This window comes from Homo sapiens, chromosome X (assembly GCF_000001405.40).
Source record: "Homo sapiens chromosome X, GRCh38.p14 Primary Assembly".
NCBI classification, from domain to species: Eukaryota; Metazoa; Chordata; class Mammalia; order Primates; family Hominidae; genus Homo; species Homo sapiens.
In genome coordinates this window covers 101737834-101801648 of record NC_000023.11, presented here as the reverse complement: position 1 = coordinate 101801648, position 63815 = coordinate 101737834, and the positions used below count along the sequence as shown (strand labels likewise).

At 37.2% G+C, this 63815-nt stretch overlaps 1 pseudogene, besides 2 other annotated features; it reads left to right on the top strand.

Annotated features, from left to right (window-relative positions):
- GK4P (glycerol kinase 4 pseudogene) lies at positions 20996–23183 on the top strand (annotated as a pseudogene).
- Positions 42329–42498: a silencer, noted in NCBI's record as "silent region_20917". NCBI's record gives its function as "represses an Ori minimal core promoter by ATAC-STARR-seq in GM12878 lymphoblastoid cells {active_cell/tissue: GM12878}" and the evidence as "EXISTENCE:reporter gene assay evidence [ECO:0000049][PMID:35858748]".
- Positions 43065–43630: an enhancer, noted in NCBI's record as "OCT4-NANOG hESC enhancer chrX:101012992-101013557 (GRCh37/hg19 assembly coordinates)". NCBI's record gives its function as "activates a minimal SCP1, AML or CMV promoter by ChIP-STARR-seq in primed H9 embryonic stem cells {active_cell/tissue: H9 hESC(primed)}" and the evidence as "EXISTENCE:reporter gene assay evidence [ECO:0000049][PMID:30033119]".

The following is a 63815-nucleotide window of genomic DNA, read 5'->3' as shown; positions in this document are numbered from 1 at the left end:
GGCTAAGTAAGTTACCCTTAGTGCCAAGTCTGTAAAACACAGGCCAGGGACTCTAAAACCCAAGCCTTTCTCACTATGATGTCTTCCTGGGCTTTGAATGGTTTCTATCTAAAATCTTCTCATAAAGTGGCAATCTTTACACTCCTGTGAATCTTAAAAACTTTTACAATGAACTGTATTGATTTCTTCATCATTAAAATCCATGAGATTTTAACATTTAAAGTTGCATTAAAAATTGGAGGGGAAATTATCCACATATACCTCAGAAACCACTTTACATGCCAGGAACTCTCTTTAACCAGAAGAGAAACAAATGAAAATTTAAAATCTCATAGAAAATTAGAGGAATGCAATTAAACTTATGAGAAGATATCCAATAGCAATGAATACACAACTAAAAATTCAGGTACCCTTATTCTCAGCTAGGGAAGGTAAATTGCATGACAAAGTTTGCAGTCATCCCATTTTCATGAAGAATATGTGTATATACATGCTGTCTGTTCAGGCTGCTATAACAAAATGCCACAGTCTGGGTGACTTAAATGACAGACATTTATTTCTGATAGTTCTGGAGGCTGGAAAGTCCAAGACCAAGTGTCAGTAGAGTCAGCGTCTGGTGATGGCTCTTTTCATGGCTTGTAGACAGCCACTTTCTTGCTGTTTGCTCACATTACCCTTGGTGCATACTCGTGAAGAAAGAAAGAGATCTCTCTCTCTCTTCCTCTGCTTATAAGGGCGTCAATCCCATCATGAGGGTCCCACTCTCATGGTCTAATCTAAACTTAATTGTACCCCAAAGGCCCCACCTCCAAATACTATCACCTTGGAAGCTAGGGCTTCAATGCGTAAATTTGGGAGGATAGAAACATTCATCTCATAACACATGTTCACACATTGTACATCTTTATGTATTTTGTACATACATATTTCCATATATATTCTCAGGAACATTTCTTTCTATGGAGAAAAAAAATCATCTGTTGAATATGCTCTGCACCATTAACAAAGGATACCTCAGCAGAGTGAAGGAGGTAGATACAGGATTGTTTCATTTCCACATTAGCATGTCTTTTGCTCAGTTTCTTTCAATTACAAACATATATTAGTTTTGTGATTTAGGAAAGTAATTGTTATAAATTTGTGAAAAAATAAAAACTTATTATAATCTAATCTCAGGAATTTATTTTGTATAAGTCTACTGACCTGGAAAGCAATTTGCACTTAGTAATATAAATAATGTAGTATAAAAAACAAGGAGATCCTGCCATTTGCCACAACAAGGATGGACCTGGAGGTCATTATACTAAATGAAATAAGCCAGACACAGAAAGACAAATATTGCACAGTCCCACTTATGTGTCAAATGTTTTTTAAAGGTCAAATATAGAGAGAGACAAGAAAATAGCGGTTACAAGGGTTAGGGTGGGAGAAGGAAATGGGGAGATGTATACATCAAAGATACAAAGCGCAAACATGTAGGATGAACAAATCAAAAGATCTAACGTCCAATATGAGGAATATAGTAAATAATAGTGTATTGCATTCGGATTTTTGCTAAATGAGTAGATTACAGCTGTTCTTGCCAAAAGAAGGAAAATAGGAAACTCCGTGAGATGATGATGGATATGTTAATCTGTTCCACTACAGTAACCATTTTACTATATGTATCTTATAACATCATGTTGTACATCTTACAATTTATAATGAAATTAATTTTTAAAAAGGAATTCATAGTTAACGGTGAGATTTTTTTAAAAGAGCAAATTACACATTGTATTTACAATATGATTGGCCCCCCCTTATTGTTGATAATACTGCCGTGTGCATAAGTACATGTTATAAATCAACTGTGTTTAAAAGGATATAACCCAAAATACAAAATACAGACACATGCACAAACATGCGCTGATATAGTTTATCAGAGACACTCACACTGGTGGCTTTCTCTTTATTTGAGACAGGGGTGGAACTTCCTGCCAAGAACTCAGAGAGCCAGGCAGCAATAGATTAAGCAGGAAGGGCTGCCTGTGCCATTCAAGCCTCCAGCAAGCCCTGTTTGGCGGGTCAGGCCAGAGGCCCCTCCCTCTCCAGATCCTTACAGAGCCTCCTCCCAGATATTCAGAGATGTAGTTCTGGCTTTGACCAGCAGGTGGCAATTATCTCTATAGTCCACATCTGCTGCGATGGAAAAGTAACAATTTTTGCAAAGAGAGACAAAGACAATATGAAATGAATAATACAAAATATATTTGAAAAATTCATGTGGAGAGAAAAAACTTGAATGTGTATTGCTGTTTTAGTTTTTGATAATGACTTCCAAAGCTGGGTCTCTCACAATTATTCTTCCATTCTGTACGTATTTTTGGGGGGGCTGGGCACTGCCAACTCAAGTCCATTTGTCCATCCCACTCTTTTCTTTGAAGCCCAGACTCTCATTTTCAACTGCCTGCAGGACATACTCATTTGGAGAAAGACGACTGCAATTTGTTTCTACATGTGTGGAGTGAGTGTGTGTTTCTCTAATGTTAAACTGAAGAGTAAAGAATAGGCAGGATAACTCATTAAATAATAAAAAGAAATGGCACAAATAACTTTTCCTCTTCCAAACTCCAAAGGAAAGCATATGCTACAAAAAGTAACACCAAAGCTCACAAGTTACATAAATACGTGTATATTGCATGTTTTCTGTGTATATTTTCAAATAATCCTTAATATAGTTATTCCATTCATTTTACATCAAAATCCCCCGTTGATGGAATGAAGAATTCTGGAACTAACATTTCTAATATCACTTAAAGAAGTGGCATGTTTCGGATGCTTTCTTTTTATTGTTTTTACCTTTTATTTTCAGTTCAGGGTACATGTTTAGGTTTCTTATATAGGAAAATTGCATGCATGTCGCTGTGGTTTGGTGTACAGATTATTTCATCATCCAGGTAATAAGCAGTGTATCCTCTATTAGTCCATTTTCACATTGCTATAAAGAACTTCCCTGAGACTATAATTTATAAAGGAATGACGTTTAATTGACTCACAGTTACACATGGCTGGTCAGGGGGGCCTCAGGAAACTTAAAATCATGGTGGAAGATGAAGGAGATGCAAGTACCTTCTTCACCAGGTGGCAGGAAAAGAGAGAGTGTGAAGGAGAAACTTCCAAACACTTATAAAATCATCAGATCTCGTGAGAACTCACTCACGATCATGAGAACAGCATGGGGGAAACCACCCCCCATGATCCAATCACCTCCGACCAGTTCCTCCCTCAACACCTGGGGATTACAAATCAAGATGAGATTTGGGTTGGAACACAAAGCCAAACCATATCATAACCGATAGGTAGTTTTTTATCCTCACCCTCTCCACACCCTCCACCCCCCAGTAGGCCCTGGTATCTGTTGTTCCTTTCTTTATATCCATATGTACTCCATGTATAGCTCCCACTTATAAGTGAGAACATGTGATATCCGGTTTTCTATTCCTGCATTAGTTTGCTTAGGATAATGACCTCCAGCTCCACCCATGTTGCTGCAAAGGACATGATCTCATTCTTCTTTACGATTGTGTAGTATTCCATGGTGTATATATACCACATTTTCTTTATCCAATCTACCATTGATGGGCATTTAAGTTGATTCCATGTCTTTGCTACTTTGAATAGTGCTTTGCTATTGTGAATGTGTCTTTATGGTAAAACGATTTACATTCTTTTGGGTATATACCCAATAATGGAATTGCTGGGTCAAATGCTAATTCTGTTTTAAGTTCTCTGAGAAATCCACAGTATTTCTACAGTGGCTGAATTAATTTACATTACCACTAGAAGTGTATAAGTTCATTTTTCTCTACAACCTTGTCAGCACCTTTCATTTTTCGACTTTTTAATAGCCATTCTGACTGGTGTGAGATGGTATCTCACTGTGGTTTTGATTTGCATTTTTCTAATGATTCACGATGTTGAGCTTTTTTGCATATACTTGTTGGCTGTGTGTATGTCTTCTTTCGAAAAGTGTTTGTTCACTTTACTATATGTCCTTTGCCCATTTTTGAATGGGATTAGTTGGTTTTTGATTATTGGTTTAAGTTCTTTATAGATTCTGGATATTAGATATTTATGAGATGCATAGTTTGCAAGTATTTTCTCACATTCTGTGAGTTGTCTGTTTACTCTGTTGATAGTTTTTTTGCTATGCAGTAGCTCTTTAATCAGGTCCTATTTGTCAATTTTTGTTTTTGTTGAAATTGCTTCGGCATCTTCATCATGAAATATTTTCCAGGACCTATGTCCATAATGGTATTTCCTAGGTGATCTTTCAGCATCTTTACAGTTTTAAGTTTTACATTTAAGTCTTTAACCCATTTTGAGTTGATTTTTCTATATGGTGTAAGAAGGGGGTCCAGTTTCAGTCTTCTGTGTATGGCTAGCCAGTTATCTCAGCACCATTTATTCAATAGGAAGTTGTTTCCCCATTGCTTGTTTTTGTCGATTTTGTTGAATATCAGATGGTTGTAAGTGTGTGGCATTATTTCTGGGCTCTAGATTCTGTTCTCTTTTTCTATGTGCCTATTTTTGTATGCACACCATGCTGTTTTGGTTACTGTAGCCTCGTAGTATAGTTTGAAGTCAGGTAATGTGATGTCTCCAGCTTTGTTCTTTTTGCTTATGATTGCTTGGCTATTTGGCTTCTTTTATGGTTCCATATGAATTTTAAAACAGTTTTTTCTAATTCCGTGATGGGTGTCACTGGTAGCTTGAAAGGAATAGCATTGAATCTGTAAATTGCTTTGGGCAGCATGGACATTTTAACAATATTGAATCTTCCTATCCATGAGCATGGAATGTTTTTCCATTTGTTTGTGTCATCTCTGAATTCTTTTTTTTTTTTTTTTTTTAAGACGGAGTTTCGCTCTTGTTGCCCAGGCTGGAGTGCAATGGCACGATGGAGCAGTGTTTTATAATCTCTCATTGTAGAGATCTTTCACCTCTCTGGTTAGCTGTATCCCTAGGTTTTTTTTTTTTTTTTTTTTTTTTTTTTGGCTATTCTGAATGGGATTGTGTCCTCGATTTGGCTCTCAGCTTGGATGTTATTAGTACATTGAAATCTTACTGATTTTTGCATTGATTTTGTATCCTGAAACTTTGCTGAAGTTGTATATCAGATCAAGGAGCTTTTGGGCAGAGACTATGGCAGTATCACCAGACATTGTCTACAGTTCATCTGATAGTCTCCTTTTAAAAATCCTTTTAGGCATGTTTTTGCTACTTCGCAATAATTTATTTCTTTCCTTATTATTTTCCATTTATTTGTATGTATGATAATATACATGCATATATGATAATAAAGACTAATTTATTGACTATAAAAACACAGTGCTAATGAAAGGGCCGGGAACAAAGCCAAAAGGTCATGGCGAAGTTTCATCACATCTTAACAGTCACCAGTGCAGGGAACAACTTAGTGCCATAGGGACAAGCAAGCTACCACTGCCCCTTGCCTCTCCATCCCACAACCACCCATGTGCCCAAGACCTAATGATGGAAAATGGCTGGGCATAAGGCAAGGCCAACCTGAGAGATTGTGAGTATTCTCAAAAGGACAGACAGAAAGTGCAGGTGTAGACGGAGCCATGAGGATGATCAGACCAGTTATACAGAGAAACATTTGCACATCTGAGTGCATGGTGAACTTGGCAGTGCTTCAGTAGCACTGTGCTAAAAGGGAACCAAATCAGAATTCTCAGTTTACTGTTCAATGTTTAAGTTCATCTTGCCTTTCCATACAGACATTCACATCTTCACTTTAAAATAACACACAATTCTCATGTCTTCTGCTAAATCATTTCTTTTCCCAGAGCATAAAAATGGGTCATCTCAACAGCATAAGGATTTCTTTGTATTCAGCCATATTTATTTTGAGAATTTAATAGAGAGTATTTATACTGGACCAGGGGTTTGTTTTGGTCGAACACTTTTTGAATAGCTATCAAGACAACTTAATTTTGTTCTCAATTTGTATGGTTTCACTTTATATTACTCATAAGCAAATATATTGTCATTCAGTCATGTTGATGATTGCATTCAAATAAAAATGTTTAATTTCAAGAAAAAAATATTCAGTGGAAAAGTGTGTTTTCTTTATGCTCTCTGCCTACTTTTGACAATGAGATTTTTGCACAGGTGAATTTTTTAGAGTCAAATGACAAATATGTTTCTGTCTGTAAACACTGTCTATGTATTAGCAGATAAAACTTTTTAAATGAGGTTACAAGGAGTCCTCAGTCTTTCACATTAATAAGATTTTAAAAATAGTATTCAAGGCTCAGCAAAGACTAGTTCTTTCTGTATTCTAGACATCCGGTTGACATTTCTGCCTCCACTATGTGAACTTACAACTGAGATTTGCACGAATAAAAGATTATTTATTCCTAGTCTTTTCTCAGCAACATGTTTTATGCCCTTGATTTCCTGATCTATGAAATACAGATAATTACTCTGCTAAAAGGGGGAGTGTGGCCATCCAAAAAAGAGTCCATATAAACCGAAAATCCCTGTAAAAACAAGGCAGTGATATTGGAATGGCAGGCCAAAAATGAAAGCTGTTCTTATTTTAGAAAAGCTCTTGGGAACTGATCATAGTGTCCTCGTTTTTCTTATGAATATTATATTCATTCTTGATAGTTCCAACTTTTGGGTAAACATTTTCATTAACCTCCATAATAACCCCGGCAATAAAAAAAACTCTTCTCAACTCCTTATGTCTGGACAAAGCACGTAATGTAAGCTTCTTTGTAAGTCTGCTCCTAATTTCATTCCCTTTCTTTTTTTAATTCTTTAATTGGACTTTTTGTTTATATAAAGATAATTGTAAAATATTAATCATGTCTGTCTTTAATCTTTTGATTTTAGCTTATCTGGTTTTAGATGTCATATTCCTTCAGTTAATATTAACTTACTTTCACTCTATTAAATCTTGCAACTGCAAAAAAATATTAATTTACAACAGAGGGTAAAAATTGATGATTTGGGGAACACAATTTTGTCCACATAACATTTCATTTTTAAACAGTTGCCGACATCTAAAAATTGGAAGATTTCACATATAAATAAAGCTTCTTGGCTTATCTTGAAAAATGAGAAGGTTTTGCCACACAGGGCCTACATTCCTTCATGCCCTTAAGGAAATAACTGGCTGGAGCTGAGAAGCAGTTTCCTTATCCCCAGTCACTGTGGTTCCTGTCACTTCCTATCCCCACACATACACGGAATGTTAGTTTTTTATTGTACTATTATTGCTGTTACTTTTCTTACAGTAAAGAGAAAAGTGAAATATTTCTCGTTAAAAGAGATTTTAAACATTCTAACTACAAATGATAAATAGGTGAAGTGATGGATATGTTAACTCACTTGATTTAATCATTCCACAATCTGTGTGTGTATGTATACATATACATACACATATATATACACATACATATATATATATCAAAACATCACACTGTACCTCATAAATAATGCAATTATTACTTCACTATTAAAAATAAAATTTTATGTATTTATTGTTTTAGAGACAGGGTCTCGCTATGCTGCCCAGGGTAGTCTCAAACTCCTGAGCTCAAGGAATTCTCCCACTTCAGCCTCCTGAAGTAAGATGGGACTATAGGCACATGCCATCGTGCCCGGCTAAAAAATAAAAGTTGTGAAACGTGGGTGAAACAAAGAAACTAAGAATACTGTTCATTTCAGTAACAGTGGACAGTATTAACTTGTGGTAGCAAAAGTTCTTGTTATTTTTATTTACTCCTGCTTATATTATCTACATTATCAACTTGGCCCCATAGGCCTATGAATTTGGCTTTCCTGGAGTTAAAAGTTTTCCATGTCACATCACTGATGTGCCACATAGCCTTTCTGAGGTGAATATGATAAATGCGTACATTTTCCCATTTTTGGACAAATAAAGGAAATGTAAATTTGAAGAAACTTTTAAATACCACATTAGAAAAACATTTGATAGGATGTAATGAACTTTCATTTGCCATATTTAGTGCTGTCATATTTTCTTATGTGACCTCCAGCTGGCAGGTCGCAATGGAGTATTCAAAGATAATACATCCTGGATAAATTCAGTTCTATGCCAAGTTATCTCTGGCCATGATATTTTCTTCTGACCCAATAAGTGATGTGGGGACAGCATTTCAATTGAACCGTTTCACATTAGACGTAGATATTTGTCTGAATAGTCTTTGCCTACTTTCAGAATGGTATGCTTTATGCCTTTATAAGAGTTGTATCACTAATAGTCAACATAACTCTAAGTGCCTAAAAGCCTAGAGAATGAATTTAATGGATTTGGATTTCTGGCAACAGAAGCAACTCCTGCTGCCTTCTGCATTTGTAATATTTATTTGTGACCATAGAAAACCATTAACTGGTAAATACCCTCTCTGAAAGGTTCGAGTATTTTATTTGTCCATATTCTCTGATGGTCCTTGCTCATATGCAGCCATTTGGTAATACCATAAAAACAGGTTTGTTTATTTATTTGCCTATTTGTTTTGATCAATTTTGCACAGGTAATAGCAGCTTTGTTTAAAAATGAACACATGGCCTCCAATTCCACTCTTAGGTATATACATAAGAGAATTGAAAATGGGTGTTCAAGCAAAAACTTGTACATGAATGTTTACAGCAACATTATTAATAGTAGCCAAAAGATGGAAACAGTCCAATGCCCACCAATTGGTAAATGTACAAGTGAAATGTGGTACATCTATACAATGGAATATTATTCAGCCATAAAAAAGTACTGGCGGATGCTACAACATGGTTGAACCTTAAAAACATTATGCTAACTGAAATAAGTCAGATGCAAAAAGTCACATATTGTATGATTCCATTTATATGACATGTCCAGAATAAGCATAGCCATAAAGACAGAAAGGAGATTAGCTGTTGTTTAGGGTTGATGACACCTACTGATAAACGAAGTTAAAATTTAGAAACATTTTATTTCCTTATACACACACACACACACACACACACACGCATATATATATATATATATACACACACACAAAAAAAGTATATGTTCATTTATAATTTATATAACTGAATTAATACCATAGTATAGATAGAGGAAAAGAAAAATACAAAACAGTTACTTGTTTTTGGCAAAAAATTTATGTTAATTTTACAATCAGGGAAAGTAAACCAAATAATATTTTTGAAAACACAGGATAAGCCTGTTTGTGAAGTAAACCAAAAAAATCACATGTTAGAAATGTGTTCCATTACTTGGAAAATATGCTGTTATATGAAAAAGGCATGTTGTGAAGAGATGTTATGATAAGGTTACATTTTCCTTTGAAAATATATCGCTATATATTTATTATATGTTCATACCTCACACATACAAAGTTATTTCAGCTGAGAGTGTAGCTGAAGGGAACATGCTATGGTTTAAGACACTGTATGCTATGGAGGAAAGTCAATTCCAATAATTTGTTATAAGAGCTCACATATTTCGAATCAAGGCATTCTGGTAAGAATGTTATTTATTTAAATTAATGTTTCACTTTTCCAAATATATAGATCTACATATGAAACCTTTTTTGCCTATAGTAACTAAAGAATTCATCCCTGTTTGTATTCTCTATGTTGACTGAACTAGACAGCCCTCACTTTCACAATTAAATTGCATTCAACCTCTTCAGGCAAGAAAGTCAATGGCTCATTCTTTTCATAATTAAAGGCAGAGTACATGTTTTACTTTCAGCAATGGCAAAATAAGTCATATTGAACCAAACTTCCCATAGCTAGCAATTATAAACCCTGGGAAACAACGCAAATAACTATCTAAAAGCACTTGAGGACACTAGGAACGTATTCCTTCTATCTAACTGTATGTTTGTACCCATTAACCATCTCTCTTCATTCCCCCAGCCCTCCCCAGCCTTGACTAACTACCATTCTACTGTCTACCTCCATGAGATCAAAGTTTATAACTCCCACAAATAAGTGAGAACATGTGGTATTCGTCTTTCTGTGCCTGGCTTATTTCACTTAATATAATGACTTCCAGTTCCATCTATGTTGCTGAAAATGACAGGATTTTGTTATTTTGTACAGCTGAATGGTATTCCATTGTGTATATATACCACATTTTCTTTTTCCATTCATCTGTTGATGGGCACTTAAGTTGATTCCTTATCTTGGCTATTGTGAATGGCATGGAGATAAATATAGGACTGTAAGTATCCTTTTGATAGACCGATTTCCTTTCCTTTGGATAAATGCCCAGTAGTGTGATTGCTGGATCATCTGGTAGTTCTATGTTTTGCTTTTTGAGAAACCTCCATACTGTTTTGATAGCACAGTAGGCTGACTATAGTTAACAATTTATTGTATATTTCAAAATAGCTAGAAGAGAATATTTGAAATATTCCCAACACAAATAAATTATAAATTTTCAAGGCAATGGATATTTTAAATACCCCAATTAGATCATTACAAATTATACGTATGTACCAAAATATCACATGTACCCCATAAATGTATATAATCATTATGTGTCAATAAAACATCTTTTAAAAAACTTTCCCTTTAGTACCTATTTGTCTCCTTAGAATATTTATGAGATTATCATAGTACATATTTTCATATGATGGTTTTATTTTCTTAGAGTACTGTATGATGTATGCATTTCGGTACCTTAATAATGACATTTCTGCATTCTTGTTGCTTCACGCTAAGATTTAGTAGTGCTTATATTTTGAAACTGTGTCACAGAAAAATTAACATTTATTGTTCATTATTTTAAAGCACTTGAGTAAGACAGAAAGCAAGCAGAGATCGGAGAGAAGTAGAATTTGGAAGAGGAAATGTTTCTGGATGCCTGCTTTTATGGCTTTTTGCCCAATTACATGTGGAGTGGCTATCATGGCTTTTTGTCTGGTTACACGTGGAGTGGCTAAAACTCAGATAAATCTGTAGTCTTACTAGTTTAGGAATCAATGGCCACATTTTGGGGCAACCACAGCAGCTGAAAAATAAGTAAATAATACACTGAAAGGTGAAAGTCGCAAACAGAGTGCCACAAATTCTGTATATAACTTTGGCTCAAACATCTGGCTGACCCCTGAACTATACATGGTGGGGAGAACAGAGAGCTTCAGTTCTTTTAGCCTTAGCTAAAATATTTCATCTGATGCTAACTGCAGAAGAGACAGAGACTGAATTAATTTGTTGCTTCAACCAACAAACAAGTTAATTCTCTGCACAGCAGTGGTCCCCAACCTTTTTGGCACCAGGGGACCAAGACCGGTTTTCAGGAAGACAATTTTTCCACCGATGGGGTGTGGGGGTAGGTTTCAGGATGAAACTGTTCTACCTCAGATCATCAGGCATTAGATTCTCATAAGGAGCATGCAACCTAGATCCCTCGCATGTGCAGTTCACAATAGGGTTCACACTCCTATGAGAATCTAATGTCACCACCGACCTGACAGGAGGCGGAGCTCAGGTGGTAATGCTTGCTGGCCCACGGCTCACCTCCTGCTGTGAGGCCTGGTTCCTAACAGGCCAGGGACCAGTACTGGTCCATGACCTGGGGGTTGGAGACCCCTGCTGTAGAGGAACTAAATTTGGAATCTACAAGGTATCATTCACAAAGACAGTGTTACATAAACAAAGACAGCGATACATAAACAAAAAGTAAGTACAATGTTAGTATATCTGCAATACAAGATATGCTAAAGGAAGTTTTTTTAGGCTGAAGAGAAATGATACCAGACGTAAAATGAAATCTAAATAGAGAAATGAAAAGCATAAAAAATGGCCAATATGTGGGTAAATATAAACCACTATCTTTTATTTTCCTTTTAATTTCTTTTAAATATAAGTTGCTTTAAAGCAAAAATTATAGTGTATTATGAGATTTAATGTATGCGGGTATAATACATATGGCAGCTATAGTATAAAAGAGCAGTGGTAAGAGGAAATGCATAACACTAATGTTCTTTTATTTTATGTGAAGTGGTACAATATGAACTCTGAGAACACAGAAAGATTAGTGGTTTATATTGTAATCCCTAAAGCAATCACTTTAAAATACAATAAGGTATAGCTATAAAGTAAATAGAGAAAGCAGAATGAAGTTCTAAAACATATTTATTTCACCTAAAACAAGACAAACACATATGCATAAGATTGTGATTGGATCCCTTCCTTTCACTGTATACAAAAATCAACCCCAGATTGATTAAAGACATAAATGTAAAAACTAAAACTATAAAAACTCTAGGAGAAAATCTAGGAAATACCATTATGGACACAGGCTGACAAAGATTTTATGATGAAAACTCCAAAAGCAATTGCAGCAAAAACAAAAATTCACAAGTGGGACCTAATTAAACTAAAGAGCTTCTGCACAGCAAAAGAAACTATCAACAGAATAAACAGACAACATACAGAAAGGGAGAAAATATTTGTAAACTATGCATCTGACAAAGGTCTAATATCCAGAATCTATAAGAAACTTAAACAAATCAACAAGCAAAAACAAACAGCCTGATTAAAAAATGGGCAAAGGACATGAATAGTTTTCAAAAAAAGACATACATGCAGCCAACAGGCATATGAAAGAATGCTCAACATCACCAATCATTAGAGAAATGCAAATCAAAACTACAAAGAGATAGCATCTCACACCAGTCATAATGGCTATTATTAAAAAGTCAAAAAATAACAGATGCTGACAAGGTTGTGGAGAAAAGTTAACAATTATACACTGCTAGTGGGAATGTAAATTAGTTCAGCCACTGTGAAAAGCAGTTTGGCAATTTCTTAAAGAACTAAAACAGAACTACTATTATAACCAGCAATCCCATTACTGGGTACATACCCAAAGGAATGTAAATCGTTCTCCCATAAAGACACATGCACGTGTATGTTCTCTGAAGCACTATTCACAATAGCAAAGACATGGAGTCAACCTAGATGCCCACCAATGATGGATTGAATAAAGAAAATGTGATACATACATACCATAAAAAGAATGAGATTATGTCTTTTGCAGGGGTGTGGATGGAGCTGGAGGCCATTATCCTTAGCAAACTAGCACAGAGACAGAAAACCAAATACCTCACGTTCTCCCTTATAAGTGGTAGTTAAACACTGAGTACACATGAACATTATGATTGCAACAACAGATATCAGGGGCTACTGGGGGAAGGGTAGTTGGGAGGGGAGGGATGAAAAACTTACATACTATGCTCACTTTCTGGGTGATGGGATCAATTGTACCTCAAACCTCAGCATCACATAATATATCCATGTAAGAAACCTGCACATGTACCCCCTGAACCTAAAATAAAAGTTGAAATTGTAAAATAAAAAGTAAAATAAAATGTAGGTTTTTATTTTCATTATTCAGATATAGTAAAGCCAACAGATGCGGAGATAATTGCCACTGAATAGATAGATTATTACACTTCTCAAATGCAGGGGGCACACCAGGCCAAGCAACTGAGATGCTTGTTAAGAAAGTAAAAGATGGCCAAGAAAAGCCTAACATACAATAACCCCTGCTTTCAAGGGACTTAGAGTTTAGTTCAAAGAATGGTGATATGGGAGGCTCTTTACCATTCTCAGAGTCAGACAGCTTCAGAGATGCTAATGGTGAAATCAATCTTTCCTTTATTTAGAAATATGGGCTCAAATTAGATATACACATTGCTTTGCTTTCCTGTCACCTTTTTGTGCCAAGAGGCAGCAAGATTCCTTAGTTCACACTTTTTAGTCACCCCATATACCTACAATCTTGAAATACATCCACTACCCTATGGCAACTTACATTAAATGATGCCTTACAGTTTAAAATGCAATTTCACAGGTGTTTTAACAAAATAATCCTAAAATGTATGCCGAGCATGAACTATTATTCCTATTTTTTGGATACATAAACTGATTAAGGGAGATCTGCACAGTGGGTTTAAAAGTCAGGGGGTTATACACTCACAGATAATGGGTTGTTGACTTTGAGCAAAAATTCCCCAGAAATGTAATCCTTATTCGGTCCCAGTTGGAAATCAGAGGGGGTGATTGCGAAGGAGTAGAGGGCTTATATGGAAAGAAAGATGAGTATCCTAGGGTGTGCTGAGGATAACTCTTCTTGTGGAAAAAGAAAAGTCATAAGCTCAGAAGTCCTGGGCTTGCTGGGATGCCATTAAAAACGAGTCAGCCCCTCACTCAACTTCCCGCTTTTAAATGGGTGCCAACCCGTATGTTCATCGCAACACTATTCATGATAGCAAAGACATGGAATCAACCATAGGTGCTCATCTAGGTGGATTGAATAAAAAAATGTACTATGCCACCATAGAAAAAAAATGAAATCATGTCCTTTGCAGCAACATGGATGCAGCTGGAGGCAATAATCCTAAGCAAAATAATGCAAAATCAGAAAACCAAATACTGCATGTTCTCACTCATACGTGGGAACTAAACATTGAGTACACAAAGACAGGAACAATGGACACTGGGGCCTACTTGAGGGGAGAACAAGGAAGACGGTTTAGGATTGAAAAATCTACCTGTCAGGTAGTACGGTTAAGGATTAGTGCACTTCCAATTGAATGAAGGATAGCTGTATTATGTTAGGCTTAATTATGACCTTATGATTATCTTTACTTGGAGATTAAGTATGATTTCAGGAAATGAGTATGTGTTCAAGTTGACAAGGGGTGGGCTTGTGATGGTTAATATTAAGTGTTAACTTGATTGGATCAAAGGATACAAAATATTGTTTCTGGGTGTATCTGGGTATTTCTGGGTGTTGCCAGAAGAGATTAACATTGGAGTCAGTGGACTGGGAGAGGAAGACCCACCCTCAGGAAAACCCACCCACAATCTGGGTGGGCACCATCCAATCAGCTTCCAATGTGGCTAGAAAAAGCAGACAGAAGAAGGTGGAAGAAGCTGACTTGCTGAGCCTTTCAGCCTTCATCTTTCTCCCATGCTGGATGCTTCCTGCTCCCGAACATCAACTCCAAGTTCTTCAGCTTTTGGACTCTTGGACTTACACCAGTGGTTTGCCAGGGGCTCTTGGACCTTCAGCCACAGACTGAAGGCTGCACTGTTGGCTTCACTACTTTTGAGGTTTTGGGACTTGGACTGAGCCACTACTGTCTTCCTTGCTCCTCAACTTGCAGATGGCCTATCGTGGGACATCACCTTGTGATCATGTGAGTCAATTCTCCTTAATAAAATCCTTTTCACATATACATATATCGTATTAATTTTGTCCCTCTAGAGAACCCTGACTAATACACTATCTGGTTGATGAAATAATTTGTACAACAAACCCCAGCGACATGTAATTTATCCATGTAACAAACTGGCATATATATGTACCCTCTGAACCCAAAAGTTGGAAGAGGCAAAAAAGAAAGCAAACAAAGGATAGAGGAATTTTTTAAAGGAGATGCACTAAAATAGCAAAATATTGTAATTAAATCAAATTTTATTGATAGTACTTTAAATGCTAATAGACTAAACACCCCCAAGTAAAAGGCAAAGATTATGAGAATATATACAAAAACAAGATCTAAATATATGTTGTCTAAAGGAAATGCAGTTTAACTATAACAGCAAAATAGGCTGAAAATAAAGGGAAAGAAAAAGATCTACCACACAAACAGTAAGCATAAGAAAGCTGTAGTGGTGATATTAATATCAGATTTTGTACTTGGTGGCTACAGGACATTTTATGCCTCTGCCTCAGGATATAACCATGAATAAAATGAACAAAGTTCTCACCCTTTCAAAGTTAATGTTTTAGTGGGGTTGGTAAAAGATAATAAACAAATAAGTAAAATATGGAGTATGTGATATGGCCTAGCTAATTTGGACAAGCACAACATGATTGACAGTTAAGAGAAGGGAGTTAGGAGCCATGATGGTGGATTTCAGTCACAGCTCTGCCCACTTAAAAACTGTGTGACCTTAGGGACAATAATAATAGTATCTCCCTATTAAACTTGATGTGAGAAATAAATGTGTTAGTACATATGAAGCACTGAAAACAGTGCATGGCTAAGAGAGGGAACTACCAAAGTTTATGCTGTCATTTTTATTGTGGAACAATTAATGCAGGGAAAGGAGATGGGGAGTGCAGAAGGGATGTGAACTTTTAAAAGTAGTATAATCATTGAAGTTCTCACTGATGGAAATGACACTTGAGCAAAGACCTATTTCTATGTAAAGGATTATTGTGTGTTACAGCAGAAGCCAGCACAGGGGAAGTGACTCACTAAAAGTCCTATGACCCATGATAGACCTGGTATCTGAGGCCTAGGTATCAGATACCGTTTCTCCAGTGGACTTATGAATGTCATCTCTTTCTCAGACTTAATGGAAAATTGCTTCTTTGACATTCAACTAAAAGGTGAAATGACAAAGAAATAAAAACACATAGAATAAAAAGCTTTCAATGATAAATTCTGTTCCTCTAGGTTTTGTTTTTGTTTTGTTTTGTTTGGGATTGTTTTGGAGGGGGGACAGGGTCTTGCTTTGTCACCCAGACTGGAGTGCAGTGGTGCAATCACAGCTCATTGCAGCCTCAACCTCCCTCGCTCAAGCAATCTTCCCACCTCAGCATCCCAAGTAGCTGTGACTAGGCAGGCACATGCCACCATACCAGACTAATTTTTGTATTTTTGTGTGTGTGTGGAGACAGAGTTTCATTATTTTGCCCAAGCTAGTCTCAAACTGCTGGACTCAAGCAATCTTCCCGCCTCAGCCTCCCAAAGTGTTGGGATTACAGGCATGAGTCACTGCACCTGGCCCTTCAGAAGTTTTTAACATTTCATTCTTACTACGAAATGCTTTTTCTCACATTAACTTCTTTCTTCTTCTTACTACTCTCACAAACATTTTTGCTTTCCAAACTCGATTCTAAAATCCACCATTTCACACACTCTCCAGACAATATCCCCAAATCCCATAGAGTATCAGTAGGGTCACAAACTTTCTTTTTAACAATGATCATAAAGTCATAAATACACATTAACTGGTTCCAAATTCTTTACAGTGAATTATATTACTAATTTAATTATAAAAAGGAAGGGAAAGTTAAAAAAAGACTTTGCCTATCCAAAAACAGAAAAATAATTTTAAAGAAATATGAATTATGGGAAACAATTCCAGCATATTTTACAGGCAGATATTTAATATTCTTAATATATAAATAAGTCTGAATACCTAAAATAGTTTTATTCCAAGTCTGCAGTGAAATAATTCAAATAATAATTCTGCATTACAAACATATAAAGACTAAGGAAGAACAAAATTATAATGTATGTAAGCAAAAATACATATTAAACAACAGAATTTATTAACCATACTATACATATAGTGATTAAAATTTTCTAAAACAATATATAATGTCATCTGAACCTACCTATATAGTACTAGGAACATGGAAATATATCTAGAGAATAGAAACTACATTACCAAGGATGGACATCTTGTTACATAACAGGACAAGAGATTTAAAACTTTTCTCCAATGAATACTTATTTCTCCACTGCATTTATTTTTGGAACAAATACATTAATTTTGAAGTCAGAAAAATTAAAACGAGATAAAATTTTATAATATTATATATTTCTCATTAGAAATGTGACCACAATAATAATTCTGTCAAAATGTAGTTCTGTACATGAAAAAATATATATCAAATATACATACATATGCGCACATAATTTTTAAAAAGAAGTTACAAAACATTTTGCAATATACATCTGTATGCAGGCATTTATGTGTGTGTGTGTGTGTATATATATACATATATATATAAAAAAATCATCTGTCTCACACACACACAAACAAACACACATACACAGAGAGCTTTCTTTTTATCATGGAGGAGGCTGAAGAAAACTTCCTGGCACATGATTTAATATAATTTAATTACAGTAGGCTCTGTCTGGGCCACTTTATTTGCCATGTAAAATTCTAGAAAGTTCCTTCTGATGGGGCCTCTCCTTCCCAGGCTTCCTGCTTAATGATGTACAAGTAGCCATTTTGGAACTGGTCACTAGATGGTACTGATCTCTAATTTCTGATTTTTCCAATGAAAATCAATAATAATTTGGGAAAATGAAACAATCTTCTGCTAAAAGTCATTTTGCCTTGCGAGTGGTGCAAGAGTGTGTAAATCAAAATAATGATCAAATCCCTTTACTTAGTTTTCCTTTCTATGGTTCCACAAATATAAATATTTCTTCTTACTACTCTCACAAACATCTTTACTTTCCAAACTTGATTCTAAAACCCACCATTTCACACACTCTCCTGACAGTATCCCTAAATCCCATACAGTATGTAGCAATAGTGGTAACACTCTGCTGTGAGGGCTGGGGTCAGAGCAAAGAGAGGAGAATGGGTTCAGCCACTTTCTATAATTGTTTCATTAAGTTTCACACAGTTTTCTGGACATGCCCAACCGCTGAATAGTGGATTTCCATAATGGATTTCTCCAGGGATGAATCAGGTTATATAGCATTTCCCGTCTTTTATATCTGGCTAGAATCTCAGATTATCTCCTCCTTCTACTCTTTCCCTGGATAATGCCTCTTTTCCCCTCGGGTCTCAGTTTAAACATCACTTCCTGTGGGAAGCTTCCCCAACACATCCTAACGGTTTTATTAACTTTACCCACCTAGTAACTCCACCAGCTTCACCGTTTCCAGATACACTTTTTCATTTGAAAAGGGTCCAATGAGTGTGCACTCAAAATTTCTCATGGCTGTGGCTTCACACAATGGACTGATGACTCTGGAGCTTTCAAATGTCTTATCTAATGATTGGCCCAAGGATTTGCCTATTCCACTTTTGAGCGGGATGCCTGGGACATAGGTCAGATGAGTAACATAGGTCAGATAAGCCCAGATAGTGAAGACTACAGTGGATACTTAACTCTTCAATGCCCAGACACTGAAGAACATCTTGATTACGGTATATACTTTTATGGGCTTTGTTTCTGAATGTAACAGGAATTCACCCTCAATTTAAACAATAGAGAAACCACATTCATAAATGTAGGGGAAAATACAAATAACAAGCTCACTGCAACCTCTGCCTCCTGGGTTCAAGCGATTCTCCTGCCTCTGCCTCCCGAGTAGCTGGGATTACAGGTGCCTGCCACCACACCCAGCTAATTTTTGTATTTTTAGTAGAGACGCAGTTTTGCCATGTTGGCCAGGCTGGTTCTCGAACTCCTGACCTCAGGTGATCCACCTGTCTCGGCATCTCAAAGTCCTGGGATTACAGGTGTGAGCCACCACGCCTGACCAATTAGTGATATTTTAATCAGTTTCTACTATCTTCTAGGCCCCTTCCTTCTATTCTTATTAAATTCTCACAATAATAATAATGTCACTAGACTAGTGTTATGAGAATGTTGATAGATTATTCTGCTGCCACTACTAGTTTATATGATACTTAATAGCATTGCTTCCCTTCTATTTCTATTTAGGAGGTGAAGAATCTTTTTTTTTTTTTTTTTTTGAGACGGAGTCTCGCTCTGTCGCCCAGGCCGGACTGCGGACTGCAGTGGCGCAATCTCGGCTCACTGCAAGCTCCGCTTCCCGGGTTCACGCCATTCTCCTGCCTCAGCCTCCCGAGTAGCTGGGACTACAGGCGCCCGCCACCGCGCCCGGCTAATTTTTTGTATTTTTAGTAGAGACGGGGTTTCACCTTGTTAGCCAGGATGGTCTCGATCTCCTGACCTCATGATCCACCCGCCTCGGCCTCCCAAAGTGCTGGGATTACAGGCGTGAGCCACCGCGCCCGGCCAAGAATCTTTTAAGAAAGTGGAAAGCTGCTATATTTAAATTTGTATTGCAAAACATTTGTGATACAGTATTTGTAAAATTGAGGTAAAAAAATTTCTCAAAGTCTATTTTTTCATCTCGTTCTTTTAATAAAGGAACTATAGCTGAAAAAAAAAGGAATAAGATAAATTCCCTGAAGTGGAAATTGTGGGACAGAATAAATTTTTGTCCAGTTTTGTTTTGATGGAAGGTGCATTTGGAAACAGACTACATTCATTTTTTTAAGACAATACAAAAGGCTGACAAAGACTCAGAGCAACTTAACTGTCATACATTGCCCTGGCAGGGATTCAAATGGCAAAATGACCTTGGAAAACAATTTGGCAGTTTTTATAAACAACATAAAGATAGCACTTAACCCACAATCCCACTCCTAGGTATTTTACCTAAGAGATTTGAAGACTTCATAAGTTTGCATAAAAATGTGTACATGAATGTTCATAGTATCATTGTTCATAATAGACAAAAGTAGAAAAAGCCCAAATGTCTATCAATTGATGAATGGATAAATATATGGTATTGTAAGCCATACAATGAAATATTAATATTATTCAGCCTTAAGAAGGAATTAAGTGACTGATGTATGATACAATGCAGATGAACCTAAAAAATATTAAGCTAAGTGAAAGAAACCAGAAAAAAACAAAGGAATATTTCCTATGTAATTCCACTTTTATAACATTGTGGAAAATATAAAACTATAGAGATAAAAAATCAGATTAGAGGTTGCCAGAGACTGGCGGGAGGGAGAAGGGGATTGACTACAAGAGCACAACTGGGCTCTACCAGTGATAGAAATGTTTATGCCTCTGTGATGGTCATGGTTGCCAATTGTATTCATTTTTCAGTTATCGAACTGAACACCTAAAAACAATCAGACTGACAGTAGGTAAAGTATATCCCAGTAACCAAAGTTGAGGGGGCAGAAATGGACCACATTTAAGACCAGATCTGAGTTGAAGAGGCTGCTGAAACACTGAGAGAATACCATCAGAAACAACAGGAAACACTTAAAAATAGCTAAGAGAGCAACTGTTCACATTTGGCTATTTCCCTTGCCCTCTGTGCAAACTTTCTGGTTTTAAAAATAAAATAAGTAGGTTCAGCGGACGCGCGCGGCCTCGATCTCTGGACTCGTCACCTGCCCCTCCCCCTCCCGCCGCCGTCACCCAGGAAACCGGCCGCAATCGCCGGCCGACCTGAAGCTGGTTTCGTGGCAGCCTCAAAGAAGGCAGTTTTGGGGCCATTGGTGGGGGCGGTGGACCAGGGCACCAGTTCGACGAGCTTTTTGGTTTTCAATTCAAAAACAGCTGAACTACTTAGTCATCATCAAGTAGAAATAAAACAAGAGTCCCCAAGAGAAGGATGGGTGGAACAGGACCCTAAGGAAATTCTACATTCTGTCTATGAGTGTATAGAGAAAACATGTGAGAAACTTGGACAGCTCAATATTGATATTTCCAACATAAAAGCTATTGGTGTCAGCAACCAGAGGGAAACCACTGTAGTCTGGGACAAGATAACTGGAGAGCCTCTCTACAATGCTGTGGTGTGGCTTGATCTAAGAACCCAGTCTACCGTTGAGAGTCTTAGTAAAAGAATTCCAGGAAATAATAACTTTGTCAAGTCCAAGACAGGCCTTCCACTTAGCACTTACTTCAGTGCAGTGAAACTTCGTTGGCTCCTTGACAATGTGAGAAAAGTTCAAAAGGCCGTTGAAGAAAAATGAGCTCTTTTTGGGACTATTGATTCATGGCTTATTTGGAATTTGACAGGAGGAGTCAATGGAGGTGTCCACTGTACAGATGTAACAAATGCAAGTAGGACTATGCTTTTCAACATTCATTCTTTGGAATGGGATAAACAACTCTGCGAATTTTTTGGAATTCCAATGGAAATTCTTCCAAATGTCCGGAGTTCTTCTGAGATCTATGGCCTAATGAAAGCTGGGGCCTTGGAAGGTGTGCCAATATCTGGGTGTTTAGGGGACCAGTCTGCTGCATTGGTGGGACAAATGTGCTTCCAGATTGGACAAGCCAAAAATACGTATGGAACAGGATGTTTCTTACTGTGTAATACAGGCCATAAGTGTGTATTTTCTGATCATGGCCTTCTCACCACAGTGGCTTACAAACTTGGCAGAGACAAACCAGTATATTATGCTTTGGAAGGTTCTGTAGCTATAGCTGGTGCTGTTATTCGCTGGCTAAGAGACAATCTTGGAATTATAAAGACCTCAGAAGAAATTGAAAAACTTGCTAAAGAAGTAGGTACTTCTTATGGCTGCTACTTCGTCCCAGCATTTTCGGGGTTATATGCACCTTATTGGGAGCCCAGCACAAGAGGGATAATCTGTGGACTCACTCAGTTCACCAATAAATGCCATATTGCTTTTGCTGCATTAGAAGCTGTTTGTTTCCAAACTCGAGAGATTTTGGATGCCATGAATCGAGACTGTGGAATTCCACTCAGTCATTTGCAGGTAGATGGAGGAATGACCAGCAACAAAATTCTTATGCAGCTACAAGCAGACATTCTGTATATACCAGTAGTGAAGCCCTCAATGCCCGAAACCACTGCACTGGGTGCTGCTATGGAGGCAGGGGCTGCAGAAGGAGTCGGCGTATGGAGTCTCGAACCCGAGGATTTGTCTGCCGTCACGATGGAGCGGTTTGAACCTCAGATTAATGCTGAGGAAAGTGAAATTCGTTATTCTACATGGAAGAAAGCTGTGATGAAGTCAATGGGTTGGGTTACAACTCAATCTCCAGAAAGTGGTGACCCTAGTATCTTCTGTAGTCTGCCCTTGGGCTTTTTTATAGTGAGTAGCATGGTAATGTTAATCGGAGCAAGGTACATCTCAGGTATTCCATAAAACCTACCAAATCATGGATTCCCAAGATGTGAGCTTTTTACATAATGAAAGAACCCAGCAATTCTGTCTCTTAATGCAATGACACTATTCATAGACTTTGATTTTATTTATAAGCCACTTGCTGCATGACCCTCCAAGTAGACCTGTGGCTTAAAATAAAGAAAATGCAGCAAAAAGAATGCTATAGAAATATTTGGTGTTTTTTTTTTTTTAAACATCCACAGTTAAGGTTGGGCCAGCTACCTTTGGGGCTGACCCCCTCCATTGCCATAACATCCTGCTCCATTCCCTCTAAGATGTAGGAAGAATTCGGATCCTTACCATTGGAATCTTCCATCGAACATACTCAAACACTATTGGACCAGGATTTGAGTCTCTGCATGACATATACTTGATTAAAAGGTTATTACTAACCTGTTAAAAATCAGCAGCTCTTTGCTTTTAACAGACACCCTAAAAGTCTTCTTTTCTACATAGTTGAAGACAGCAACATCTTCACTGAATGTTTGAATAGAAACCTCTACTAAATTATTAAAATAGACATTTAGTGTTCTCACAGCTTGGATATTTTTCTGAAAAGTTATTTGCCAAAACTGAAATCCTTCAGATGTTTTCCATGGTCCCACTAATTATAATGACTTTCTGTCTGGATCTTATAGGAAAGGATACTTTCTTTTTTCTTCCATCTTTCCTTTTTATATTTTTTACTTTGTATGTATAACATACATGCCTATATATTTTATACACTGAGGGTAGCCCATTTATAAATTAAGAGCACATTATATTCAGAAGGTTCTAACAGGGCTGGTCTTAAGTGAACCACTGTGTATATAAATATGTTGGAAAACAGCTGTATACATTTTTGGGCAACGGTTATGCATAATATTTACCAGGAGAATTTTTTTCTTAACAAGCCAACATTTAAAATTTATGTTTTATGTCAATAAAAGGAAATATACTTTATTGTGACTTCAACTATATTTCTTATCCCTTACATTTTTATTTAATTGTCTTAGCTTAAAAAAAATAAGAAACTGTGGAATACTACAGTAAATATTGTTTTCAAACACAAGCAATAATTCAAATAGTTATTTTTCTTTTGAATTAATTGTAGACATATTTTGGATCCTATTGAGGGGATAAGAGGATGTCAAAAAAGTTAAATACCTAAGTAGAAAAAAATATAGAAATAAAGCCAAGAATCTCTTTCAGTTCAAATGTTATCAATTGTTAATAAGAAATTGCTATCTGGGATGACAGAATTATCTCTGCTTAGTGTCTTATTATAACTGAAAGAAGGTTTATCATTACAAATGCCTTCCAATGAAACCAAGAATTTCTCAAAATATTTAATGTCACATATTATAAGAAGTTACCTAATCCTGCTTCTTAACGTCAATTTTTAAAAATATCTTAAAATTACTTTGTTTTGCAGTAAACAGTGAAGAAAAGATTGCCTCCTAATTATTTTTTTCAACAAGTGCTGAATAGGAAAACATTTATATCTTACTATAAAAGGTTCTGTTTTGTTTGGAATTAATGGTAGCTTTATTGACTGTTCTGATTGTGCTGTTTCTGAATTATTGAATCTGCTAGGTTTTATTCATGCAGCCACCACTTAAGTGACATAAATATTATAGAAAGGTACTGTGAAATGATCACTTTGTGGCAGGGGTACTTTTAAACATAAATGTTTCTACAAAAGTAGGTTGAGTTCATTGTAAATAATTGTGAAAGCCACTGTTCAAATAATTTTAAGATTACATTAATTTTTCTATAAACTGCAAGATTTATAAATGTTTGAAATTGTACACATTGATATTTAATGACAAATTTACTTAAAATAAATTGACCCCTTGTTCTTAAAAAATAAATAAATAAAAATAAAAAAATAAAATAAAATAAAATAAGTATATTGTAAAAAAATCTTAATGATAATGACTAAAAGAATAGTAACTTAATGTATAATTTGCTGAAGAGTAGAATTAAACCAAGGATTTGAGAGGAGAAAAAAGCCTGAAAGAATTTGAAAACTGCCAGAAAAACAGAAAAAAAGTAGGGCATAGAAAAGGTAGAAAAATAGAAAGCACAAAATAAAATGGTAAAAGTAAATCCAAATGTATAGGAAATCATATTAAGTATAAACTAACTCAGTCAGTTTTTAAAAAGACAATATCTGATTGATTTTTTTAAGTTCAGTTATACGCAATTTACAAGAGACACCACTAAAATGAAATGACACAGAAGGGGAAAACAATTCTAGATACACTGAGTTAACAAGATTTATAGCTAAAATATGACAGCATAGAAATTTTGAAAGTAAAGGGACAGCAAAAGACATACCAGCAAAATACTGAACAAAAGAAACTTAGCGTAGCTATATTACTATCAGGAAAAAAACAGTCTTTAAGGCAAAAAGCATTATTAAGGGTAATGAAGGTCAGTACAGATGAAAGGTATAATTCTCCAGGAAAGTATCACAGTTATATGCTTTTATGCCTCCTACTAACACAGCTTCAAACCTACAGAGCAAAAATCAACGAATTACAAAGAGAAATTGACATATCTACCATTTCTGAGAGTTCTTAACATTCCTCTCTCAGTAATTGATAGATCAAGCAGGCAAAAAAAAAAATAAGTAAAGATATGGAAAACTTGAAAAACAAAATTAACAAGCTTGATCTAATGGACATATTATTCTGCACCAACTATTCAAAAACTCAATAGAAAGGAGGCAGAACAAGATGGCAGAATAGAAAAGCTCCACTGACTATTCCCAGAGCAAGGAACCAAGTTAAAATCTACACAGAAAAACACTTTCATAAGAACCAAAAATCAGATGAGCACTCATAATATGCAGTTTTAAATTCATATCACTGAAAGAGGCACTGAAGACATAGAAAATCACCAACTCCACCCTTCCGCAACCCTGGTCAGTAGTGGTGTGGTGCAGAGAGCATCTCTTGGCGCTGGGGGAGGGAGAATACAGTTGTGTGCAATTATGAGGCATTCAAATAAGTGCTGTCCTATTAGAGCAGCAAGGAAAACCAGGACAAACTTAGCTGACAGAGAGAGCATTTAAATCAACACTAGCTAGAGTGAGAATCACCCATCGCAGCAGTCTGAACTGGAGAGTCCACAAACCTCACCACCCAGGGCTACAGCGCTGTCTCCAAGTAAACTTGAAAGTCAGTCTAGGTTATAAGGACTACAACTCTTAGACAAGTCCTAGTGCTGAACTAGGCCCAGAGACAGTGGACTGTGGGGGTGGGGGGTGGGGCATGCAACCAACTGAGAAACCAGCTGGGTCAGCCTAGGGAGTGCTGGCATCACCTCTCCCCTAACCCCAGGCTTCACAGTTCATGGCTTCAAAAGAGACTCCTTCCTTCTGCTTTAGAAGAGGAGAAGGAAGAGTGGTGAGGACTCTGTCTTCCATCTAAGATACCAGCTCAGTCACAGCAGGATAGGGCACTGCTCAGAGTTACAAAGCCCCCATTCCAAGCCCTAGGTCCTGGATGACATTTCTAGACACACACTGGGCCAGAAGAGAACCCACTGCCTTGAAGGAAAGGACCAAGTCCTTGCAGCATTCATCACCTGCTAACTGAAGAGCCCTTGGGCCCTGAATAACCAGCAGCAATACCCAGGTACTAAATTGAGGACCTTGGGTGAGCCTCTGAGACTAGCTGGCTTCAGGTGAGACTCAGCACATTACCAGCTGTGGTGTCTATGGGGCAAAACTCTTTCTGCTTGAGAAAAGCAGAGGGAAAAGTAAAGGGAGCTTTGTCTTGTACCTTAGGTACCAGCATGACTACAGGGGAGTGAAGCACCAAGAGGGCTCTTGGTGTCCCCAGTTCTAAGAATTTACTCTGGGAAGGTATTTTGGACCTTTCCTGGGAGAGAGGGGAGCCCACTGCCCTGAAGGGTGAGTCCCAGGCCAGGCAGCATTCTCCACAAGCGGACTTAAGAGCTTTGGGGTCTTAAGGGAACATCACTGGTAGTCTGGCAGTACTCCTCATGACCAGAAGAAGCAGCGGCTATGGGGTGAGGTTTCTCTGCCTTTGGAAAAGGAAGAGAAGAGTGACAAGGACTGCATCTTGTGGTTTGACTGCCAGCTCAGCCACAATAAAATAGAACACCAGATAGACTTCTAAGGTTTTTCATCCTACTCCCTGACTCCCTGATGGCACCTGCAGACCCACCCAGGGCCTGGGGGCCTTTGCTACCCTGAAGAGAAGAATATTGGCTTGACTGGCCTTGCCACCTGCTAACTGTGGAGCCCCAGGGCCTTGAGTGAGCATAAGCAGTAGTCAGAGAAGGGTTACAGTAGGCATTGGGTGAAACTCAGCACTATGCTGGTTTCAGGTCTGACCGAGCACAGTCATAGCAGTGGTGGTCACATGGGTGTTGTGTCACTCCACCCCCAGCTTTAGGTGGCTCAAAATAGAGAGAGAGAGAGAGAGAGAGAGAGAGAGAGACTTTATAGGTTTGGGAAAAATAAGGGAAGAAAACAAGACTCTCTGCCTGGTAATCCAGAGAATTCTCCTGGATCTTGTCCAAGACCATCGCGGTGGTACCATGAAGAGTCTGCAAGAACCACAGCGTTACTGGGCTTGGGGTGCCCCCTAAAGCAGATATAGCTTAGCTAACAACACTCAAGTCTTTTCAAATATCTGGAAATGCTTCCCAAGAAAGACAGCTAAAAATAAGCCCAGACAGTGAAGACTACAATGAATGCCTAACTCTTCAGTGCCTAGACACTGAAGAACACCTACTAGCATCAGCACCATCCAGGAAAACATGACCTCATCAAGCAAACTAAATGAGGCCCAGGAACCAAACCTGGAGAAACACAGGTATGTGACCTTTCAGAGAATTCAAAATAGCTATGTTGAAGAAACTTAAAGAAATTCCAGATAACACAGAGATTGAATCAAAATTCTATTAGATAAATTTAACAAAGAGATTGAAATAATTAAAAGGAATCAAGCAGAAATTCTGAAGCTGAAAAATGCAATTGGCATACTGAAGAATGCATCAGAATCCTTTAATAGCAGAATGGATCAAACAGAAGTAAGAACTAGTGGGCTTGAAGACAACCTATTTGAAAATACAAAGTCAGAGGAGACAAAAGAGAAAAGAATAAAAAACAATAAAGCACACCTACATGATCTAGAAAATATACTCAAAAGGGCAAATCTCAGAGTTAGTGGCCTTAAAGAGGAGGCAAAGAAAGAGATAGAGGTAGAAAATTTATTCAAAAGGAATAATAACAGAGCACTTCACAAACCTAGATAAAAATATCAACATTCAAGTACAAGAAGGTTGTAGAACACCAAGCAGATTTAACCCAAAGAAGACTACCTCAAGGCATTTAATAATCAAGCTCCCAAAGATCAAGGATAAAGAAAGGATCCTAAAAGCACCAAGAGAAAAGAAACAAATAACATACAATGGAGTCCAATACATCTAGCAACAGACTTTTCAGTGGAAACCTTACAGGACAGGAGAGTGGCATGACATATTTATAGTGCTGAAGGAAAAAAACTTTTATCCTAGAATAATATGTCCAGCAAAAATATCCTTTAAACATGAAAGAGAAATAAAGACTTTTCCAGACAAACTAAAGCTGAAGAGTTTCATTAACACCAGACTTGTCCTACAAGAAATGCTAAAGAAAGTACTTCAATCAGAAAGAAACGGACATTAATGAGTAATAATCACCTGAAGGTATAAAACTCACTGGTAATAGTAAGTACACAGAAAAACACAGAATATTATAATACTGTAATTGTGGTGTGTAAACTACTTTTATCCTAAGTAGAAAGAGTAAATGATGAACCAATCCAAAATAATAACTACAATAACTTTTCAACACATAGTCAGTAAAATAAGATATAAATAGATACAAAGAGATTAAAAGCAGGAGGAGAAAGTTAAAGTGTGGAATTTTTATTAGTTTCCTTTTTGCTTGTTTCTTTATGCAAATAGTGTTAAGTTGTTACCAGGTTAAAACAATGGGCTATAAGAAGGTATTTGCAAGCCTCATGGGAACCTCAAATCAAAAACCACACAATGAATACAGAAAAAAATAAAAAGCAAGAAACAAAATCACATCACCAGAGAAAATTACCTTCACTAGAGGAAGACATGAAGGAAAGAAAGTGTAGGAAGAGAAGACCATAAGAAGCCAGAAAACCAGTAACAAAATGGCAGGAGTAAGTCCTTACTTATCAATAATAACATTGAATGTAAATGGCCTAAACTCTTCAATCAAAAGACATAGTCTGGCTGAAAGGATGAAAATGCAAGACCCATTGATCTGTTGCACATAAGAAACACATTTCACTTACAAAGACACACATAGACTGAAAATAAAGAGATGGAAAAATATATTCTATGCCAATGGAAAGAAAAAAAGAGCAGGAGTCACTATACTTACATCAGACGAAATAGATTTCCAGAAAAAAAAACTATAAGAAGAGACAAAGAAGGTTACTATATAATGATAAAATGTTCAATTCAGCAAGAGGATATAACAGTTTTAAATGTATATGCACCCAACACTGGATCACCCAGATATATAAAGCAAATATTATTAGAGCTAAAGAAAAAGAAAGGCCCTGATACAATATAGCTGAAGACTTCAACACCCCACTTTCAGCATTGGACAGATCTTCCAGACAATCAACAAAGAAACATCAAACTTAATCTGCACTATAGACCAAATAGATGTAATAGATATTTAAAGAACATTTCATCCAATGGCTACAGAATACACATTCTTTTACTCAGCACATGGATCATTCTCAAGGATAGACCATATGTTGGGTCACAACACAAGTCTTAAAACATTCCAGAAACCTGAAATTGTATCAAGCATGTTCTCTGACCACAATAGAATAAAACTAGAAATTCAAAACAAGGAATTTGGAAAACTATACAAATACATGGAAATTAAACAATATTCTCTTGAATGACAGTAATTGGGTCAGGGAAGAAATAAAGAAGGAAATTGAAAAACTTCTTGAAACAAATGATAATGGAAATACAACATACCATATCCTATGGGATAAAGCAAAAGTGATACTAAGACGGAAATTTATAGCTATAAGTGCCTACATCAAAAAAGAGAAAAAAACTTCAAATAAACAATCTAATGATGCATCTTAAAGAAATAGAAAAGCAAGAGCAAACCAAACCCAAAATTAGTAGAAAAAAGAAATAATAAAGATCAGAGCAAAAATAAATGGATTTGAAATGAAAAAAAAACACAAAACATCAATGAAACAAAAAGTCAGTTTTTTGAAAAGTTAAAATTGACAAACCATTAGCCAGATTAACTAACAAAAAGAGAGAGAAGATCCAAATAAATAAAATCAGAGATGAAAAAGGAGACATTACAACTGATACCACAGAAATTTAAAGGATCATTAGTGGCTACTATGAGCAAAAATATACCAATAAATTGGAAAATCTAGAAGAAATGAACAAATTCCTGGACATACACAATCTACCAAAATTGAAACAGGAAGAAATCCAAACCCTGAACATACCAATAGCAAGTAACGAGATCAAAGCTGTAATAAAAAAATCTCCCAGTGGAGAAAAGTGTGGGATCTGACAGCTTCACCGCTGAATTTTTACAAACATTTAAAGAACAACTAATACCAATCTGAATCAAGCTATTCCGAGAAATAGAGGAGGAAGGAATACTTTGAAATTAATTCTATGAGGCCAGTATTACCCTGATTCCAAAGCCAGAAAAAGACACACAAAAAAGAAAACTACAGGCCAATATCTCTGATGGATATGGGTGAAAAAATGCTCAACAAAATACTAGCAAACCGAATTCAACAATACATTAGAAAGATCATTCATCATGACCAAGTAGGATTTATCCCTGGGATGCAGAGATGGTTCAAGATACACAAATCAATCAGTGTGAGACATCATATTAAGAGAATGAAGGATAAAAGCCATATGATCATTTCTATTGATGCTGAAAAAGCATTTGACAAAATTCAACATCCCTTCATAATAGAAAAAAAAACCCTCAAAAACTGGGGATAGAAGGAACATACCCCAAAATAATAAAAGCCATATGTGACAGACTTACAGCTGGTATCATACCAAATGGGGAAAACATGACAGCCTTTCCTCTAAGATCTGGAACATGACAAGGATGCCCACTGACACCACTGTTATTCAACATAGTGCTGGAAGTCCTAGCTAGAGCAATCAGACAAGTGAAAGATATAAAGGGCATCCAAATTGGAAAGGAAGAAAACAAATTATGCTTGTTCGCTGATATGATCTTATATTTGGAAAAACCTAAAGATTACACAAGGAAACTATTAAAACTGATAAACAAACTCACTAAAGTTGCAGGATACAAAATCAACATACAAAAATCAGTAGCATTTCTATATACCAACATTGACAAATCTGAAAAAGAAATTTAAAAAGTAATCCTACCTACAGTAGCCACCCATAAAATTAAATACCTAGGAATTAACCAAAGAAGTGAAAGATCTCTATAATTAACTCTAAAACACTAATGACAGAAATTGAAAAGGACCCCCTAAAATGGGAATATATTTCACATTTATGGACTGAAAGAATTCATATGGTTAAAATGTCCATACTACCTGCATTAGTCTGTTCTCACCTTGCTATAAAGAAATACCTGAGACTGGGTAATTTATAAAGAAAAGAGTCTTAATTGGTTCATGGTTCCACAGGCTGTACAGGAAGCATGATGCTGGTATCTGCTCAACTTCTAGTGAGGCCTCAGGAAACATTACTGCAGAAGGTAAAGTGGGAGCAGGCACTTCACTTGGCCAAAGCAGGGGAAAGAGAGAGAGTGGGGAGGTGCCAAACACTTTTAAATGACCAGATCTCATGAGAACATCAGAAGAACAGTACCAAGAGGATAGTGCTAAACCATTCATGAGACACCACCCTATGATCCGATCACCTCCCACCAGGCACCACCTCCAACATTAGGGATCACAATTTAACATGATATTTGGGTGGGGACAAATATTCAAACCATGACACTACCCAAGCAATCTATAGATTCAATGCAATCTCTATCAAAATACCAATGACATTCTTCTCAGACACTGAAAAAAAATCCCAAAATCTATATAGAATCACAATAAAACCAGAATAGCCAAAGCTATCCTAAGCAAAAAGAACAAATCTGGGGGAATCACATTACCTAACTTCAAATTATAGTACAGAGCTATAGTAACCAAAACAGCATAGTACTGGCATAAAAACAGACACATAGACCAAGGAACCAGAATAGAGAACCCAGAAACAAATCCATACACCTACAGTGAATTCATTTTCGACAAAAAGTGCCAAGAACTTACGCTGGGGAAAAGAACATCTCTTCAATAAATAGTGCTGGGAAAACTGGATATCCACATGCAGAAAAATAAAACTGGACCTTTATCTCTTGCCATATACAAAAATCAAACCAAAATGGATTAAAAACTTAAATCTAAGTCTTTAATCAAACTATCAAACTACTGCAAAAAATGGGGAAAATCTTCAGGACATTGTTCGGGCAAAACTTTCTTGAGCAATACCCTTCAAGCACAGGCAACTAAAGCAAAAATGGACAAATGGGATCACATCAAGTTAAAAAGCTTCTGCACAGCAACAGATCCAATCAACAAAGTGAAGAAACAACCCACAGAATGGGAGAAAACACGTGCAAGTTACCCATCTGACAAGGGATTAATTACCATAATATATAAGGAACTCAAACAACTCTATAGGAAAAAATCTAATAATCCTATAAAAAACCAAGCAAAAACTTTGAATAGACAGTACTCAACAGAAGACATACAAATGGCAGACATGCATATGAAAAGGTGCTCAACATCATTGATCATCAGAGAAATGCAAATCAAAACTAGAATGAGATAACATCTCACCCCAGTTAAAATGGCTTATATCCAAAGGACAGGCAGTGACAAATGCTGGTGAGGATGTGGAGCAAAAGGAACCCTCGTACACTGTTGTTGGGAATGTAAATTAGCAAAACTACTATGGAAAACAGTCTGGAGGTTCCTCAAAAAACTAAAAATTGAGCTACCATATGATCCCGCAATCCCGCTGCTGGGTATATATCCAAAAGGAAAGAAATCAGTATTATCAAAGAGATATCTGCGGTCTTATGTTTGTTACAGCACTGTTTATAATAGCTAAGATTTGGAAGCAACCTAATGTCCATCAACAGATGAATAGATTTAAAAAAAAAAAAAAAAGGTGTTGGCCGGGCACAGTGGCTCAAGCCTGTAATACCAGCACTTTAAGAGGCCGAGGTGGGTGGATCACCTGAGGTCAGGAGTTTGAGACCAGCCTGGCCAACATGGTGAAACCCTGACTCTACTAAAAAAAATAAAAAATAAAAAAATAAAGAAATTAGCAGGGCATGGTGGCAGGCGCCTGTAATTCGAGCTATTCAGGAGGCTGAGGCAGGGAGAATTGCTTGAACCTGGGAAGCCGAGGTTGCAGTGAGCTGAGATCATGCCACTGTACTCCAGCCTGGGCGACAGAGCGAGACTCTGTCTCAAAAAAAAAAAAAAAAAAAAGGTGGTACATAGTACTATTCAGCCATAAAATGAATGCGAGTCAGTCATTTTCAACAACATGACTGGAGATCATTATGTTAAGTGAAGTAAGCCAGGCACAGAAAGACAAACATCTATTCAGTTGAACTCATGGACATAGAGAATAGAAGGATGGTTACCAGAGTCTGGGAAGGGTAGTGGGGGCCTGGAGGGGAATGGGGATAGTTAATAGGTAGAAAAAAATAGTTAGAAAGCATGAATAAGACCTACTATTTGATAGCACAACAGGGTGACTATAGTAAATAACGTAATTGTGCATTTTAAAATCATTAAAAGCGTCTAATTGGATTGTTTGTAACACAAAGGATAAATGCTTGAGGGGATGGTTACCCCATTCTCCATGGTGTGCTTACTTCACATTGCATGCCTGTGTCAAAACATCTCATGTACCACATAAATATATACACCTACTATGTACCCACCAAAAATAAAAATAAAAATTTTAACATAGAAAATTAGAGAAATCAAATTATTCTTAAGCATTCTATATAAATGGCTCATTTATAAAAATTGACATTGTACTGGTCCATAAAAGAAGTCTTAAAAAATTTACAAGTTGATTCTAAAGTATATTTGGAACAGCAAAAACGCCAAGAATAGCCAAGATAATTCTGAAGTCCAAAACAGAGTAGGGAGACTTGCTTTATTGGACATAAAGACCTATTCAAAGCTATAGTAATCAAGACAGTCTGAAATATGCCCAGGGACGAATAGATTTACCAGGTAAAATACAGGCAGCCCAGTTAAATTGGAATTTCAGATAAACAATGGGCATGTATTTTATGTGCCAAGCTTGGCAATCTTATAAATAAACAAACCAATAGAACCAAAGAGAGAGCCTAGAAACAGAACCATAAACATGTGGAACCTCAACATATGACAGAGGTAGCAGATCAGGTCAGTGGGAAAAAATACAGGTTATTCAATATGTGGTATTGGGATAATTGTTTATATGTATATTATATGTAAAAATGAAATAAAATTGCATCTGTATCTCATACCTATCAAAATTTGGTCCCAGGTGGATTAAAAATTTAAATGTGAAAAACAAACTCAAATAGAAGTAAATATAAGAATTAAGTTTTTGACTTTAGGATAAGAAAACTTTTTAAATCAGGACACAAAGAAATACAAACCATAAAGAAAATGTCTGATACTTAAACTACAACAAAATATAAAACTTTGAGCCAGGCATGGTGGCTTGTGCCTATTGTCCAAGCTAGTCTGGAGGCTGAGGCAGGAGGATCACTTGAACCCAGGAGCTTGAGGCCAGCCTGGGAAACATAGTGAGACCCCATTTCATATATATGTATATATACAAAAAAAGCCTTGTGTATCCAAACATTACATTTAAAAGGCATGGAAAGACAAACCTCGAACTGGAAAAACATATTTGCAACAAATACAGTGAACAAAGGATTAATTTCCAGAAATCACAACTAATCTATAATATATTAATAAGAAAGAAACATCACACAGTCTATGGAAGGTTCTAGAAGATTCAAATATCTTAACCGTTTCCAACGTTGGGGTGTTCTTTATATAAGTCTCGTCAGGAATGGAATTCTAGAAGCCCCTTAGACTACAGAGGGGTGGACTATAAAGCAATGTGAAGCTTCTTTCTCTGAATGGTTGCTATGAGTGGTAGAAATGCTTTCATATGGATCAGAGGCAATATGATCCACCACTTAACCTTCATAAGCAAGAAATAGTTTTGCATTTGGAGTTCTTGTAAAAACAGTCTGACTCAGCCCAGTGCTTTTACCTGTAGGCCTGCAGAAGCAGATATGTATCATCTCACAAGGTCTTGACAAGCAATAGATATTTCTAGATTTTCTTTACACTCTTATTTCACGTATTGTTAGAGGCACATACAGCAAACATTGTTATTATTCTATAATTAACACAATACAAACATAGAAACAGCCTTACATGTATCTCAAAGCATTCCTATTTGTCTTTCCCCATAACGTTCTTTCTAAGAAGTTGCATTTTGTGAGGTAACTAATTTTAGCCATTTAGCCACTCAATACTCACATTTTCAGAAGAGAAACGTGGTGCTCCATGTCCATGCACGTCAGGAAATTTAGATTTTATTTAAAAACCAATAATGACAATATTATATGCGGGTCAATTCCACAGGGTGGTACTTAGCAGTCCAGAGAGATTAGGAACATACAGACAGGGAAACTTTTACATTTTACTTTACACATGTCTGTACTGTTGGCATTTAACAGGACACATAATATTTTTATTATTAAAATAATAGTATGAAAATCAAAATTCTGAGATTCAAGTTTTAGCCTTTCTGAATTTGGCCTTGCTTGCATCCTCCTTCAGCATTTTTTTTTTTTTTTTGCAACTAGAATTTTAAAGCCCAACCAAAACCATTTATTTTCTACTTTTTAGTAAACCTTCCATATATTTTGTAGGCATGCCCTTTACAAGGTGCTGTTTGAATTATTTCCAACATCCGGACGCTTCCCATTTATTTTGGTATGTATGCGTTCTGCATTAAGAGAATTCCTTATGGCAATGTGGATTCTATTAAGATGAAAAATGAAGGGGTATGTCCCATTACTTAGCAATGCTACTGCAGGCATCTTTCAAAGAGAACACCCTCCACCATCCCACTTGACCCCAATCAACCCCCGACAGGAAGGACGCACAGCGACAGAAGGCTAAATGTCAGGCAAGTGGAAATTTTAAATTACAAAATGTGAATGGCTTAAAGTGATCCTAATGTTGGAGTCCATCCTAATAAAGCTGGAGATAATGTGGCACATAGATATGCAGTGACTTGCCCAAGGTCACACAACCACTACACAGGAGGGAAAAACTAACACCTGGCTATCAGAAATGAATATAAATATTTGTGTATATACATTATATTTGTATGTATACATTATTTTTGTTTGTATATAAATAAATATAAAACACACAATAAATATAAAAAACCCAATAGGACAATAAGAGAAGAGGGCATTACCTGATTGGTACAAGTCTAATTTACCACTGTGGTCCTAAATTATGGCAACAGCATAACATCTGATACCAGAAGGAAATAGACTCCAACCTCAATTTTTTCATGTAATAGATGCAAGCTACACAAGCTATAACATTTCCCCGTGTCTCAGAGGCATATATTTTTTCACTTTTAACACCTAAATTAGTGCTGTCTTACCATTATAATAGCCAGAATTTTGCTTTTCCTAGTAGTCCCTAAAATAGTGTGGCGTCTTAGATTCGATGAATACCTGTCAGAGCCTCAGTTTTCTCATCTAGAGAATGGAGCTGAAAATGTTGTGAGGATTAAGGGAGGTAAAACTGTGTATAGCAGCAATCCCAGGGCCTGACACAGAGGAGTGCGCAGAGTTCCAGTGGGAGGAGACGAGAACAGGGGAGGAAAGAACCATGGAACCCAACCCCTGAGCCTTTCAGTGTATCAGGCCCCTAAAATGTGCACGCTCCTTCCCGATCCAGCCTAGAGTGCATGACTCATCACTTGAACTATTTCACTTCAGTGATCTTCAACACTTTTTTTCCTTGGTCCCTGTGCTTCAACCACAGGGTAAACTCCAAGCCTTGCAATATATAGCTCTGTACAGACTGTCCTGCAGGACAAATTTCTGCAACAGGAATTGCAGTGTCAAAGTGCCTAAGCCCCTTTTTAACTGATGAGATGAATTCAGGGAAAGGAAATACCACCACTGTGCATGGGATTAGAAATTGGTATTGAACATTTTAAATCTGCATTTGGCAATGCCATATGTTTTGGTTAAAATTTTTTACTTTCAGGAATTTATCCTATGGAAAATCTTACAAAAGTTCCAAAAATATATGCACAATCACCATGGTTGTACCATGGTTTCAAATAGGAAATTCTTGAAACATGTTTTGTTGTAAGATAAATTCCTCAGAACAGAATGGCTGGATCAAGGCTCCTCAGGATATAAAATACTTAATTAAATGGAAAAAATAAGATTATTTGAAGAAAATAAGAATTACCACCAATTCTTAGGCCCCCAGTCATAAAAAAAAATCACCTCTTTCTTTTATATTACTAGGATATATAATGTTCTTGGAAATAGTTACCTGGAATAGGGGGAGTTGTGCCTATTATGGCACTGTGTTGGACAGCTAATATACATACTATTTCAAGATCAATGTTATAACCAATTCCAAGATAAGGAAACTGAAGTTCAGAGGGTGAAGAAACTTGTAGGGGTAAGAGCTGGGATGGAATCTCCAGTACAGTTTAATATAAAGCACAGCATATTTATCTATATTTTGATAATTCCATCAGATTACTTCAAGAACTCTGCAATGAAAGGATTACTTTCCTCCTCTTTAGAACAAGAAAATGGGAAATCAGAAGAGTTAAGTACCTTACCTTTTGGTCACCCCCTAGCAATGGGCAAAGCCAGAGGAGAACACAAGGTATGTATAGCCCCAAAACATTTTCTCTTTCCAACCTATCACACTCCCTTGTGTTCCCTAGCTACTAAAAGCTTTTACAGGCTTTGTTTCTGTTTGTAAAAATAATCCATGCCCATTTAGGATATTATCAAAAGTACAGACAGGTATAAAAAGATACAAGTAACTTCCAATCATACTCTCATTGATAAACAGTGTTCATAGTTTCTTGAATCTCATTGAAACTAGAAATATACACATACATGCAAATATGTGTACAGCTGCATACCCATTTTATGGAACTGCAATCATACTGGATAGATAGGTGGTGGTGTGTACTAATGCTTCACATTATATCATATGGCATGAGAATAAGATTTCCCATTCTTTTGTTAGTGAACAGTTTAAAATGACCCAACATCAATTCTTAGCGTCTATGAATTATTAAGTAACAGCAAATGCCACATTTATGAAATTCTCAATGTCTCTGTACACTTGGTTCTGCTTCTTATTTTTCTATTCTGTCCCATTAATATGTATGTCAGTTCTTGCACCACCACTGAACCCTTTTAATGCTGCAGCGTAATAGAACCTGTCATCTAAGGTGAAACACTACATTCTTCCCAGCCCCAAACCCTTTATTATTCTTCTGATGGTCTTGAAAAAGCCAATAATAAAGGAACATGATGATAACATTTATTGATTACTTAGTGCCAGACACTTTACTAAATGCTGTACATGCATGTTCTCACTTAATTTTCAGTACAGCCTAATGATGTTGTTGCCATTATAACAGCCATTTGAAATATTTTTAAATGGGTCTCAGAGAGGTTAAAAAATTTGCTAAAGGTCATGCAACCAGAAAACAATAGCACCCAAAGCCCAAACCCCCTAACCAGTTATATTGCATGTGACTTGGTGTTAGAGATGAGGCCAGCACAGAGGAAGTGACTCATCTAAGATCCAATGGTCCTTATTATATTTGGTTCCCCTGTACTGTCTCCTTTTTCCAGAACTTACTGGAAAACTATTTCTTCAGATGTTCAAGTAGAAAGTGAAGTAACAGGGACAGAAATTCAATAGAATACAAGGAAATAGTACAATATTGTCTTCCCTTTCTCCAAATTCTTCTGATAACATTCTACAACTGAGATGGCACCCAAATTCATACATTATGTAAATGCCTATACATTTCCTTTCTTGTTGCTACATTTCCAAATGCTCTGACAGTTCTGCTCTTTCTTTTATGTCGAAGTCTCTTTTATCGTGGTGAGGAGTCATGGTGAGCAGAACAAACATTTGCTGAAGTTATATTATGCACCAAACATTTCCTTAAGTTCCCTCATTTTCCCTACACAATTCTGTGGGGACAGTATCAATTGTTTCCCATTTTGCAGTGGAGAAGTTCAGGCTCACAGAGTATAAATCGATTTTCCAGAGTCACACATCTGGTAAGAGGCAGGAATGCAGTTGCATCCCTCACCCTCCCTAGAAAACCCTGAGCAGCCTCCTTCTTAGAAGATGGGCTTCCAGGGCTTGAGAAATGGTCAGATTCCACTCCCCTGCTATTGTGGACCCACAAATCTGCACTCCACAATCCCTTTGGGTGATGAAGAAGATAGAGGAGTTGAAATCCTGCCCTTTGCGCAAAGAGACCTGGGTGTAGGGCCACATGAGTTGGCAGATCCCTGAAGTGGTGAGTGGGCTCAGGCAGAAGCTCAGGCTTTAAAAGACTGGAGAGGTGATCTGCTGGATGGAAATGAACAAGAAAATCATTCTACATCGTGGTAACTTTATATCTCATCTCCTTTAATCCCAAAAACAAACATTCAAAGTAAAGATTACTATCTTCATTCTTACCTAGAGCTCAAACCACCTAGGTCATTAATATCCTAAATTACAGACCAGGTAGTCTAAGCCTGAAATTTTTCTAAAACCCAAGCTTTTCTCACTGCATCTTGTGGCCTTATGGGCTTTGAATGCTCTCTGTGTCTATCTCACATTAGACTGGCAAATTACTCCACTCTAGTGTATTCTTCAAACATTTATAATTAACCACATTGTCTTTTAATAATAAAATGAAAATTTGAAACATTTGCATTGCAAAAGCTGATAAAAAGAAATATAAAATGGGAAAAAATGATGCACGTGTATTACAGACATTGAGTTAATGTTCATAATATATAAGAAGATGAGCATATGGCTTGATGTGGTTTCAATTTATGTCTGTTGTTTCACAGACCACCTTTTACTCTCAAAAGTGTCAATTCACAAAAAAATGGAAAAATATCCCATGTTCACAGAAAAGAATAATTAATATCATTAAAGTGGCCATACTGACCAAAGCAATCTACAGATTTAACACTATTCTTAATTTTTCACAGAACTAAAAAAAAAAAAATCTGTTCTAAAACTCATATAGAACAAAGTGCCCAAATAGCCAAAGCAATCCTAAGCAAAAGGAACAATGCTGGAGTCATCACACTACCCGACTTCAAACTATACTATAAGGCTGCAGTAACCAAAATAGCATGGTACTGCTACAAAAACAGACACATAGACCATGAACCGGAATACAGAACCCAGAAATAAGACCACATACCCACAGTCATCTGATCTTTGACAAAGTTGCAATGGGGAGAGGGCTCCCTATTCAATAAATTGTGCTGGGATGCCTGGCTAGCCATATGCAGAAGAAACTGGACCCCCTACCTCTCAACATATATTAGTACAAAAATTAACTAAAAATAGATTAAAGATTTAAAAGTAAGACCTCAAATATAAGAATCTTAGGAAGACAACCTAGGAAATGCCATTCTGGACATCAGCCTTGGGAAAGTGTTTATGACTGAGTCCTCAAAAGCAATTACAACAAAAACAAAAATTGACAAATGGGACCTGATTAAATTAAAGAGCTTCTGCACCGCAAAAGAAGCTATCAGCAGAGTAAATAGACAACCTACAGAATGGGAGAAAATATTTGCAAACTATGAATCTAACAAGGCCTAATATCCAGTATCTATAAAGAACTTAAATCAACAAGCAAAAAGTAAAGGACATGAACAGACATTTCTAAAAAGAAGATATGCATGTGGCCAACAAGCATATGAAAAAATGCTCAACATTACTTATTAGAGAAATGCAAATCAAAAGCACAATGAGATACCATCTCACACCAGTTAGAGGGGCTATTATTAAAAAGTCACAAAATAGCAGATGCTGGTGAGGTTGTGAAGAAAGGGGAATGCTTATACACTGCTGGTGGAAATGTACGTTAGTTCAGCCACTGTGGAAAGCAGTTTGGAGGTTTCTCTATGAACTTAAAACAGAGCTGCCATTCAACCCAGCAATTCCATTACTGGGTATACATCCAAAGGAAAATAAATCCTTCTGCCAAAAAGACACATGCACTCATATGTTGATCACAGCACTGTTCACAATACCAAAGACATGGAACCAACCTAAATTGGGACTACTAAAGGCGGAAGTTAGGGAGGGACACAAGGGGTGAAAAACTAACTGCTGGGTACTATGCTCAGTACCTGGGTGACAGGATCCATCACACCCCAAACCTCAGCATCACACAATATACTCAGGTAACAAACTTACACATATACTCCCCGAATCTAAAATAACAGTTGAAATTATTCTTTAAGTGTCAGTTTGAACAATTAATTGTACAGTCATCTTTCATATAAAAAATTCTTTTTGACTACTAGAGGATGGATACAGAGTAACTTCTAATTTTCATAAAAAGCAATATAAATCCCCAACAAACCGATGAAAAACAACCCAAACACAATAACAAAGAAATACAAACAAAAATTTTAAGATTTCGTAAGTGGAAAAAGGAAAGGGACAGATTAACATGTTGTCTCATTGTCTTTGTTGAAGAATAGGTATAGAGTGGTGTACATCTATATCGTGTATATACATATTTAGGGCTTTTATATAAAAGTACTTACATATGCTAGTACATTATATTGGGATAGAAACATTTGTAGAATATATTAGCACACCATTAAAAATGTTTATCTTGAGAGGGTAAACAAAGCACAATTTCATTTTCCACTTACACATTTCTGCATGATTTGATATCATTAAAAGACAAATATGTATTCGTTTTGCAATTCAGAAAAGTAATCAAAATAAAAATTTTCAAAGCACAGGAAAAATTTTGTTACGATCTGATTCACACAACTGATGTTATAGAAACACTCGCTTCGAAAGGTATTCCCTATTAAGCATAAAAACCAGATTGCATACTTTATGTATAATATAATCTGTCCCATTTGTCGTTGATAATACTCTTATATGTATGAGTAAGTGTAAGTATAAAGCAAACGTGTCTAAAAGGCTATGACCCAAAATACAAAATATCCGCACAAACGCACTCACACAAAACTGATACACACTCCCTCAAGAGACACTCACACTGGCAGCTTTCTCTTGATCTGAGATAAGGGTGAAACTTCCTGCCAGAAGCTCAGAAAGCCAAGCAGCAATAGATTCTGCAGGAAGGGCTGCCTGTGCCATTCAAGCCTCCAGCAAGCCCTGTTTGGTGGGTCAAGCCAGAGGCCCCTCCCTCCTCAAATCTTTACGGAGCCTCCTCCAAGACAGTCAGAGATGTAGCTCTGCATTTGACCAACAGGTGGCAATTATCTCAATATTGTATCTTTGCTGCAATAGAAAAGTATCTATTTCTACAAGCAGAAACACTAGTAATCATTGTGACTTATTAATAGATTATGAAACAGTATGTATAATATGATCCAAAATATATTTGAAAAATGTTCATGTCTGGAAAAATATAGAAAGGGTACATTCTCTTTTATTTGCTGGTGATGACTCCCAAGTCTGCATCTCCCTTGTTCATTCATTCGTTCAATAAATAATTATTCTGAGGAACAGACACTTTCCTCTGAGCTGTGTTACTTTTTTCTACAAGACTTCCTCAGGGATGAAGTAGTGACATGGTGAAATATCTGGCTCATCTGTATGTTGAGCTCCTCTCTCTGTTTTTTGTCTGTCTCCTCTTGCCAAGCTCAGTTCTCTGATTCATGGTTTTGCTAATCTTTGTAGTCAACTTTATCAAAACAACTGTCATTGGATATAGCTGATCAGGACCCATAAGACCTTACTGAAGATTCTGTTCAATGCAAATAAAATTAACCAATATTTATTGAGATCTAATTGTGATCCAGACGTAATGAATGCTCATAAAAAATAAGCTTTCCATTGAACCCTTTCTGCCAGAACAAAGTGATAGATTTCTGGGACAGTTTTGAGCTTACAGTAGAATCCCTGTGGCCCTTTATGATCAATGCCCTCTCTGAAAAGGGAACCATTTTTATGCTTCGAGTCAGAGTTTTCCTAAGAGCACAGGAACTTCTAGGCAGGTGGAGGCAGATTTTTAAAAATAATAATATTATGCATGCACTTCTTATGTTTCATGTGCTTTCCTGTCCTCTTATTTTACTTTCTACATGTCAATGTCAGAGAATCCTTGTTCCTTTGTTCCCTTAAAAAGCAAGGTATTCATAGGAACAATGCCAGTACTTTGGTTTCTGGAGAGACCACTTAAGTCAGGAGGTCTGTCTGCCTCCCAGTAAAAGACCTAACCCAGTAATTCCGTGACAACTTTAGTTAAATCCCTTCACATCTTTCTGATCTCACCTACCTAAATTTTACCTGTCCTGCCCCTCAACCACCCAGGATTGTGCAAGAGAAAAAAATGAGCTATATATTATAATTGAGTGTTTGAGAAATCAAGTATTATATTATTATTAGGTATAATAATATATAATGTATATTAATTAATATTAATTATATTATATATTATATAATTAATATAATATAATTATATATTATATTATATTATCTTTGAGTGTAGGAAATTAATGTATGGTGAAATCACAAGGCAACTTGGAGCTAATTACTGCCAATGGCACAGGCCACGGACTCATAAGCCCCGGGGTACCAGTGCCAGTTTTATGAGAAAGATGTGAAAGTGCTTTAAAGCTCCATGAATTAAAGTTTTTAGTTATCATTTTGCCACAAAATAAACCCACAGAAGCATCATATTCAACCAGAGTTCACTCAAGTCCCCATGAAAACAAAGTATGTCCATTGCCTTAAGAGACACTATCAAGCTGCCCTCCCAATCTTATCTATGATGTCCTCCTACTCTCCAATGACAATTTTTTCTATACTCAAATGACAATGGAATCATAAGAATTACTTTATTTTGTAAAAGAGATGGGGTCTCGCTATGTTGCCCAGGCTGGCCCCAAACTCTGGGCTCAAGTGATCCTCACATCACAGCCTCCTGAGTAGCTGGGATAACAGGCACCCACCACTGCACCTGGCTATAGGGTATATTTATATCCTTCCTCACCAACATCAGACTTTTAAACAAAGACCAGGATTGCTTTTCAAAAGAGACACCCATTCCCATAAAGTCACATACCTGTGCAAAGAGATTGTTATTGATCAAGATAGTAGCAACTGGCTTCGCAACCAGTTTATGAACCCTCACAAGAACACCAAGATTATTATTTTATAGTCACAGCTAATACACTCAGGTTTTGTTTGATTCTCTCCTTAACTTTGTGTCAGGCATAATCTTAAACAATATTTCCTGTTTCTTGAACATTTCTTAATAAATATGCCCTGTATTACTTTATCTCCATATATAACATTCTGTTATATAGAATAGATGGCTTATCGTCTTATTTTTATGAATTCTTTTATTTTTAGAGGTTCCTTTCAAAAAGAGTTCCACCTCGAAGTATTTAAGGGCATCTTTGCACATTTCTGTCCACTTAACAAGAGGAAAGAGACAAAAAAGTAAAAGGCAGAATTAAATTATGAATTATAGGATGTGAAATATTTAGAGAATTCTTGACAATGACATTCAACTCACTTTTTTTACAGGTGACAAAATGGAGTCCAGAGAGGTTCGATTACTTACTCAAGATCAGACAGCTAATGAATAAGAGAGGAAAGACTAGAATCTTCCTAGAAATAAATGCATGCATTTGAGTTTTTTCACACATCAACGCAGTAAGAAAACATTACCTGGTTTAGAAATACAGGATTTACAGTTGAGGTTTTGTGATATCCTGAAAGAAACATGGCAGTCAAAAGGACACTTCTTCCTACCTCTTAACCATTTAGTGAATGTGTGGCCCAAAACAAGATACTTATCTCTCTGTGCCTTAGTCTCCTAATCTATGAAATGGAGGTGACAATTCCCCACACCAGAGTTACAAGTGATGAATAGATGTGGTAAAATATATAATAAAGGAATTACAGTGCCAAGCACACTGCAGATGCTCAGAGTTCCTTGAGTTCTCTAGTGAGCAAAACCAAAACACCAAGCTGAAATCCTGTTACAGACTAAGATGAGGCAAGTGTAAAAGAGGCACTTTCTCTCATGGAGGTACTCAAGACTGTACAGGTGCAGCATTAGCATTTGCATAATCCCAAAAGTGAATGTCTCCTTAAACTGTTTGCTCTATGTACTTTATTCGCTTCACTCTGGTTTTGGCCCTGGTTGAGAGGACTAATAATACTAACAATAGCTAAAATTTACTGAACCCTCACTGTGTGCTAGTCATCCTGCTAAGAATGTTTCATATGTTAGCTCTTTGATTCTTCCTTACCACCATGTAGAATAGGTAGTATTATTATCCCTTGGTTAGATGTAAAAAAGAAGAAAGAAGGAAAGAAAGAGAAGAAAGGAAAGAGAGAGAGAGAAGGCAGGCAGGAAGGCAGGAAGGAAAAGAAAGAAAGAAAGAAGGAAAGAAAGAGAGAGAAAGAGGAAGGAAGGAAGGAAGGAAGGAAGGAAGGAGGGAAGGAAGGAGAAAGAAGGAAAGGAAGGAAGAAAACAGAGGCTTAGAAGATTAAGTAACGTGCAAGATCACACAGTTATTGGCAAAGTTGTAATAATGGACTGTGTGTCTCCAAAATCCATGTTATTAAACACTTACAGACAGCATTATTCCATTATAGAAATGAGGTTGAAAGAACAGAAGTCACTTACCTAAGATAAGCTCAACAATTACCCAGTTGCCGGATCCTGAATCATCTGAATCTCAATGCAAATATCCCCTCAAACAGATTCATTGTTATGCTGTGTTCTTTTGTGGCATCTTGTCTTTTCAGACTCAATGGGAAACTTCTCTAGAATTAACCTAGAAAGTGAAATAAAGGGGCAGGGCGCGGTGGCTCACACCTGTAATCCCAGCACTTTGGGAGGTGGAGGCGGGCTGATCATGAGGTCATGAGATCGAGACCATCCTGGCCAACATGGTGAAACCCCCTCTCTCCTAAAAATACAAAAATTAGCTGGGCTTGGTGGCACGTGCCTGTAGTCCCAGCTACTCGGAGGCTGAGGCAGGAGAATTGCTTGAACCTGGGAGGTGGAGGTTGCAGTGAGCCGAGATCACGCCACTGCACTCCAGACTGGCAACAGAGCGAGGCTAAGTCTCAAAAAAAAAAAAAAAAAAAAAAAAAAAAAAGGAAAGGAAGTGAAATAAAGGGGGTTTGATAATTTTCGTAGTGTGTCACCTGTATCATGCACATATGATACCTATTGCATTAGTTTGTATTAACAATTGTAGTACTGAAATATGCCCCTTATGCTAAGACACAGATTGACTGGTACCTCAGATGGTGCAGGGTCCAGGCAGAAACGTTGGTGTGGCAGTTTGGGAAGGTAAGATCGGGAGAATGAACATAACATTCGTATGATTTATCCTGTGTAGGGTAAACATTACACTTTACCTCCTTTATTCTTAGTAACCACCATTCAAAGTAACTAGTATGATCTCCATTAAACAGATGAAGAATATAAGACTCATAAGTAACTTGCCTCAAGTCTAAAGGCTCGAAAGTGGCAGAGAGAGGACTCAAAACCTGCACTCTCTAAGGTCCTAGCTCTCTCCCAATTGACCTGCAGCCTCCTGGGCTTTGAATCTAATCATTCGGGAGGCTGGAATTTCCCTAGAGATGGTCCGGACAGTGGAGAATGCATTCCAGTGGCATTTTAAAATATCTTCTGTATTGTCTTCTAAATCAGAAAATCTAAATGGAGATTTATAAATACTTATTAAAAGGCAGAAATCTCAGAGTAATACCCCGGCAATAAAATGTGGAAAAAATTTCAACAAATAATAATTATAGAAATGAAAATAAAACAAAGAGATATAATATTAGGTTTAAAAATTCATAACATTGTGAATATATGATCTCATTTCTGCAAAGGAATATAAAATTATATGTGTATTTGTATAGTCTGTTGGTATGTCTAAGTTAATATCTAATTGGCAAGAGAAAACATCTGGAAGGACACATAGCCTACTAGCACCAGTGATATCATTGGAGTAAAGAGTTGTGAGGTAAGAGAGGTTAAATTTTACCTTCTAATAATGTACTACTACTATATTGTTCCACTTTGTTTAAATAACCACATATCTATTTTATAGCCAGAAAAAATAACTGTACTGATACCTTCAAAACACAGAAAATAGCTGGTTTGAAACTGAATTATAAAACTAATAATGTATACATATGGACATGAAAAGGTCTTCAAACTACACTCTTAAATGGAGAAAAATCTGATTAGAAAATATACGGTAAGTTATTATTTCAAAATAAATCAATGTATGTGTAAAGTATGTTAAAATATATAACCCAAAATATTCACACACAAATTCACACACACACACACACACACACACACACACACACACATCTCTGATCAGGCTAGGGATGTCTGTTTCTCTTCTCTCAAGTCTGAGGCAGTTGCTGAGTTTTCTAGCAATATTTTTGCTCCAGGAGACCTCCAAAAAGCTGACTGGCAAGATGGAACATGAACAGCTCCCTCATTCCTAAGCTTCCTGCTCTATAATATTCAAACTGCAACTCTCATTAATATCAATGGGTATTTTTTAAGTTTTATTGAAATAAAAAAACTTAATGATAAAGATCCACAATATTTTAAAAATCAGCTTAGAAAGCAGACATATAATACAATCTCAATTATTTTCTTTTTTTAACTTTTGTTTTAAGTTCAGGGGTACAAGTGCAGGTTTGTTACACAGGTAAATTTGTGTCATGGGGGTTTGTTGTACAGATTACTTCATCACCCAGGTATTAAGCCTAGTACCCATTAGTTGTTTCCTAATCCTCTTCCTCTTCCCACCTTCTGCCTGCCAAAAGTTCCCAGTGTGTGTTGTTCCCCTCTGTGTATCCATGTGTTCTCATCATTTAGCTCCCACTTATAAGTGAGAACATGGGGTATTTGGTTTTCTGTTCCTGCATTAGTTTACTAAGGATAATAGCCTCCAGCTCCATCCATGTCCTTGCAAAAGATATGGCCTTTTTCTTTTTTATGGCTGCATAGTATTCCATGGTGTATAGGTACAACATTTTCTTTATCCAGTCTACCATTGATGGGCATTTAGGTTGATTCCATGTCTTTATTATTGTGAATGGTGCTGCAATGAACATATGCATGCATGTGTCTTTATAATAGAATGATTTATATTCCTTTGCGTATATACCAAGTAACGGGATTGCTGCTATTTCTGTCTTCAGGTCTTTGAGGAACCGCCACACTGTCTTCCACGATGGCTAAACTAATTTACACTCCCACCAACAGGGTATAAACTTTCCCTTTTCTCCACAACCTTTCCAGCATCTGTTATTTTTTGACTTTTAAATAACAGCCATTCTGACTGGTGTTAGATGGTATCTCATTGTGGTTTTGATTTGTATTTCTCTAATGATCAGTGATGTTGAGCTTTTTTTCATATGATTGTTGGCCACATGTATGTCTTCTTTTGAGAAACATCTGTTCATGTCCTTTGCCCAGTTTTTAATGGGGTTGTTTGGGTTTTTTCTTATAAATTTGTTTAGGTTCCTTATAGGTGCTGGATATTAGATCTTTGTCAGATGCATAGTTTGCAAAAATTTTCTCCCATTCTGTAGGTTGTCTGTTTACTCTGTTGATAGTCTCTTTCCCTGTGCAGAAGCTCTTTAGTTTAATTAGATCCCATTTGTCAATTTTTTGACAATTATTTTCAAAAGACAAATATGGATAGAAACATCCTGAAGAGGTAAATACTCAGTTTTATTTTCTCCTGTCTTCAAAAATCTGTCATTCTTTCATTCATTCACTCCATTTGATATGGTTTGGCTGTGTCCTCACCCAAATCTCACCTTGAATTGTAATAATCCCCACATGTCAAGGGTGGGGCCAGGTGGAGATAATAAGTCTCACAAGATCTGACGGTTTTATAAATGGGAGTTCCCCTGCACAAGCTCTCTTGCCTTCTGCCATGTAAGACGTGACTTTGCTCCTTATTCACCTTCTGCCATGATTGTGAGACCTCCCCAGCCCTGTGGAACTGTGAGTCAATTAAACCTCTTTCCTTTATAAATTACCCAGTCTCAAGTATGTCTTTATTAGCAGCATGAGAACAAACTAATATACCATTCATTCATTCATTCATTCATCCATTCATCCTTCCATTCACCATATAGTGTTTGAGTATCTTCTGTGTGTTAGCCACTGCCAGCCTGAATCTATCACTGCCACCTGGCCTCCTCTTTCGTGAGTTCTAGAACTACATGGTTTATGCTCTACTAGACATGCCCAGTGTTAGTGTTCGCCTGTACACGCATAACCAGGCTCAGACATCATAGACAGCCAACATAAACCAGAGGAGTATAGGAGTCCTGAAGGACCACTCTCTAAAGGAAAGGGAAAAGGGGTGCAGTAGAGACATCCTGATATGCAAAGTATCAGCATTTCAGCTATATCACTTAAACACTGATTTTTTTTTAACATACTATTGATTTTTTTTCTTCTCCTGATTGAAGCTCACTGTCAAGATGCTATAGAAAGAGTTAAGGATGAGACAACTCTTAGGAGCTCTCAACCTTGGATTCTGTCATGGGCATGAACTACAGAGTTCAGGCACTTTCTACAATTGTCCTGTTATGTTTCATGCAGTTTCCGGACATGCCCAACTACCGGGTAGTGGATTTCCACACAGGATATCCCCAGGGATGAACCAGGTCATAGAGTATTTCCTGCCTGTTATATTTGGCTAGGCTCTCACGTTAGCTCCACTCTCTCCTCTTTACTTGGGTAATGCCTCCTTATCCCTCAGGTCTCAGTTTAAACATCACTTCCTATGGGAAGCCTCCCCAAAACACCTAAGACCAGGTGGGTGTTTGTGCTATCTGCTTTGCTCCATAGCACTCTGAGTTCTCCTATCATAGCACCTATGAAACTTTATTATTGCTGGCTTCACTATCTTTCCCTTAAGTTTGCAAGCTCCAGAAGGACAGGGACCATGTCTGTGTTTTGTTTACCACTGTGATGTGTTACACCTCTAAGACTTCTCATCTATGTTTTTATTGAAGTCGAAAAGTGGTGTCAATCCTTAATGATAATTTTTGGTATGCTAAAGAGTGGCTTTGCCCTTTTACAATTTCATTATCATTTAACTTGATTTAGGTAATACCAAATGAGTTTCCACAGGCTATTAAAATTACAGGGACTTACACTCTTATATGGATGATAACCTTACAATTTTTGATTGACAGACCTTCTTTCTTCTTTAATTTTATGTATCTCATAAGTAACACCTATTTGTGAAAGAAAAAATTAATACAAAAGATCAAAAAAGACATAAAACTTTCGTAATCCTACCTTGGAACTAAGAATTTTTCTATAATAAACAGTGGTGAGATGAATGACATTGAATCATTTTTTTATTGCTAAAGGACGTATTTCACGTTTGCATTTAAAATAGATTTAATTCATTTACTATTAGGTTGGTGCAAAAGTAATTGCGGTTTTTGCCATTACTTTTAATAATGTTTAATAATAGTTTGTCCTCTTTGTGTCTCTGAATCACATTTGCATGCTTTTTAGGCTTTTATAAGTAGACCTTGATGACCAGTTTGATGTGTGCACATGAGGGCTTGTAAGTGTGTGTGTTTGTGTGTCCTTAAACACTTATCTGTTTTCATATCCCATATTCCCTGATAGATATTCTTTGTGTTCTCTTACCCTTAAATAAATTTATGTTTGTGGCAAAGACCAAAGCCAGGAATTTAGGTCGATGAATTTTATTGTTTCCATACACTTGTGCACATCCTTAACTATTTCCTTAGGGTACATTTCAAGGCATGGAATTGCTGCCTCAAATGGTATACACATGCTTAATTTAATTCCCCGCCTGCCAACAAGAAAAGTTGTACCAGTTTAAAGTCCATAAACTGGAATTAAGTGAAACAAGCCTCAGGGAAGTGAGGAGCGTGGATGTAGTGATGTCCTGTTAAAAAGTGCAGGCCTTAGATTCCACTGAGCGAAGCTTTGAAGCCCCAATAACAGTAAATACACCTCAGAGTGGTCAGTAGTAAATGGTAACATTAAACATAAGCACATAGTGAAGCAGCTTGTGGGCAATTAATGGCAAGCACATAGGACTTGGAGTCAGTATCCCTGGATGAAGAATATCTAAAATTGTTTTAGGAACCTTCTATAATCTTTATTATGAGACAAATTGTACCTCCAGACCAGCACCACATTTAGCCAAAATTTAACTTATGTGCGGATCTTATCCTAAGAGATACCAACTTCTCTCTTTCCTATCTCCTGAGTAGACGGCTATTCTGTCCACTGATCACAAGTGTTTTCTGAAAGAAGGATCTCTACTCTCCTCATTACCAGAACATTCAAGGATTTTTTGATAAACAGAAAGATATTTCAACTTTGCAAAATGTTACAGATGCCTTCATTGTTCTGAATGCTTTGCACCTCTCTGGAACCCTTAAAGTTGTTACTGTCATGTTTTGGTGTCCAAGAGAAAGGAAGGTTCAAACAAATGACTAGGCAAAAATTGCTGGTTTTGGTGCTGGACTTTGGCCTGGCTTGATCCCTGAGAGAAACTTCTTAATAGTAAAAGTTTTATATCAGGGTCGGGTGACTAATGCAGAAAGCAATTAAATGATTCCAAATATTCTGTCTGCCTTAGACCCTGGAAAGAGAGAGCCATTTATTTTCCCACTTAAAGGTAAGCTCTTCTTTCTTTTTTTCAGCAGATGTAGTTTGGCACAGCAGAGTCCCTCTGAAAACAGTATGACTCATCCAGATGCCACAGAAAGAGGTCTGAAAAAGCAGGTTTGTTCCATTAAATTACATGAGAATTTGCAATAGATAGACACAGGCATTACATAATGCTGTTTGGTCTTGAGGGCTAGACTTTCACGTTTTACTTCAGATACTCCTAGAGTAATTGAAATTTTTTACAGTGACGATCAACATTTTCTTATACTTTACCACATATTACTTTTTATAGCTTGGAATTTAAAATAAAGTTGTAAAATGATCATGAGATAAAATAAGAAGAAAAAGCACCATGATCAGGTCTCTCTAGCCTTTTTATATTATATCAGGTTTCTCTAACCTTTTTTCAGGTAAAATTTCAGTGCTCAAGAAAATGCCATTTTCTATGCTCTCATTTTCTCTTTTTCCAGATAGCTTCACTTACAGCATATGGATAAGTGAATTATGGCCTGGTTATCCTTATTACTTAAAGATCTTAACAGCAATGATTCCTTTTAAAGAGAGTCAAACACCTAATGTTTAAACTACTGTTCAAAGTCATTGCCCATTATCCTAATATGAAAAAGGTAGAGACAAAAACATAAAGTTATATGAGAGTTCACTGAACTATACATCAGAGGACATAAAAAAGAATAAAGTCACCATGATGGTCCATGCAGTTCCCTTATTTTTGTGGTTGAGGAAACAGGAGCTGGGAGAGGTTCACTGACTGGCTGGTAAGTGTTGATTTGTGGATAAGAAAGGACCAGGTATCAGAAATGCACAATAGCACATCTAATGATTCTCAACAATAGACAAATATTTTTCCTTGTCCTTGTGATAGATATCCAAGTTGCCTTCAACTTCTCACCACCACAAATATACCCTTATACATATTCTTTTATTTAGCTATATAAAAATGACTCTGAGGTATTCACCCTGGAGCAGACATGTTGGGTCATTGAGAATGTGTACCTTTTATATGACTAAACACTTCTATGTTGCTCTCCAGAATGTATTTCTACCAGCAGTGCATGGAGGGCTCCATAGACTCCAACAACACTTGACATCCACCATCTACCATTTTAATTTTTGCCTGCCAATAAGGTGATGTTTCACTGTTGTTTAATTGGAAACTACTAATAACCTAGAGTGGTAAATACTGAAAATGCATATTGTGTAATTTGGTTATATTTCTAGTCTTTTTGTTATTTACCAATAAACTGTGAATTCATTTTTTATACCAGTGCCATGGTGGATTTTTTCCTTCATAGTTTATGAAGAAAAGGATCAAAATTTATATTTTTAAGTGAAAAAGTTTGCCAACTGTTCCCAACACCATTTCCAGAATAATCCATGTTACTTACTGATTAGAAATATCAAGTTTATCACATTTAAAACCTGGGGACTGAGCTTTTATTCTGTTCCATTAAACTATATCTCAGATTTTCTGCCAGTCTTACTTTGTTTTAATGTCGTTGCTTCATAAAACATCTTAATAACTAAAAATATAACATTTTCTTCCATTATTTGCTCTTAAAAGGTCAAGAATAGCAATAACAACAACAATAAAGGTAACTAACATTTATTGAGCATTTGGTATGTATCTATCAATAATGCTTTACTTGTAGTATCACATTAAATCTTCAATTACATATAATGGTGCAGATACTATTCTGTTCTGTATTGAAAAGACAAGAAACTACAGGTAAAGAAAGCATAACTGGTTTGATGTGGAATCTAATTTCAAACCCAAGTCTTATCATAGTAAGCTCATACTCTTAACCACTGTTATATTAAAATGAACTGCATAAAATAGTCACAACTGGAGCATTTTGACAAAGAAAAATGTCAGTTTCTTACTATTCAGTCTATTATATAGTACTTTGTATTTTAGAAATGAGGCAATCTCAGAGAAAGACAGACACACCCATGGTCCAGTAATTGGTAATGGATCTGGCATATGGATTCTAGATCTTCTATCTTCAGTCTTCTAACAAGCAGGACTACTACTGTTATTTATTTCTAGGGCTCAGTAGAAAAACTATTTCTCTAATGATCCACTAAAGGGTAATACCAGAGACAGGAAAGGGGACATGAACATAAAGAAAATGGCATAATGATTATTTTTCCCTTGTCCCATATTCACCAGGTAATTCATCCTATAACACAGAAATGACACTGAAGCTCACAGATTACTAAAATATATTTACATTTTACTTGTTGCTGTTACATTTCTAATATTTTCTGTAATAATTTTACTATTTAAATTACATTAAAATCATATATTTAATGGGAGAGAGAAGGCAGGGAGACAGGAGTAATACTTGTTCAGTCTACTATATCCTAGACAATACTAAAAATATTGCCATTTTCACCCTATAGTAGTTCTATAATGTACATTCTATCGTATCTGCTAAAAATATGATTTAACAAGATAAAAGAAATATGCTTTGCTTTATTTACAAAAAGCATTTTATGAAACAGCCTGTACAGAATTATCCCCATTCTGTTTTCAATCACATGAATAAAAAAGGAAGAGATATGTATCCAGTTTTACTTGCTGATTTAATGATGACTAACAGATATTCATTTTTTTCTTTCTCTCTTTCTTTTATTTATTCAACAAATAGTTATGGTATACCAAATAAGTGCAAAGAACTGTTAGACCAAATTATATCTCCACCACAGGGCTTTTCTTTCTTTTCTTTTTTTTTTTTTTTTTTTGAGATGGAGTTTCACTCTTGTCACCCAGACTGGAGTGCAATGGCACAATCTTGGCTCACTGCAACCTCCACCTCCTGAGTTCAAGCAATTCTCCAGCCTCAGCCTCCTGAGTAACTGGAATTACAGGCATGTGCCACCATGCCTGGCTAATTTTGTGTTTTTAATAGAGACGGGGTCTCACCATGTTGGCCAGGCTGGTCTTGAACACCTGACCTCATGTGATCCACCCACCTCAGCCTCCCAAACTGCTGGGATTACAGGCATGAGCCACCACAGGCCTTTTCTTCTGAGCTCCAGACTCTGTTATACAATTACAGCATAATGAATATTAACATTTATGACCAGGCATGGACACTTTATCAAGGCAATTCAAATTATACAGTCCTTGAGCTCTAAAAGCTTACCATCTAAGTAGAAGGCAGTGTAGTAGGGGCAGAGAGAGAACATTGAGTTCAGAATCAGACAAACATGGGTTAAAATTTATGTTCTGCCATTTATTTAAGGTGTTAAGCTTGGAAAGTTTGCTTAAATTCTCTAAGACTTAATTTCCTCATCTGTACAGGGAGACTGTTATCTGTGTTTCAAAAGAAAATACGAAATGTAGTGCACTCAACCATTCAGTCTGAAAATTCAACACATATTCACTTTTTCTCACTCCATCTCTTCCCTTTCTTAGCAGAAATGACTTACCCATGAACTCAATAGCACAACTATATCATAGAGAACATCCAGAAATGTAAGAGCAAAAAGAAAATTAAATATATGTTTATTTACATTATGAATGTAATCCAATACAATTTCTGTATAATAGAACAATTCAGTCATTGTACTTTTCCCAATTCATTTGGACCTTCTAGATTAATATGATGCATGTGTATGACTTGGAAGTTTCTAGTATTCTTTAAGTCTCAGAGTGTTAAGATACATAATAGAAACCTAGCCCATAATGATGGGTCTGCAGGAGGGACACAAGAGCAAGAGTCCGGAGCTCTGTCTGGGTCCCAATTTCTAAGTAATCCCTGGCGATAGGATAAAGCAATCCCAAACATTCAAAATATTTGAAAGATAAATGACACCCCCATTTCTGTAAGCATTCTGAGTTCTCAGAAGGAAAGGAAGAAGCTGTTATGTGTAAGGAAATCAATTTAGTGTAAATTATCTGTAAGAAAATTAGCCTTCTAGAGAGTAATTGCCCAATAAATGTCTGCTATTAATTTTCTATTTTAACTGCTCATGGTGCAGTTGGGGAAGGTGTCTGGTAGAATTCAGAGACCATCCAAAAACACATGGCACCTGCGCAAAAGGAACAAGCTAAGGGAACTCTCACTGTGACAACTTCTTTACATTGTCAACTAATTTAATTATGTCAGCAAGTCTCTGAGACACTGTTCTGAAAGAGAGATTGTTGTAAGACAGCAGTGTTCTATAAATATATAGACACAATCATACATGTGTTGTTTGTATCTCTGCTTCTGTCTACTAAAAGTTTCTGTATGTCTTTCTGTTGTTTTATTACTGTTCTCTTACTGGGGATTCTCTTTTGATCTATGAATTTGGGTCCTTATCCAAGGATTTAAGATCGGCTTTTAGGTGAATGTGTAAAATCATACCTGACTGAGTTTTCCAGCAGTTCTGACTGTGCTGACCCTGATGCCAAGGTCTTTGCTAACAGAGGAGTAGATCCGCTGAATGTTAATGGATGTTATTGTGACTGTCTGGAACAACTGTACATTCCATTCCAGAGATGTAATCATGTCAACAAGGTGCCCAGACAACCGATATTCAGAATCTTTACACTTTATTAAAATGATATGGCATATTTTTCTTATCCCAAGATTTTTTTCCTTTCCTCCTCCCTTCCTCCTGTCCTATAAAAAATTGAATTGTGGAAGTAGCTCATGTGTAGCTTTTTTCATTGGATTTGGTAGTGGGGTCTATTGGTGATTGTGAAACACTGCAGCACCCCTTGAATGTTGATCAAATTTTCCCCTCTAAAATGAAAGAAGTCAGTCCAGGTTATGAAATATCTAGAGAGAAAGAGGCCATTTCATAACTTGCTTTCTGTTTTAAAACCCAAGGGACCATTCTCCTCCTTAAAAAAAAGCAAACACCAAAAAAAAAACTTAGAAGCATCATATGCAGACTTTAAACTCTAACCTCATTAACTACATAGTAGCATCTCCAGGCAAACCCCTCCTTTTTTAGAATTTTGAAATGCAATCCACAGCTAGTGACTCCGTTTTCTCAGAGACCCCTGTGTAGGAGAGACCGGCCAGAGAGTCATGCTAGTCTTGTTTCATCAGATCTTGAGAGCCTTCACAAACAGTCTTTCCCATATTCTACCAATCCAAACATAGGCAGTGTTTGGTTATCTTCTGCTGCATAAAAAACCACCCCGAACATAGAGACTTAAAACATGAATGATTTTTTATTACCGCTTGTCATAATTCTATGGGCTTACTGGGTGTTTCTTTTGCTTCAGGTGCTGTCAGCTGGGGTGCTGGGATGGTCAAAAAATTGAAAACAGCCTCAATCACATTACTGAAGGTTGATGCAGGCTACTGACAGGAGCTCAGCTGGATCTGGCAGCAGAGAGACTCATTTCTCCACACGCTTCTCCACATGACTGCTTGGGCTCCTTACAGCATGGTGGCTAGATTCCAAGAAAGAGCACTCCACAAGACAAAAGTAAAAGCTGAAGACTCCTTAAGGCATAGCCACGGAAATGCCAGACATTATTTCTGCTGCATTTTATTGGTCAAAAACGAACACAAGGCCAACCCAGATTCCAGGGAAGGGGAAACAGACTTCTCTTCTTGATGGGATGGGGATAAAGTCACATTCCAAAACAGTATGTGAAATGAGAGATATTAATGTAGCCATCTTTGGGAACATGATCTACTATAGGCACCAATCAGAAGCACCATGTCTCCCTAGGAAGTCATCCAGAGGAAGTCAAGCTTTCCCCTCTCCTAGACATCTGTATTCCACACCTGTGAATTTGGTGCTACTTGACACAATGACAGAAAGTTCAGAGTCAATTTACTGGAAATTCAGTACTCATCTAAGTTGGGAGGAGTTGTTTGATCATTTGACTATTATACTATTTAGTTTATGTAAAAGTCATTTCTATAATGGAAGGAAGGAAGACATGTGAGGTTAAATAATAACATTCTGGAAGCCTTAAGACATGCCAAACACTTTCCATAGATTGTCTCATTTTCTCTTTGAAAAAAATAATTTAAAGAAGGCAGGATAACTCATATTTTTCAGATGATCAATCTCAGATTTATAGATGGTAACTTTTCTAGGAATGAGCACCTAATAAATGGCAGTAAGAGGATTCTAGCTCTTGTTCTTTCAGTCTGCCTTTCTGTTCAATATGTTTCCAGGATTCAGGGACTGTTTTTTTTTTTAGACTTGCTAGCAGCCATGACGTGCACATGGCATGATGAAGATAATGATGATAATGATGATGATGATTATGATGATGTCAACAGAGGACGTGAATATGAAATTATGCCACTTGGCCTAAAAAGCTAGCATAGGAGAACTACAAAGAGGTAACTTTATTTTATAGCCTTTAATAATAGCAAAACCATTAGATGCTTAGATAAGTTAAATATTTATCCCAGATCACCAAACATGTAAATATGAAAGCAGGGACTAAAAACTAGGATTGACACTGAGTCCTGGAAGTCCTGCATTTCCCATGTTTTTAATCTTGTCAATTTTTAATCACCAACTCAGCTGACTTTCAGGTTTATATAATCAGGAGAGTGATGAATACACTGGTATTTCCAAATGTGTTCACGTTGAACTTTGTTTATAAGCAAATTTTTAACACATTGTATATGAAAAAAGTCACCATAAGATTAAAAGTAATCAAAAGATGAGAAAATATTTGCAAGATGTATTATAAAAATGGTTAGTATTCTTAATATATAAAGACCCCTTACAAATCAACAATGGAATAGGCTAAGGATCTGAACACTTTATGTGTGTATATATACACATAGGTATTAGTATAATAAATGCAAGGAAATTATCAAAGGATTTTTAAATCAAAGGATTTTTTGGAGGAAGGAGGAAATATAGACAGATTTACCTTCCAGATTATACATGTCTACACTACTTACATGTTTTTACAGCAAGCATGTGTTTCTTTCACATGTTTTAGAGTTCTGAAAATAACTAGGGGTTCTAGGAATACTTTCTTTACTAAACAGACTTCCAGATAGCTCTCTACTAGGTTAAGTCGATAATCTTTTCCTCACTGCCTTTTCTCTCTTTTGTCTAAGATATTTAAGTTTTATTTCTGATCAAAAGCTTGAACTCTGCTATGTTTTTTAATTTTCCCAAATGAATAAATATAATATTTACAAACAAGAAAAACTATTGTAGGCATAAATTTTCAAGCCAGAGTCAAGCACTCAAGTGTACAAGAAGTGTTACTTTTTGTGTACTTTTCTATATTGTATCTGAACCTAATTTCCATTTTGAGCCCTGGTGAGCTGTAAATAGGAGGTATAATGTATCCAATTCCAGATAAATTCCGTTCCTTCTTGGATTGCTTAGTCAATTTATGATCAATTCAATCAGTTTATGTCTCTCCTCCACCCTCTGCTTTTCCCCATATGACATCTAGATTCTCAGGGCTTATATAGTGTCTTGATCTTTTCCTTTCCTGTATTTGATGATACCCTCCAAAATATTTGAGTTCCCATCTAAACCTCAAACATGTGGTTCATGTTGTCATGCTGCAACCTCCCATCCTGACCATAAGACTGGTTCAGGACTATACGCAGTCTTGCTGAGCTAACTCTTGTGTCCTGTTGGAAACCAAGAAAAACCGGACTGTTTTCTCACAACTCGGAGTAATTTGGAAAGTTGAGTGGGGTTACCTCAGGCTTTCTCCGGCCATCATATGAAATGAAGCCATCTCTGTTCTACTCTACCCATATTATGATGACACATAGAATTCTTGTGAAGCTATGGTGTCCCAGGTATTAAGACAAAAAGAGGATAAAACCCATATGTGAGGGGGCAGGGAATGTATCAAGTAATATTTCATCTAGTCACATTTCCTACCCCTAGAAAAGCCTCGTTCCCTCACAAAGAAAATGTACTTCTCATCTTAGGTATCACCCCCTCCAAGAAAGTAAGACTAATTATTTTCCAAAATTTGTCTAGAAGAGTAATGTCCATACTCAAATCAGCAAATAGGTGCTATCTTCCCCAGGATCTTCTTTTGTCAGGTGAATAAGGCTAGTTACTGGGTAGATTTTTCACTTCTCTCATTTAAGGGTAGTTACTTGTTCTCCCTGGCCTAACGGCTATAAGACAAATCATTCTTATTTACTCCTCCCACCTAGGATTATATGATACAATATAAGTCCCTCACTCCTGAGGCTTAGATTCAGGCATAAATTGATTTAGCTCATGTTGGATTTGTTGAGCAAACCCTAAGGTGACTTAATTTACCCTTGATTAGCAAGATTAGGTTTTCCTCAAGAGGAAGAATGGGGCCCATAATGTATACTAAGATCAGTTATATAATAACGAAAAGATACATTTGTTTACCCACTGAATTTTATATCCTGAAAATTTATACCCACTACAAAACCAATAAAAGTTACTTTTAAAAGATTATAAAACAGTTTGTACTGTATGATTTCAAACACTTTGAAAAATGTATATACATAGAAAATGATTTGGAGGGTATAATCTCAATTTTACTTGCTGGTGACTCTCAAAAACTAATTCATCTAATAATTCATTACTTCAAGAAATATTTATCATGCTTTATTAGGTATCAGACACTGGAAATCCAATTCCATAGCTTCATCCCACAACATATTTCTCTTAAATTCCAGATTCACATAGAAAACTGCCTACTTACACATGCTTATTTGAGGAAGATAAATATAACTAACCAAATGAATGTCTATGATCTCATTCAGACTATACTCAACAAGTTTAGACCACCCTGGCCTTGAATCCTCGCAGCTTACCATGTAAAAGGGGAGCCATGTGGCAATTGGCAAGAGCTTGGGCTTTTAAGTCAGACACAACTATGTTAGAACTCCTGCTCTGCCTCTTATTAACTGTAATCTTGGAAAATGTAATTAACTCCACTGAGCCTCACAGAGCACACTTAGTGAAAATATGAGTAATAAAAGAGACCTCACAGAGCATACCTAGTGAAAATATGAGTAATAAAAGAGACCCTGATATATACTTGCAGGATTTTTAAGCATTTAAAGTAAAAACGTTGGTTACATGCCTAACAGAGTTTCTGGCCTGTACTAGGCACTCAGCAAAAATTTTATTCCCATCCTGTCCCCTCCCTTCTGTAGCAGAGGTGGTATTACCATAATGAAACTGTGAAATTATGTGATAAAAAGCATTTGGAACTGCTACAGAGAAGAAAAAACAATATGCATTTACATTATGTCAGAAATACAGTGCATTCTTTATTATATTTAGCCAAACCAAATGAAATTGCTGACATTTAATCATTTTTTACTTACAAAAACAAGAATTTGATATGTTTCAATCTAATAGAACGATTTGCATGTTGAGTTCAAAGAGGAAGACAGACTTCATCTTTATTCTACTGACTTTTTTCCCTTCTCCTCCTTTTGAATCTCAAGGTAAGCATCAGGCAAACACATAATGTGGGTGTCTATGCTACCCTGTTAGCCCCAGAAAGACTATGGAAGCACAAAGCTACAAAGCAAATCACTCCACGATGCTGGAGCGAAAGTCAGGGTTACTTTCTGGGTCCCAAGAATGTAGACATCACTGATGACAGGACCTTGAACAAGTCATTTCCCTTTTGTTTGCCAATTGATCACTGGGATTAAATTAGGGAGCCTGCCCACCATTCCTGGAATGTTGTAAAGACCCATGAGACTCCCCATAGAGCAAACATTCTGGGTTCTTGGCTGGGGAGATCTGTTAAAGCCAATGAATTATTTTAACATAAATTAATTTGCAGGAATAACAGAACACTACATATTAGGCACACAAGTGTCAATTATTTATGAAATATCAAAAAGCACTTGTGAAACACAAATGACACCAAGATAGACAGGGATCCTTCCCTCTACAGAACTACGGAAACTCATGTGAACTGTGCCTGCCAGTGTTCTATGAGCTTTCTACATGCTTTCTCCTTTAATACTTAAAGTAAGCCTATGAGGCAACATTTTTATTTCAATTTTTCAGGTGAAAAATCTTTTTTTTTTTTAAATAAAAAATTCTCTGCGGACTTCCGCAGTGTTTGTGTCCCTGGGTACTTGAGATTAGGGAGTGGTGATGACTCTTAACGACCATGCTACCTTCAAACATCTATTTAACAAAGCACATCTTGCACCGCCCTTAATCCATTTAACCCTGAGCTGACACAGCACATGTTTCAGAGAGCACGGGATTGGGGGTAAGGTTATAGATTAACAGCATCCCAAAGCAGAAGAATTTTTCTTAGTACAGAACAAAATGGAGTCTCCTATGTCTACTTCTTTCTACACAGACACAGTAACAATCTGATCTCTCTTTCTTTTCCCCACATTTCCCCCTTTTCTTTTCGACAAAACCGCCATTGTCATCATGGCCCGTTCTCCATGGTCGCTGTCTCTTCAGAGGTGTTGGGTACATCTGCAGAAAGGCTGTCACTTCACACTTGGAAGATTGCACAGCAGCCAGTCAGAGGCGCTCCTCACCTCCCAGACGGGGCGGCTGGGCAGAGGCACTCCTCACCTCCCAGATGGGGCGGCCGGGCAGAGGCGCTCCTCACTTCCCAGACGGGGTGGCAGCCAGGCAAAGACGCTCCTCACCTCCCAGATGGGGTGGCGGCCAGGCAGAGGTGCTCCTCACCTCCCAGACGGGGCGGCCGGGCACAGGCACGCCTCACTTCCCAGATGGGGCGGCCGGGCAGAGGCGCTCATCACTTCCCAGACGGGGCGGCCAGGCAGAGGTGCTCCTCACTTCCTAGACGGGGCGGCCGGGCAGAGGGGCTCCTCACATCCTAGACAATGGGCGGCCAGGCAGAGACGCTCCTCACTTCCTAGATGGGGTGGCGGCCGGGCAGAGGCTGTAATCTTAGCACTTTGGGAGGCCAAGGCAGGTGGCTGGGAGGTGGAGGTTGTAGCGAGCCGAGATCATGCCACTGCACTCCAGCCTGGGCAACATTGAGCATTGAGTGAGCGAGACTCCGTCTGCAATCCCAGCACCTTGGGAGGCCGAGGCGGGCAGATCACTCGAGGTCAGGAGCTGGAGACCAGCCCAGTCAACACGGCAAAACCCCGTCTCCACCAAAAATAGAAAAACCAGTCAGGTGTGGCAGCGCGTGCCTGCAATCCCAGGCACTCGGCAGGCCGAGGCAGGAGAATCACAGGAGCCCAAGGCAGGGAGGTTGCAGCGAGCTGAGATCACGGCAGTACAGTCCAGCCTCGGCAACAGAGGGAGACCGAAGAAGAGAGAGGGAGAGGGAGGGGGAGGGGGAGGGGGAGGGGGAGGGGGAGGGGAGGGGAGGGGAGAGGGAGGGGAGGGGAGGGGAGGGGAGGGGGAGGGGGAGGAGGAGGGAGAATTCTTATACTTTATTAGTTGACTCTCACAGGATGTAAGTTGAAAAGCCCAGAATTCACATCCATCCTTGTTATTTCCCCAATCTGTGCTCTTTCTTTTCCAGGGCTTTGCCATGTACCTAGTCAAGTTCCTGGAGTGTCCAGTCCTAGAAGCATGGCATGTCTGTTATCACCACCACCAAGAAACCAAGAAACATTGAGTGAGTGCTTGTGGGTGTATGACAAAGCATGGTCAGAGGGAACAATCTGAGCAAAGACATAGAATTCAAGAGGATGCTTGGCCTGCTTGAGAACTGAAACAGGGCTGCTGGGGCTGAACACAATGCAGAAATAACTTCCTTGGTCCAGGGTGATCCCACCACTCAAAAACCCAACTCTATCACAGGCAACAATATAGCACAACCAGAAGCCAAATGAGTTGTAAAAAATATTTGATGCTTGGTGTTCTTCACTATCAGTTACACGCTCATAATTAGTTCAAATTGAAAAAGGACATTTTAATAGAAATATAACTAAGTATGGGTCAGA